The sequence below is a fragment of the Patella vulgata genome, chromosome 7, assembly GCF_932274485.2.
Source record: "Patella vulgata chromosome 7, xgPatVulg1.2, whole genome shotgun sequence".
Lineage (NCBI taxonomy): Eukaryota > Metazoa > Mollusca > Gastropoda > Patellidae > Patella > Patella vulgata.
The window spans coordinates 65,270,817-65,342,905 of record NC_065885.2 but is presented as its reverse complement, the minus strand read 5'-3'; the positions used below and the strand labels follow the sequence as shown (position 1 = coordinate 65,342,905).

Here is a 72,089-nt window from a genome sequence, read left to right as displayed (position 1 = left end):
AATTCTGAGATTTATCCCCTATGGGCGAGAAGTACTGGGTTTTCTGTCGCCACAGCTGTTAATTGGTCCTTTAACCTGTTGGTGTCCTTCACATTCCTTTCATTGATGCAGCTTATTACCAAATATGGTAAGTAACAAATGGTAATTTAATCAGAGCCATCTAAAGATAGAGCTGGGAAATTTGTTTACTCGATTTGCAGCATGTAGTAATATGAGAACCGATATTACAATTGCGTGGCAATAACAGTATAAACCACATTGGAACCATTCGATTTTATTTATTTGACATAAGTGGAGGTCGGAAAAAAATCTTAAGCACATGACCCAAGGCTGATCATTGCGTCCATTTTATTTAGCGAGTTCATTTCGTATTTGTTTCAATCAGTTTATGAGTATATACATGTGGGGGGGGGGCTGAATGGTAAGCGTGTGCGCGATGTATCATAAAGTCTGTCATTGAGTCGACTGGTGTGGTTTCGATTCACCGGTTGTACGTGACAAGGAGTAGGGTCGCCTGTCCAACCTCGTGGGTTTTCTCCGGGGCTTCCGGTTCCCTCCCACTGCTTAAGACTCCTACGCGCAAGCGAATTATTGAAATAAAATTAAACCATACGTTAATCCCGAAATGACCTAGTCTGTGTCGAGTGGACGTTAAACCCCATTTCTCTCTCTTTCGTATATACATGTACTTGTGTATGATAGATTATTTGTGTATGGGTTTATACAACGTCGAATATAGGTCGAAAACACGTTGTACAACGTCACGACCAATATTGACGTTGTCACAATGTTGTAACAACGTTGCGTGCCCGCTGGGATGCATCTATTTGTGTATGGGTCATTACCTCCAATATCAAACCTAGCCATAAATGTACCCCCTTGTTCTCGTAAATAACATTTAATATTAGATGCAAAATTTTCCCGCATAGCTTACTGCATAGCGTGTGTCTATCTTCATTAGCCAAGTTTATTTCTTAGATTCTTTATTGGCCAAGTGGGTAAAACGCTGGCTCACTAGCCTGGAGGTCGGGTGTTTGACCCCTGCATTGGCAGAGAAAGTTCATCCGACGTGGTTCCCCCTTGTCAGTGATGCAGGACTGAGGGCCTGACAAGGACAGCGGTCTAGTCATTCGGTTGAGACGATCGAATAACCGATGTCCCGTGTACACATTGGCGTGCACGTAAAAGATCTCTTGACAGTTGGAATTCGATATATGAGTAGGCCGTAGTGCCGCTGTCCGGACAAAATTTCCCTCTTAGCAAACTGTATGGGATATGCTTGTCTTCATTATCCCAGTCTGAGCAGAACAGTAGGACGTTAAACCCCATTTCATTTTATTTGATTTCGATGCTTTATTTTATTTTTATTTTTCAGGAACATTTTGGTTATATGGTGGATTCTGTGTCACAGGATTCATATTTACTCTAATATTCGTTCCGGAAACAAAAAATAAAACTTTAGAAGAAATGGAAGATTTATTTAAAACTGACGAAGAAAGGAAACTAGAAAAATCAAAATCAGCGGAAAATAAAATAAACGATAAAAAGGAAACGGGGAACGAAACTGGGTTTTGATTTCTGTTTATTCCGTAGGAAATTGGTTGTTTATTTAAATTTTTAAATTGGGTTTATTTCATTTACTTGCTAGCCTGGAGGTCACGTGTTCGATCCCTGCATTGGCGGAGAAAGTTTATCGCGATTATCCGGCATGGTTTCCCCTTGTTTGTGGTGCAGGAAGGAGGGTCTGACAAGGACAGCTGTCTAGTCGTTCGTATGGGACGAAAAACCGAGGTGCCGTGTATACATTGGCGTTCACATTAAAGATCCCATAGCGCCGCTGCCCGGGCAAAATATCTCTCATAGCACACTGGATGGCGTACGCCCGTCTTCATTAGCCTAGTTGGAGCAGAACAGTACGACGTTAAATCCCATTTCATTTCATTTCATTGGTTGCTAATTTCATTATTATTTTATAAATTTTATTTTCTATTTGCTTTTATGGCCGCCATTAGTCACGTTAGTTCTATGTTTATTATATTAAAGAGAGAGAGAGAGAGAGAAATGGGGTTTAAAGCCCACTCGACACAAACTAGGTCATTTCGGAACTAACATATGGTTTAATTTTATTTCAATAATTCGCTTGCGCGTAGGGGTCTTTAGCAATGGGAGGAAACCGGAGAGAGAGAGAGAGAGAGAGAGAGAGAGAAATGGGGTTTAACGTCCACTCGACACAAACTAGGTCATGTCGGGACTAACATATGGTTTAATTTTAGTTCAATAATTCGCTTGCGCGTAGGGGTCTTTAGCAGTGGGAGGAAACCGGAGGACCCGGAGAAACCCACGAGGTTGGACAGGCGACCCTACTCCTTGTCACGTACAACCGGGGATTCGAAACCACGCCAGTTGACTCAATGACAGGCCTTATGATACAGCGCGCACATGCTAACCATTCAGCCATCCGCCTCCCCCCCCCCCCTTATTATATTAAAAACCTATGTTACATTTCCCATTTTGGTAAACATATCTTTGACAACATTAATGTATTTTAAATATATTTTAATTTACCTAATTATTTCTCCTGTAAGATACGCGTTGAATTAAACAGACACTGGCATGGGTGACATATTGTCCTTATAAAACGTCTAGAGGCTATTACGTCAGATATAATTTACATGAAGCATTGAAGTCTAATAATGGAGGGATTAAGTAAATTACTGGTGATTGACCAAACGCTCTACAATACGAACTATTGTTTTAGATTTCAACTTAGAAGCAATATTTTATAGTTTAATTGTCAATGTGTCATAATTGTCTATTATATATTTTATTCAATTGTATTTCAAAGACAGAGTGAGCTATGATTTAGAAGGATCGGATCTCTCTCTTTCTTGTAAATATTTGTTGATTTATCTATGTTTAATAAATCACATAGAAGTTACTTGGACTTAGTCTTAATTTTATAAGATCAGAAATAACGTGGTCACAATATTCACCTTTTTCTATTTTGTTGCACCTACAATCTTTCTGCAAACTCCAACTTCCAGGGGATGTTTTACGTGCATTGTCAAATCGCACCCCCAAACCAGATAAATACGCATTGATCAGTAAAATACTGAGATTTCTTCAAAATACACAGGAGGCAATTCGATTAAATACAACAAATATTTGTACCGAGCGACGTTAACGATTGGAGTCGCATAGTTCAATCGTCTCCCAAAAAATAATAGAGGGGGGGGGGGTCTAATGGTTTAACGCGTGCGCATGACGTAGTTTCGATTCCCCGCTTGAACGTGACAAGGAGTAGCGTCGTCTGTCTAGCCTCATGGGTTTTCTCCGGGTTCTTCGGGTTCCTCCCACTGCTTAAGACTCCTACACACAAGCTAGATATTGAAAAAAATATAATATGTTAGTCCCGAAATAACCTACTTTGTGTCGGGTGACGTTAAACTCTCCCTCTCCCTCACAATGCTTAAGACCTCTAAGCGCAAACAAATTATTGAAATAAGATGGAATCATATGTTACCTCCCCCACCCCTCCCTCTCTCTCTCTCTCTCTCTCTCTCTCTCTCTCGAAGTATGTCCAGTGGATTTCCAATCCAATATGCTATATTTTCCATAAGACCTCTCCCAATATACACAGTTACAGCTTATTACTGAGTAACGTTTAGCAAAGAATCCCAGTCGAGTCGTCGTTCCCCAACAAACAATGATTATGATCTATGTAATTACTTAAAGGACAATATTGGTGCCAGTCATTATCACATATGTGATAGAACTAATTCAACACGTTCTAAATATAATTTTAACTCAGAGATCATTGCTACGATAGCTGAGTAATACAGGATTCGCGAATCGGAAGTGACGAACGCCAAAGGAAAACACGAGACATACCTCTATATAACTGGCTGAAGTGCCGACTGATAACAGATACATGGGCGAATTTCTGCTCACTAATAATTCCTTCGAAGACTAAAAGTTGTTGTGTGAGACTGTGAGAGGATATCTAACCATTTATAAAAAGAATTGACTGCCAGTGGATAAGAGAACACGAAAGAAAAACAGAAAAAAAGTCCGTGCATTACCATGTTTTTATAAGATAGGGGAAAGCGGGGTTAGTCGGACCCCATTCATATCTCGCGCCCACTCGGCCAAACCTCAGCAGATTCCAGTACCCTACATCTAGCCCCGGCTGTATGACGAAGTCCGCCATTGGGACTACTTTCAAGTTCCGGATTACCAACGCCGTTGCCCATGACGACGCATTTAAAGAATGTTTTACCATACAAAGATTTCAAAGTCTGAAGCTGTTTTTCTTTCAAGTTTATCATATTTCCTTTAGACGCGGACCAGTTTGAACTGAAAAGTCTACATACGCTTCGAACGACGCAGTTTTGAGAACTTCTTTCTAAAAGCGGCAAGTTTTCCTAATAATACCCCCGTCAGACCGGGGTAGCGTCCTTACTTTGCTGCTACGGCGATGGAAAATAGTTTTAGAGCGCGTTAAGATCGCCATAAGCGTAGTGGAAACGCCAGCTATCGTGCTGTAGTCACCATGGTCGCCAATGATCGCCGAGTCACCGCGTTTATTTTGAGCATGTTCAAAGCAAGCGCCAAGGTTCTGCGATCTAAACTGTAAAACTATGAGAATACGACTTTTTTTTCAAGTTTGTAGTTTTTGGGGACATTTTCGCGCGTTGTACGGTCGCAGAGGCGCAGTAAGGACGCCACCCCGGTCTGACGGGGGCATAAGTAAACCGGTGCCGCATCGCAATTGTATAGGCGTAGGTACATATCACTTACTGTCATACAGCCGAGGCTTGATGTTCGCCCATTCGGACATGGTGACTTTGAGATGAAATTACTTGTATACGCCTGTCAATAAAACTATTTAATGTATGCCGTAAATTAGCCAACTCCACTGTCTTTAATCTAGTATGGTCTGCGGCAGTGGTTCTCAACTATTTGTGCCAACGGCACACCTTGAAACACATGAAAAAACAGCGACACACCCGACTTAATATATATGAATAATATTTGATTTTTTTGCAAAATAAAAAACATGGCAAATCATAGACGGTATACAACTGTAGCCACAGACTAGTCATAGACACATAGTATGGCTTAAACTAAACGGCACACATAGGAAGATCTCAGGGCACACCTGTGTGCCGCGAAACACTGGTTGGGAATCACTGGTCTACGGTAACGTAGCTTCAAAAGTTATCGAGATATGTTGGTTTCTTTAAAAATGGTGCGAACTAGCCCCGCTCTCCCCTATAGAATGAATATAAACAAGGGAATGTACGGACTATTTCTATTTTTCTCGTGTTCTCTTATCTAATGACATTCAATTACTGTATTGAATTGTCAATACAATTCTTAAACCTAACCTACAATCTCGCCAACAATCTTGCCAGCGTCTTACCCACTTAGCCACCGTGACTCCCCCATGTTATATCAACCCATGTTAGATTTACCCATGTTAAATTTACCCAAATTAGATTTAAACATGTTAGCTTTACCCATGTTAGATGAACCCATGTTAGATGGTCATGTAAGATTTACCCATGTTTGATTTGCCCACGTTAGCTTAACCCATGCTAGATTTGCCCATGTTAGCTTAACTTATAAAACAGATTTATGAACGTCCGTCTCAGGAAATAAATCAAAACTTTGTTGATATTATATTATAAATAGTCTGTTTAAAAGTGATTGTGAAATGTTTATTGTTCTCGTGCCTTCCATGATTGACGGTAAATAAATATATAATGATTCACACGTGTAGATAGATGATTGACATTGATATATTGAATGATCAAAAAACTTCAACGTGGTTAGTGCTAAATGATAAGGTTAGCTCAGTTTTTAGTCATAGGTCACGTGATGTAAACAGGGCTAGCGCTAATCCTGGCACCTAGTCCTAATGCTTAGCCTAACCCTAACCTACAATCTCGCCAACAATCACGTGCCCTAACCTTATTTACACTTCAGCGATCTTGACGAAATTAATTGAGCTGGCCTTGACAAATAGATGATGGATATTGATGTCTTGAATGGTCAAAAAGGTTCAACGTCCAATAAATATTCCAACAAGAGACCCAATGATCTTAATCACACATGGGTCAAAGGGTACAGAATTATCATTTTCAAGATGGCAGCCAACCTCGTGGGTTTTCTCCGGGTCCTCCGGTCTCCTCCCACTGCTAAAGACCCCTATGCGCAGCGAATTATTGAAATAAAATTTTAAAAAACATATGTTAGTCCCGAAATGACCTAGTTTGTGTCGAGTGGACGTTAAACCCCATTTTTCTCTCTCTCTCTCTCTCTCTCTCTCTCTCTCCCTCTCTCTCTCTTTCAAGATGGCAGAGATAGAGATACACGGTCAGGTCTAAATATTAAGGCCATCTGCAGATTTCGTCATGGTCACAAGATGTAAACAGGGCCAGGGCACGTGATTGTTGCCGACGATTGTTGGTTAAGGTTACGGTAATGGTTAGAGCTAACCTTGTTTATATTTCGTGACCTTGGCCCTTATTCACGAAAACTCTCTCTCTCTCTCTCCTTTATTCGTTTGTTGAATATTTCAGGATTAGGACCAATGCCAATGACTTTTAATTCTGAGATTTATCCCCTATGGGCGAGAAGTACTGGGTTTTCTGTCGCCACAGCTGTTAATTGGTCCTTTAACCTGTTGGTGTCCTTCACATTCCTTTCATTGATGCAGCTTATTACCAAATATGGTAAGTAACAAATGGTAATTTAATCAGAGCCATCTAAAGATAGAGCCGGGAAATCTGTTTACTCGATTTGCAGCACGTAGTAATATGAGAACCGATATTACAATTACAGTATAAACCACATTGGAACCATTCGATTTTATTTATTTGACATAAGTGGAGGTCGGCAAAAAATCTTAAGCACATGACCCAAGGCTGATCATTGCGTCCATTTTATTTAGTGAGCTCATTTCGTATTTGTTTCAATCAGTTTATGAGTATATACATGTGGGTGGTTGGATGGCTGAATGGTTAGCGTGTGCGCGATGTATCATAAAGTCTGCCATTAAGTCAACTGGTCGGTTTCGATTCCCCGGTTGTACTTGACAAAGAGTAGGGTCGCCTGTCCAACCTCGTGGGTTTTCTCAGGGGCCTCCGGTTCCCTCCCACTGCTTAAGACTCCTACGCGCAAGCGAATTATTGAAATAAAATTAAACCATATGTAAATTCCGAAATGACCTAGTTTGTGTCGAGTGTACGTTAAACCCCATTTCTCTCTCTCTCGTATATACATGTACTTGTGTATGATAATATAGATTATTTATGTATGGGTTTATACAACGTCGAATATTGGTCGAAAACACGTTGTACAACGTCACGACCAATATTGACGTTGTCACAGTGTTGTAACAACGTTGCGTGCCCGCTGGGATACATCTATTTGTGTATGGGTCATTACCTTCAATATCAAACCTTGCTATAAATGTACCTCCTTGTTCTCGTAAATAACATTTAATATTAGATGCAAAATTTTCCCGCATAGCTTACTGCATGGCGTATGCCCATCTTCATTAGCCAAGTTTATTTCTTACATTCTTTATTGGCTAAGGTTGTAAGACGCTGGCTCACAGCCTGGAGGTTGGGTGTTTGACCCCTGCATTGGCAGAGAAAGTTCATCCGACGTGGTTTCCCCTTGTCAGTGATGCAGAACAGAGGGCCTGACAAGGACAGCGGTCTAGTCATTCGGTTGAGACGATCGAATAACCAATGTCCCGTGTACACATTGGCGTGCACGTAAAAGATCTCTTGACAGTTGGAATTTGGTATAAGAGTAGGCCGTAGTGCCGCTGTCCGGACAAAATTTCCCTTATAGCACACGGCGTACGCTCGTCTTCATTAGCCCAGTCGGAGCAGAACAGTAGGACGTTAAACCCCATTTCATTTCATTTGATTTCGATGCTTTATTTTATTTTTATTTTTCAGGAACATTTTGGTTATATGGTGGATTCTGTGTCATAGGATTCATATTTACTCTAATATTCGTTCCGGAAACAAAAAATAAAACTTTAGAAGAAATGGAAGATTTATTTAAAACTGACGAAGAAAGGAAACTAGAAAAATCAAAATCAGCGGAAAATAAAATAAACGATAAAAAGGAAACGGGGAACGAAACTGGGTTTTGATTTCTGTTTATTCCGTAGGAAATTGGTTGTTTATTTAAATTATTAAATTGGGTTTATTTCATTTACTCGCTAGCCTGGAGGTCACGTGTTCGATCCCTGCATTGGCGGAGAAAGTTTATCGCGATTATCCGGCATGGTTTCCCCTTGTTTGTGGTGCAGGAAGGAGGGTCTGACAAGGACAGCTGTCTAGTCGTTCGTATGGGACGAAAAACCGAGGTGCCGTGTATACATTGGCGTTCACATTAAAGATCCCTTGGCAGTTGTAATTCTATATAAGAGTATGCCATAGCGTCGCTGCCCGGGCAAAATTTCTCTCATCGCACACTGGATGGCGTACGCCCGTCTTCATTCGCTCAGTTCGGAGCAGAACAGTAGGACGTTAAACCCCATTTCATTTCATTGGTTGCTAATTTATGTGTTTGTCATTGCTAATTTCATTATAATTATTTTTTTTTTATTTTTTTTTCTGTTTGCTATTATGGCCGGCATAAGTCACATGAGTTCTATATTTATTATATTAAATACCTATGTTACATTTCCCATTTTGGTAAACATATCTTTGACAACATTAATGTATTTTAAATATATTTTAATTTACCTAATTATTTCTCCTGTAAGATACGCGTTGAATTAAACAGAAACTGGCATGAGTGATATAATATAGTCCTTATAAAAACACATAGTCAAACTCTTTACAACCAAATATCAACTGGCCCCTGGACAATAGAACCTTATTAAACCAGCCACTGGCTATAATTTACATGAAGCATTGAAGTCTAATAATGGAGGGATTAAGTAAATTACTGGTGATTGACCAAACGCTCTACAATACGAACTATTGTTTTAGATTTCAACTTAGAAGCAATATTTTATAGTTTAATTGTCAATGTGTCATAATTGTCTATTATATATTTTATTCAATTGTATTTCAAAGACAGAGTGAGCTATGATTTAGAAGGATCGGATCTCTCTCTTTCTTGTAAATATTTGTTGATTTATCTATGTTTAATAAATCACATAGAAGTTACTTGGACTTAGTCTTAATTTTATAAGATCAGAAATAACGTGGTCACAATATTCACCTTTTTCTATTTTGTTGCACCTACAATCTTCCTGCAAACTCCAACTTCCAGGGGATGTTTTACGTGCATTGTCAAATCGCATCCCCAAACCAGATAAATACGCATTGATCAGTAAAATACTGAGATTTCTTCAAAATACACAGGAGGCAATTCGATTAAATACAACAAAGATTTGTACCGAGCGACGTTAACGATTGGAGTCGCATAGTTCAATCGTCTCCCAAAAAATAATAGAGGGGGGGGGGGGGGTCTAATGGTTTAACGCGTGCGCATGACGTAGTTTCGATTCCCCGCTTGAACGTGACAAGGAGTAGCGTCGCCTGTCTAGCCTCATGGGTTTTCTCCGGGTTCTTCGGTTTCCTCCCACTGCTTAAGACCCCTACGCACAAGCTAGATATTGAAAAAAATATAATATGTTAGTCCCGAAATAACCTACTTTGTGTCGGGTGACGTTAAACTCTCTCTCTCCCTCACAATGCTTAAGACCTCTAAGCGCAAACAAATTATTGAAATAAGATGGAATCATATGTTACCTCCCCCACCCCTCCCTCTCTCTCTCTCTCTCTCTCTCTCTCTCGCTCTCGAAGTATGTCCAGTGGATTTCCAATCCAATATGCTATATTTTCCATAAGACCTCTCCCAATATACACAGTTACAGCTTATTACTGAGTAACGTTTAGCAAAGAATCCCAGTCGAGTTGTCGTTCCCCAACAAACAATGATTATGATCTATGTAATTACTTAATGCCACAGCGAGACAACAAATCAGAAAAAAAGGTAAACCCTTTTCATTAAACCTTCCCCTAAATGTATTCAACTACAACAGGATAAACAGAAGTGATTTATTGCCTTACTGGTCTGCCCATGTTTAATTTACGCACGTTATCTTAACCCATGTTAGATTTACCCATGTTAAATTTACCCAAATTAGATTTACCCACGTTAACTTAACCCATGTTAGATCAACCCATGTTGGGTAAAGTTATGTTAGATTTACCCTTGTTAGTTTAACCCATGCTAGATTTACCCATGCTAGATTTACCCACGTTAACTTAACCCATGTTAGATCAACCCATGTTAGCTTAACCCCTGTTAGATTTACCCATGTTAGATTTGACCATGTTAAATTTACCCAAATTAGATTTAAACATGTTACCTTAACCCATGTTAGATCAACCCATGTTAGATAGTCATGTAAGATTTACCCATGTTTCATTTACCCACGTTAACTTAACCCATGCTAGATTTGCCCATGTTAGCTTAACTTATAAAACAGATTTATGAACGTCCGTCTCAGGAAATAAATCAAAACTTTGTTGATATTATATTATAAATAGTCTGTTTAAAAGTGATTGTGAAATGTTTATTGTTCTCGTGCCTTCCATGATTGATGGTAAATAAATATATAATGATTCGCGCGTGTAGATAGATGATTGACATTGATATATTGAATGATCAAAAACTTCAACGTGGTTAGTGCTAAATGATAAGGCTAGCTCAATTTTTAGTCATAGGTCACAAGATGTAAACACGGCTAGCCCTGATCCCATCCCTAACCCTAACCCTAGACCTAGCACCAATGTCTACCCTAATCTACAATCTCGCCAACAATCACGTGCCCTAACCTTATTTACACCTCAGCGACCTTGACGAAATTAATTGAGTTGGGATTAACAAATAGATGATTGATATTGATGTCTTGAATGGTCAAAAAGGTTCAATATTCCAACAAGAGAACCAATGATCTTAATCACACAGGGCTCAAAGAGTACAGAATTATCAGTTTCAAGATGGCAGAGATAGAGAGACACGGTCAGGTCTAAATGTTAAGGCCACCTGCAGATTTCGTCATGGTCAAAAGATGTAACGAGGGCTACAGCATGTGATTGTTGCCGATGATTGTTAGTTAGGATTGTGGTAAGGGTTAGAGCTAACCCTTTTTACATTTCCTTACCTTGACGAAATATGCAGATGGCCTTAATATTTATTACTGACCAGAGATACACGGTGTATTTTTTATTTGAATACCGTATGATGATATTCCGGATGACCGTTATGTAAGAAACTAGTAATAAAAGTGTAGACATTATAATATATTTATATCAAGTAATATCCCGTGATATTTCTCGGCATTTATTATTGTTCTTATGTTATTTATTGTAATTTTATTCCTGGTGAGTGACATATAAACATGTCCAGGTAAAAAACATTGACATATAGATATCACGCTCAGGTAATTCGTGTCTATGCAGATAGAAGACCTTTTACCTATTAATTAAGGTGACGGCTTTATCTGATCATCTGGAAGCGCCGAGTTTAGATCGAAATACCTGTATTAATACCTGAAGATCGTTCACCATATACCTGTGTATTGAGACTAACCAAGTGTTTCGATTGCTACCTGTTTAGAATCAATATGACATCTACGAGATATTTGATCCTGATCTGTGTTTGTGTGATGGTGATGAATGAAGTCACGTGTTATTATCAGGATACTGACGAAGGTTTGTTAATATTATTTCATTTAAAGGAGCTAAATCGCTAATATTTTGGACCTAGAAATTGACACAAATGGGTCGCAACGCATTTAATAATGTAATATAGATGTATATAAACTGATTTACATTCAATCGTTTCTGTTTTTACTCTTAATTTCTAATCAATTATGTTCCGCGAAATACGCCAGAAGTCTCAATCCAATGGCAATCTCTAGCGTCTGGTTATTCCACTCTATACCGATAGTATTTATTGCGCATGCTCTACAGATAAGAATATGACGCCACCGTTTGACATGACTTGTGGAATATATCTAGCCTCTTTCTACGAGTCCCTTGTTAAAAATGGCGCTGAAATGCACCATAGTACACGATTCATGTACCAACGGTAAAATGTTTATTTTATCTTAATTATTGAATATCAGAAGCCCATCTTTTCCCGGTAAGATTACAACACCAATGTTGATTTAGATTGACAAATAATTTGTGTTTTCAATGTCGAAGATTTTGGATGATATTGAGTTAGAGACTTAGCTACTTTAAACAGGGATATCTACATCTATCCGAGGATCGGTCATTATGCACACAGGGCGAAATGGGGTTTAACGTCCACTCGACACAAACTAGGGGATTTCGGGACTAACACATGGTTCAATCTATCCGAGGATCGGTCATTATGCACACAGGGCGAAATGGGGTTTAACGTCCACTCGACACAAACTAGGGAATTTCGGGACTAACACATGGTTCAATCTATCCGAGGATCGGTCATTATGCACACAGGGCGAAATGGGGTTTAACGTTCACTCGACACAAACTAGGTGATTTCGGAACTAACACATGGTTCAATCTTATTTCAAAAATTCGCGGACGTAGGGGTCTTTAGCAGTGGGAGGACCCGGAGAAACCCCACGAGGTTTAACAGGCGTCTCTACTCCTTGTCACGTACAACCGGGGAATCGAAACCACGCCAGACCTTATAATACAACGCGCACGCGCTAACCATTCGACCACCCAAGCCACCTTCTGCCCACAGAGAACTATCTATTCTACTGTAAGAATAGAATCTCTGTCCTAAATGACCGCCATATTCAGCAATTATTATACTGTTTTACAATGCGTTTCTGTGCTCGGTTTTACTTTTTCATACACAAAAAAGGCAAAATACGCAATTTCATTTTAATTAAAATTAAAGCAGAATATATGATTCTCAAAAGTCTCGAAACATACTTAGTGTTTTCGACTATAATCGTTGATATAAGACATAAAATGTCGGTTATCTAGCGTAGACAGAGGGTCGGCGTGGACATATTATACGTAGTTTTAGCCTTAACTCCAAAATCCTAAAAGCCGCTGAAAGGAGTGGGGAGGGATAGCTAATGGTCAAACGCGTGCGCTTTATGTCATAAGGTCTGTCATTTGCGTGGTTTAGATTCCCAGCTTGGATGTGACAAGGAGTAGGATCGCCTGTCCAGCCTAGTGGATCTCCCACTTTTAAAGACCACTACGCGCAAGCGAATTAATAAAATGAAAATGAACTATATGTTAGTCCTAAAATTACCTATTTTGTGAGGAGTAGGCGTTAAACCCCCTTTTCTCGCACATGATTTTTTTTCTATTTGAGAGCAGGTGCTAAAATCTGGGAGCCCCAAAGCCCAACATACCCCCTTCATTTAGCTTCGATAAAGAACTGGCAGTCCTTGCTATAATACGCGCGTAGTTCCACAATAGATAATGAAAAATGAATGTATTGAAATTTTCATTCAAATTACTTTATTCTGAGCAACGTTACCACTGTTTAAAGTTGGGGGATCACGTGGCTAAGTGGGTAAGACGCTGGCTCGCTAGCCTCGTGTGCGGGTGTTCGATCCCTGCATTGGCAGAGAAAGTTCATTCAGATTTTCCAGCGTGGTTTCCCCTTGTCAGTGATGCAGGACGGAGGGCCTGACAAGGGCATCTGTCTGGTCGTTCGGATGGGACGAAAAACCGAGGTCTAGTGTACACATTGGCGTACACGGAAAAGATCCCTTGACAGTTGGAATTCGATATAAGAGTAGGCCGTAGTGCCGCTGCTCGGGCAAAATTTCCCTCATAGTACACTGTATGGCGTATGCCCGTCTTCATTAGCCCAGTTAAGGAGCAGAACAGTAGGACGTTAAACTCCATTTCATTTCTGATCAAAGCTTTGACAAGATATGGCATAGAGTGTTTATTATCGTAGCAATGGTACTTGTTAATCACCATTTTTAAATTAAATCATTAAATGGCGATCCGTTTAAATCTCTGCCATCCGATGATTATAGGCTTGTCATGTTAATAAATGTCTCAGTAATAATTTTTATAACATTTGAAGCCAAGACTTGTAATAGGTAGATATGAGAGAGAGAGAGAGAGAGAAATGGGGTTTAACGTCCACTCGACACAAACTAGGTCATTTCGGGACTAACATGGTTTAATTTTATTTCAATAATTCGCTTCACATAGGGGTCTTTAGCAGTGGGAGGAAACCGGAAGACCCGGAGAAAAAATAGGTAGATTTAGTTATTATATAGTTATTATTTTTATTTACAGATGGAGATGACGGTTACTATGGTTACGAGAATGCTCTTATGATCAGAATGTTGTGTATTAGATACGCTAGAAGAGGATATCGTTTATTACCCCCTGTTTGTCACCGGTTATTCTTCAACTATTAAACTGTGTAGCAGATTCAGAGGGTTTCACGGGGTTTTATCGAGATCTGAGTAGTCTCCCTTTGAGGAAAGGATTGTGTATGGGACGGTCGACGGGGGTTCATTCTGGCTCTTCCATTAAAATTATTTTAAAGAAACGGTATTAGTGTTTATTATTACGATCATCGCCGTCATTTATGAAACGTTATCTAAGGTGTCCGGCGTGGTTCCCCTTTGGCAGTGATGCAGGACGAAGGGACTGACATGGACGGCTGGGACGGCTGTCTAGTCGTTCGGATGCGAACAAAAACCGAAGTTCCGTGTACACATTGGCGTGCACGTAAAAGATCCCTTGACAGTTGGAATTCAATATAAGAGTAGGTCGCAGTGCCGCTGTCCAGGCAAATTCTCCCTCATAGCACACTGTATGACGTATGCCCGTCTTCATTAGCCCGGTATAGGAGCAGAAAAGTAGGACGTTAATCTCCATTTTATTTCATATCATTATCTAAGGTGGTGGTAGGGGTGGGAGTGGGCGGGGACTTGGTATGATTATAGACACAACTGTAGACAGAAAAGTCGTAAAAGGATCTAAATGTATTTTCGAAGGGTCGGTGAATCAGTTTTTCCTAAATGTACATTTTAAATGGGTACTGTCAACAAGCAAATAAATAGAAAAGTCAATCACAGAATTTCTTGGAGTAAGACAGTTTTCAGGAGCGATCGTTAAAAATCGGAACCCGAAAATTAAAAGTTTAAACGGGTATGACTCGTCCATGACTTGGCAGATTGGTCTCAAATGTTGCACGCTATTTATCTAGTTTGAAAGTGCCCAGTGCCTCTGAGTGATTAAATTACGTAAAACGAGAAATATTTTTTATTTGGTGTAAATGGGTACATAAAATGAGTAAAGGGCATCATTCTGCCCGAATCAATTTAGTTACTGTGTCTTATGCAAAAGAATGCACTCGTCATCGAGCCAATGATCGAAGCCGTGTGATCTGAGGTCACATGTAAAAGGCATTTATAGTTTTAAAGGTCAGTACTGTTAGACGACGACTTTCGCAATACCTCTGTAAAACAGATTGCATTTAATTTTAAAGATAAGTAAAACGAAATTTTGAATAAAATATAAAGCGAAAGCAGTCGACCTAAAGCAAGGAAAAGGGTCCACATGACATTAAGTTGGCCGAGACCGAACATGACTAACCGAAGTCATGTGCAGTGAGAACATTGTGGTTCTATCCCAGTTAATAATGATGGGTTACCTCCCTTCCCCTGTCATCTCGGCTCATAATAAAATCTGAAGTATATTGTTCTATAACCGCAAGAGAGAGAGAGAGAGAGAGAGAGAGAGAGAGAGAGAGAAATGAGGTTTAACGTCCACTCGACACAAACTAGGTCATTTCGGGACTAACATATGGTTCAATTTTATTTCCATAATTCGCTTGCGCATAGGGGTCTTTAGCAGTGGGAGGAAACCGGAGGACTCCAAGAAATATCACAAGAGGATCTGATATTTTCACAGTAAGATACGGTAACATCAATATTGCTGGAAATGAAACAACATTGAATAGTAACAGTGGGAGGAAACCGGAGGACCTGGAGAAAACCCACGAAGTTGGATAGGCGACCCTACTCCTTGTCACGTACAACCGGTGATTCGAAACCACGCCAGTTGACTCAATGACAGACTTCATGATACAGCACGCACGTGCTAATCATTCAGCCATCCAACCCTCCCCCCTCCCACGCGAGAGAGAGAGAGAGAGAGAGAGAGATTAACGTCCACTCGACACAAACTAGGTCATTTCAGGACTACCATATTATGGTTCTATTTTATTTCAATAATTCGCTTGAACGTGTGGGTCTTCAGTAGTGGGAGGAATCCTTGGAGAGTCTTGTAAATGAAATGGGTTTTATTTAACAAATTCATACAGGCATGTTCTAAATGGAATGGATATTAGCCTAACTAACCAATTTAATTTCATCCCAACCGTTTTCTATTTTTCTATTAGTGGTTAACTTCCACCTCCACCAATGGTGATATCGTAGACAAGTTGTCTTATATGCTTTTGCGGATGCGTAGGGGTCTTTCCTCTGGAAATAAGAGTACCCTATTGAAACCATGACCGCAAGCCAGAGGTGACCCTGTCGAGCTCGACACTCTAGACTATGCCATCCCCCTCCCAAAATTGTCTAGCAGTAGGCTTTGGCACTAAATGCTACTTTTCTACTGTTCTGCTTCAACTTTGCTAATGAAGATGGGTATAAACCACACTGTGTGGTATGAGGGAAATTTAGTCCGAACAACCATGCTACAACCTATTCTTATATCAAATTCCAACTACCAAGGGATCTTTTAAGTGTACATGGGACCTTGGTTTTTCGTCCCATCCAAACGACTCTACGGTGTCCCTTGCCAGGCCCTCATCCTGCAAGGGGGAACTAAGCCGGAAAAAGAACTTTCTCAGTCAAGGCAGGAATCGAACACTGGACCTTCATTTTAACGAGCGTGCATCTTAGCCACTGAGTCACCGCGGCTCCCTCTAAAATAAAAATGAAATGGGGTTTAACGTCCTACTGTTCTGCTCCTAACCTGGGCTAATGAAGACGGGCATACGCCATACAGTGTGCTATGAGGGAAATTTTGCCCGGACAGCGGCACTACGGCCTACTCTTATATCGAATTCCAACTGCCAAGGGATCTTTTACGTGCACGCCAATGTGTACACGGGACCTCGGTTTTTCATCCCATCCAAACGACTAGACAGCTTTCCTTGTCAGCCCCTCCGTCCTGCATCACTGACAAGGGAGAACCACGCCGAAAAATCTGGATGAACTTTCTCGGCCAATGCAGGGATCGAACACCCAACCTCCAGGCTAGCGAGCTAGCGTCTTACCCACTTAGCCACGTGATCCCCCCCCCCTCTAAAATAATCAACAAGAGAAAACTGAAATGGGGTTTAATGTCCTACTTTTCTGCACCAACTGGGCTAATGAAGTAGGAGAGAGAGAGAGAAATGGGGTTTAACATCCACTCGCCACAAACCAGGTCATTTCGGGACTAACATGGTTTTATTTTATTTCAATAATTCGCTTGCGTGTAGGGTCTTTAGCAGTGGGAGGAAACCGAAGGCCCCGGAGAAAACCCACGAGGTTGGACAGTCGACCCTACTCCTTGTCACGTACAACCGGGGATTCGAAACCACGCCGTTCGACTCAATAACAGACTTTATGATACAGCGCTCACGCTAACCATTCAGCCATTCAACCCCCCCTAATGAAGTAGGTCATTTTGTCATACAGTGTGCAATGGGGGAAATCTTGCCAGACATTAAAGATACAGTTTACTTGTACTCCCAACTGTCAAGGATACTTTTACGTGCAGATAATATGTACACAGGAATCTGGTCCTTTCATAACATCCGAACAACTAGACAGTCCCTTCCGCACCACTAACTAACAAGGGGAAACCATGCAGGAAAATCCAAAGGAATTTATTGGCCATCATTGGGAGCTAACCCGACACCTCCCAGTTAGGGAGCCAGCATCTGCCTCACTGAATCACTGTGGCTCCTCCTCCGATCACAAGAGTTATAGTTATAGTTTTATTAGAATAGTTTCTCAGCCGTGTGCTTTAGCCCTTATCGTCAGATGTGGGACAGGATGGGCACTCAAAGCACGGAATAATGATATAGACATTATGTGATATGACAATTGATGCTTTGCATCCATGAAATTTAATCACAATATCATTGTATTAATTCATAATAAAAATTGACGTCATGTTGAATTTCTTTGTTTAAAAAGCTCAATGTGTATGTATATTCGCCAAAATGACGATAGAGACCATGCGGGAGGGGGGGAGGATACAATGTCTCAGGGACCTGGCAAACCCCCTCCTGCAAAAATTCCTGGATCCGCCCCTAATAAAATTAAAAGAAGAAAAGTTGTGGAGATTGTAGTACTGTTATTTCAATATTGACAAACAGGTACACAAGTAGAGATCATACTCATAAATCTTATATTTCATTAACGTCAAAAAATATATGACGTAAAAAAAAATTAATCACAAAACTTAAAATTTAAATAACAAGATTGCACATAGAAATAATAAGACGCATAATCGCAAATATTCTTTCAGGTATATCACAATTCGCGCAAAAAAACATGAACACATTTATAATACATGTACATGTATATACGTAACACGGGCCTACTTAAAAACTTGTGTAAGTACAGGAATCGTACACGTTATACCCCTAAAAAATTACTGTTGCAAGCCTGGAAACAAGGCACCAGTCACAGACAATGTCATGCACAGATTCATGCTTTGTCAGGCACTAAACCTCTGGTGCCTGGCACTGATTTGTCTTTTTTATTGATATTATTAATACATGTCCAGCACTAAGTTGAAAATGTCAGGCACTATTTCATTAGTGCTTGATATTTTGTCAAGTACATGTAAATTCGTTATTTCCAGGCCGGCTGTTGCTTGACTTGCACTATTTCTGCTAGCCCAAATCGTGGAGCCTACTTTTTTTTCTCGTTTTCCAGGTTCTATATTAAACGGAAAGAAAGAGAAATTGGGTTTAATGTCCACTTGACACAAACTAGGTCATTTCGGGACTAACATATGGTTTTCAATTTTATTTCCATAATTCGCTTGGGCGTAGAGGTCTTTAGTAGTGGGAGGAAACCGAAAGACCCGGAGAAAACCCACGAGGTTGGACAGGTGACCCTACTCCCTGTCACGTACAACCGGGGAATCAAAACCACGCCAGTTGACTCAATGACAGACTTTATGATACAGCACGCACAAGCTAACCATTCAGCCATCCACACCCCCCCACCCCCATAAATCGGTCTTACAGAACACTAACACCGAATTATGGGGGAAATGATAGGAAATAAGAGATAAAACTGACATGACAATAAAACTAACATGACAAAAGCTACAGAATGCAAATATTGATGTAGTTGATTAAAATAATAATTTATAAGTTCACTTAGTGTTATCCCAACTTAAAGGGCATTACATGTAGGTAAGATTAGCTGGCAGTTCTCACTATAAAAGTTAAATTGATCCACTTTCAACTGAGATATTAGCGATTGAATTTTAGGCCTTACCTCGATCATCATTACTAAAGAGCGTACAATAAAAAAACAGACTCTATTATCCATTTTTGAGCGTTGAGCAGCAGAGAAAGTTATTAACATTCAATTTTTAAAAACATTATTATGTAATTTTTAATCAATTATTTTTGGTGAAATATGTGGCAGGACTTCGAGAGAGAGAGAGAGAGAGATGGGTTTAACATCCACTCCACACAAACTAGGTCATTTTGGGACTGACATACATGTATGGTTCAATTTTATCTCAATAATTTGCTTGCGCATAGGGGTCTTTAGAAGTGGGAGGAAACTGGAGGACTCCAAGAAAACTCACAAGAGGATCTGATATTTTCACAGTAAGATACGGTAACATCAATATTGCTGGAAATGAAACAACATTGAATAGTAATTCGTGTTTTTAATTTAATGGATGATATTGAGTTAGCGGTTTAGCCCGTTTAATTGATATTAAACAACTCATTAAACCAATTAAACACAATTTTTTGGCCCATAACATGGAGGTTTACATACATGTATGGTTATTTTATGAGACATTTTGCGAAAGTTTGACCTTTCTATATATATTTTTTAGCACATGTTCATGAAGTCTGATTCCATTTTCAAGAGGATGTTTACATCATGTACATCATTACAAAATACTGTCTGATATACATGTAATCACAATATTTAAAGCAGAAACTTGGTGTTCAAGACTACAGAATTGTTTTTCAGTAAGTTATTTAATCACAAATCTCTAGAACAAGACTTGATGATCAAGACTTCAGTCACAATTATCCAAACAGCAATATTTTTAATATCATTTTCACAGCCAGAAATTGTTTGCCATTGATAACCAAGGAGATTTTAAACACTAAAACCAGAATCGTCATCATGTTGAGAATTCTCCACCAAATTCTGCTGAACGCGTAAATAATCGGAGTATAATTGTCTAGCCGTGTACAAAACTCTATGTACGTTATGTCGACGAACCATTTTATCGAAGTACATAGCCACTTCCTCATAGTCCATATTATTGCCCATTATATAGTCACGATGTTGTAACATAAGTCCTAAACACAAAAACATTAAAAATGGATTCCCGCAACCAAAATCTTCCGGTGGAGGTAACTTAATCGACGCTCGCGAACTTGACATAGGCGACTCCATGGCTTCCACACAATCAGAAATATGTGAATCCGACATTTTACTCGAACCTAAAGATGAATGCGATGTCTCTAAATGACTAGTACTATTTCTCACAGCGTTCTCCGTCACAGAATTAATTCTATGTGAATTGTCCGTCGAGTTTGACGCTTCTTTAATACTTATATTATTTGGTCTGCGTTTCGGAGACGACATAATTCGCTTCATGTTGCTGAAGAATCCTCCAGAATCATTTTTAAGCGTCTGTTTAGGTGTAGAAGGAGTTGTCTCCCCACTTGCTTCCAGTGAAATATAGAATTGCGTTTGTTGTTCACTCTCTGGTTCAAGGCTTCGGCCCGCCTCTCCTTCCTGTCTTGCTCCTGACGATTCCGTCTCTTCCACCGTTTCCTCGTTCCCGATGTTGGTTTTGTCTAAAACGGTCGGTTCTGTCACAGATATTGAACACTTAGTTAACGTTGTAGATTCGCAGTTACCGTTAGAGCTATCATACGATTGGTTCGTTTGGTTTTCATGTATTCCATTTATCTGATTTATGTCGTCTGTCAGACTTTTATCATTTTGACTCCGTTTGATATTCTCCATGTTGTTCTCCGTCTCCATGGGCGATTTATCATGCAGACGCTTGTCGATATTTGACGCTGTTTCTTGCATGGCTTTGGTGATCGGATCGTCTATGCACGGAAAATCTTGAGAACGAATGAGACCGTGTTCCTCGCTGGGAGAAGTATCGAAATTCGTCATGCTGTTGTTATTTGCAGAGTTTCCTGGAATCAGCTCGTTGTTAGCCGCCATTCTTTGCGATGAACCGTGCCGTCTCATGGCCAGTAATTTGGCGTAAACAGTTTGTTGAAAGGAGAAAGTAGGTGAGCAAGGTGACGTGGATAAAAGATGAACGCTATAATCTGGATCCGTTAACTCTAGTTCAACTGACGGAGGATCTGGTGGAAGCGTACTCCACATGACTTCCTTCATATACAACGCATCCTCGAACGGAAATTCACGTTTTAACTCCAATAAGAGCCATCGATAACAAAAAAATAAATCGTTTGCGCCTATTTGCTGTAGGTACGTGTAAAAATCTGGGTCGTGAAGATGCAACAACAAACCTAAATGTTTAAATTTCAGCATAATGGCCGCACCGTCTGGCATGAAATTGTTTTTTAGTCTTTTCATAAGTCCACAGAAGCAAAGATAGGCTTGAGCCTCGTCCTTCTGAGTCACGAGAATAGGTGACGCGATGTCACTCATTCCTTGGCAATAAGAAACATCTGGATGTGTCAACGCATAGGTCACAAGAATATTCAACAATGAGGAGATATTTTCGTTATCATCCGACCCCGCATAGAATTTATGCCCCCTATCAGTTCGTAAAACATCCTTGGTTACCATGGAAGCGACATATTTCACTTCTTCCGTCGCGGTGTCATTTCGAAACCTTTCTTTCCATTCGTCGCGGAGTTTATAATAATCCTTCTCCTTCTGTTTCATGTAGTCAAAACGTTCTTTACCACTCAGATTCGCTGGATATATATTGCATAGATGGCGCCACGCTACACGTCGTAATGAAGGTTCGATTCCACCTTGGTAAATACCCAATCGAAACTCTTGCGGTTTAATAAGAACACCGATGCTGTCCAGATAATTACGGAATTCGGAATCTGTCATGGCTGGTTTGGATGGTTTATATTGTTCATCGTCACCTTTCAAACCTGAAACACAGAAATAAATAATAATAATAATTGATTTATATAGTGCCAACAATTCAACTCAGCTAGCTGTTCTCGGGCACTTTACATAAGAACAACTAATATAAAATTACAACAATCACAACACATTAATCCATAAAAAAAGACATAAACAAAAAACAGAGAACATTATTTAGTACACATGGTAAAAGTCTGACACAAACACAGCTAGAACTGTATTCAATCAGTTGTATATTTGATTAAAAAGTTTGGTTTTGAGATACTTTTTAAAACCTTAAATATAATTTGCGCTTTTGGTTTCGTTTGATATTGAATTCCATAATTTCGGAGCACTGACGGCGAAAGATCTATCACTGGAGTTGGTTTTTGAAAAAGGCTTAATTAAGCCTTAATTAATTAAATAAATCATGTGAACAAAACTTGTAAAATAAGGTTTAAAACATCTGATGTTTCTTCACCAACTGCTAATAAAAAGGAGGATATACAATTGGCTCAACAGTAGGCCTACTTATACAAGAGGAAAAGAAAATCAGATTTAACATCATACTTTCTGTGTGAGAGAGAGAGAGAGAGAGAGAGAGAGAGGGGGGGTTAAGGTCCACTCGACACAAACTAGGTCATTCTGGGACTGATATATGGTTCAATTTAATTTCAATAATTCACTTGCATGTAGGGGTCTTAAGCAGTGGGAGGAAACCGGAGTTGCCCGGAGAAAAGCCATGAGGATGGACAGGTGACCCTACTCCTTGTCACGTACAACCTGGGAATCGAAACCACACCAGTTGACTCAATGACAGACCTTATGATACAACGTGCACACGCTAACCTATCGGCAATCCACCCCCCCTCTCTTAAGTCGAATCCCAACAGCCAAGAGGTTGACAATCTGTACACAGGACTTTGACTTCTTGTTCTATTCAAACAACTGGACACTCTTCTTTGCCAAGCCTTCTGTCCCACATCACTGACAAATGGAGACAATCCCTAGGAACTTTCACAGAATTATATCGCTCCTAACTCAAATTCCAGGTAGCATATATTTCACTGCAAATTTAGGATTGTCAATACGTACACAAGGTACAATTTTATGGATACACAATTACTGAGTTTAATACTAAGCGATGTTTCGACGAGGATAATCTCGTCTTTATCAAGCAAATGATACAGGTATGTGAATAGGAGACAAATATATACAGAATATGCAACAAAAATAACAATCAAATACAATAAAAACTTATAGGGGGCCATTTACAACTAAACCAACACATTGGAAACTCTTACAGGCATTAAAGGGGGGGGGGGGGGAAACGATATTATTTATAAAGATCACAGACCTTGGTTTTCAGTTAATTGAATTAATATGTTCAATTCTACATATAAATGCCAATAAAAGAAGATGTTAATATGAATTGGGTTAAAATTTTAACTCGTTACACCGGGAATGTGTGAGTTGGTCGATGATATTTCCCTTGTACCTTTAACTTACCCATAGCTCGTTGCATGCTGGAGACAGTACGACCAACTTGGTTACTAATAGTTCCTGTAATTGACCCTAAAATAGATCCCTTATCTAATACTGTTGATACTTTATGTTGTGGGATATCGTTCGGGGCTATTACATCCCAATCATCCAGACCTGTAAATGTAGATAATCTGTTTCATTCTTAAAGAAAATCATCTTATGTTCATAATAAATAAAGCAAGATTTACGTGGTGAGGTAGGCTATGTGTGTAATTGTAAACCGTTTTTTGTCCCACCATACAACTATCCTTTCTTTCTCTGCGCTGACTTCAAAAATGTAAACTTGAGACACTGGTTAACAGAGACTTTGTAATTTCAAGCAAAGCCAGGACATGAACTTAGGACATTAGTTCACAGAGACTTTGTACATGTAGTTTCAAACAAAGCCAGGACATGAACTTAGGACATTAGTTCACAGAGACTTTGTACATGTAATTTCAAGCAAAGCCAGGACACGAACTTAGGACATTAGTTCACAGAGACTTTGTACATGTAGTTTCAAACAAAGACAGGACACGAACTTAGGACATTAGTTCACAGAGACTTTGTACATGTAATTTCAAGCAAAGCCAGGACACGAACTTAGGACATTAGTTCACAGAAATTCCAACTGCTAAGCATTCTTTTACGTACAAATGACCTTGTTTCTCGTTCCATCTGAACGACTATACATTGTCTCTTGACAGGCCTTCCGCCCTTCACCACTCATAAGGGAGATCCGCGCTGAAAAATCCTGACAAACTTTCTCGGCCAACACAAGATCTCCAGGTAATCGAGCCAACGTCTTGCTCACTGAGCGACTGTGACTTCCTACTGAACCAACACAAGATCTCCAGGTAATCGAGCCAACGTCTTGCTCACTGAGCAACTGTGAGTCCCAACTGAACCATGTGAAAGCAACCATGAGCAGTAGGTCTAGTATATTATAATATACATGACGGTCTTACAATATTAACTCACCTTCTTCAAATGGTTTCAAGTCTACTTTCAGTCTAAGACATGGATCCCCAGCACATTGTATAGCAGCATCCAGATCCCAGTCTGATAACATGGATAAATATACATCTTGACTCTCATTATCTTTAGCTAAATAACTTATAGTAAAATCACTGGAAAATAATAAAATATAAATAATTTATAGTAAAATATAATTTTTTTATAGTAAAACATAAAATAATTTATAGTAAAATATATATAACTTATAGCAAAATATATATAACTTATAGCAAAATATATATAACTTATAGTAAAATAAAAATACTTTATAATAAATTATAAATACTTTATAGTAAATTATAAATCATTTATAGTAATAATTTATAGCAAAATTAAAATATAAATAACTTATAGTAAAATACAACATTTTTATAGTAAAATATAAATAACTTATAGTAAAATATAAATAACTTATAGTAAAATATAAATAAATAACTTATAGTAAAATATAAATAACTTATAGTAAAATATAAATAAATAATTTATAGTAAAATATAAATAACTTATAGTAAAATATAAATAAATAATTTATAGTAAAATATAAATAAATAACTTATAGTAAAATATAAATAACTTATAGTAAAATATAAATAATCTATAGTAATATATAAATTTGATATATTTCGAAAAATGAAAATAATGCACAAAGGCTTTCATGAGGGTGTATAAAAGAAAGGCTTATGGTGACAAACGGAACCCAAATTTGACTCACCCTTGAATATCAAATGCTCTGGCTAAAATGCCGTGTAACATCTCAAATGAGTTAATCTGAGGATCTATGGAGAATTTCTTATATTCAGGCTGCATCATTCCATCACATTTCTGACAAAATAAAAACAAAATGATTTTACAACTATGTCACAATTATGTAAATCATGCCACAATCATGGAAACCATGTCATCACATAAACCATGTCGTAATCACGAATGAGGAGGGGAAGCATCCTAATGAACTTTTGTCACCTGTCCAACCTCGTGGGTTTTCTCCATGTCCTCTGGTTTCCTCCTACTGCTAAAGACATGTACGTGCAAGCGTATTATTGAAATAAAATTGAACAATATTTTAGTCCCAAAATGACCTAGTTTGTGTTGGGTGGACTTTAAACCTCTTTTCTCTCTCTTTGTCTGCAAGGCCTGTTTCCCATGTACTGTACTTGTTTTCGCCCGCAAAAAAGTTGGTCTCATGCACAGGTAATGGGACCATTTCCATGTAGTCGACAAAAAACGGTTTGCATTTTAATCATGTCATTAATTAATATGTTGAATTTTTTAGAATAGGTAATAAAGCACCTGTTGTATATTCTAGAAGAGTGTATGACATCCCTATATTTCAGATCTGACATCTGTGTGCTTAATAATTTGGGAAAAAACATGTTGAGAGTTCAAAAGGGTCCTGAAAGGTTACTATGTTATCATCAAAGCAACAGAAGTGACCACAGAAGTGATTTCAGGCAGTGGTCAGCCTTGACCAACAGTTCATGGATTAACTAGCCATCTTCATCCAGACTTCTCACAAGTAATATAACTGTACCAGTTGTGTCTGGTTAACAGAAACTACATATACATGTGGTGTGAATAAATAATGCTCTATCAATCTATAAATAGATGTATTATAACCAATATTTACTGTGATATATCAGCTGTAATGACCGGTTATAAACCAGTAATTTGATATAACTACCAGTTATTATTTTAATAATCCACAATTATTCATAAATCATCATTTATCAGACATTCAGTATCATTTGATATAAATAAAATCAGATATAACTCCTGCTTTCCTCATAGAAATGAAATGGAGTTTAACGTCCTACTGTTCTGCTCCGATTGGGCTAATTTAGACGGGCATACACCATTCAGTGTGCTATCAGGGAAATTTTGCCTGGGCAGCAGCACTATGACCTACTTTTATATCGAATTCCAACTACCAAGGGATCTTTTACGTGCACTCCAATATGTACACGAGACCTCAGTTTTCCGTCCCATCCGAACAACTAGACAGCTGTCTCAATGACAGACTTTATGATACAATGCACATGAGCTAAACATCAACAACCAAGAGACCTGGGGGTTCTATCCCAGAATAGGTGGAGAAACGTCCTCAGAATTTCTGAGTTATTTTCCCCCTTGTCAATCATGCAGTAGAGTGTCCAGTTGTTTGGATAGGACAAAAAAAAACCAAGGACCTGTGTACGTACATATTGGCGTACAAATACATGTACAAGTATCATAATCATATGCCCGTATTCATCTGTTTCGGTGGTGCAGAAAAGTAGAACGTTAAACCATATTTGTCTTTTCTGATTGATATATTTCATGCATACATGTACGTTGTTTATCCAGCAGAAGTTAAAAACAAAACAATACTTCCAGGTACCTTCCACAAAAAGAATAGAGAGTGAGAGAGAGAAACAAGGTTTAACATCCACTAGACACAAACTAGGTCAATTCGGGACTAACATATAGTTCAATTTGATTTCAATAATTCACTTGAGCGTACATGTAGGCGTCTTTAGCAGTGGGAAGAAACAAGAGGACCCGGAGAAAACCTACAAGATTGGACAGGCGACCCTAGGTACTCCTTGTCACGTACAAGAAGGGAATCGAAACCGGGACAGTTGACTCAATGACAGACCTTGTGATACAACGAGCACTGTTAACCATTCGACCAGGCCATCCAACCCCTTCTACATAATAATGAGAATTGCAGGCTTAGTAATAATTATTTTAGTTGTAGGACTGGACTACATGTAAAACAGCTTACAATTTCTTAGTTGTATCTTAAACCCAAAGGGTTTATGGTGTAGGTATGGGCATATCCTCTTACAGGCATGATCATATAAATGGTCCTTAATTCTCAATCAAGCATAACTAAATGGCCCTTATTTCTCAATGAAGCATGACTAAATGGCCCTTATTTCAGTCTTAAGCCTTTCATGATCACCATCTAGCTATCAGGCAGTTTTAATAACTGATAAAATCATCAACCAGATGACCTGTGAGGTGAAGAGTTCGGTAGAACCAGCCCATACTGTTTAATGGACAGTGGTCAGTTGGGTTAGGTAATAGAAAGGCAACTTTTGTAAATCCACTCTAATTACAGGACTATATTAATCCACTGTAATTATGTTTTATGGTGGACAGTGGTCAGTCAGGTCAGATAATAAAAACCCACTGCTGTTACATGACTTGTGTTCAAACATTTGTAAATCCACTGTAATTACATGTACCTGTGTGTGACTTGTACAAATGTCAATAAATCTTTATAATTAAATACTTCTGGTAAAACTTGTGTAATGGTGTTCATAATCAACGGGAGCCACAGTGACTTGGGCTCGCTTACATGTACTTGGAGGACCTCAGTTCGATCCTTGTGTTGGTCGCGAAAGTTCATCAGGACTTTCTGGCGTGGTTCCTCTTTTGTCAGTGGTGCAGTGCTGAGTGCCTGGCAGGGGACAATGTATGGTCGTTCAGATGGGACGAAATATCAAGGTCCTGTGTACACATTGGCGTGCACGTAAAAGTTCTTTTGGCAGTCCAAAAGTCAGGCCCTGCTGAATGGTGTTCAAACCATTTGTACTATTTACTTCATTACATCTAGGTTCACAAGCAATGGCATCTATCTGGTCCTACGGATGCCAGTTCTGATAGGCAGGGGGGGGGGGGGGGAGGATGAGAGAGATGGGGTTTAACGTCAACTCAACACAAACTAGGCTATTTTGGGACTAACATGTGGTTCAATCTTATTTCAATATTTGTTTGTACGTACATGTAGGCGTCTTTAGCAATAGGAGGAAACTGGAGGACACAGAGAAATCCCACGGTTCCGTCTTTCATTAAAGGGACAATAACACTCTTGCTGGCTTGAAAGCTCCAGAAAATAAATAATATCTCTATCTAAGTACTAGATGTTTAAGTGTCCTACCTGTTGTGTAAATTATCCATTACATCCTATTTTTCTTGTCCAGAGGGTTCGAAAATATTTTTAACTCAAAGTTTCATTTGAAAAGGTTTATGTTAGACGTTTCAAACCATTATGTTGATTTTTTCAAAAATTTTAAATAAGGTGTGTTAAGATGACATTTGTATCATCAATTAATTGAAATATTCTAAAATAGTACAATTTGTTGACCAGAATAAAGATTGGGACATATTATTCAGTTACAACAAGGGTGGTATTGAGCCTTTAAGAAGAAAACCCAATAGGCGATGTCATCGTCAGAGGAAGTTTCTCAGTCAGAAAGGAAATCTACCCCCCAAACCTTCCGGTTATATTTAGATGTAATTTTATGAAAATACAACTAGGCCTACTGATTGTGAATTACAGAGGAAACTTTCAACTGGCCCTTGTTTCACAAAACATTCTCAAACATAAGTGAAGAATTTACCATACTCAACTTTCAATCACTGTTTATGAGAAATATCTTTGATCCAGAAACTCAAAACTTTGCACACAGTTTCTTATTGGTATATTTGATACATTCAAACAACAGAAGTTTTATAAAGGGCTATATTTTAGTTAAAATAATGTGAACAATTTTGAGTAAATTCTTAACTTAAAGATACATTATGAGAGATTAGATAGATAAAGAGCTGGCAGTTCTCACTATAATAGTTAAATTCTTAACTTAAAGATACATTATGGAAGATTAGATAAAGAGCTGACAGTTCTCACTATAATAGTCAAATTGATCCACTCTCAACCGAGAATTTAGCAAATGAAAAACATAGTTTCGATTATCCATTTCATGATTAAATCATGAATGAAAGTTGACTAGCAAATCGGATCCTAATCGAGTAAAATATCGCAGGCTAGCGATGACATTAAGAGTTGATTATGGTCTGGATAAGTTAATTAATGTGTAATTAATAATTTAGATAACATTTCAGACCTAAAGAAAGATCGGCAATAGACAGATTTAGCTCTTGCATAATGTATGTTTAAATCAGAGAACGTTTTGTGAAACAGGGGCCTGGTTATTATATAGTAGGAATAAAACATGATGAGAAATTGAATGTCATTGAAACAATTAAACAGCTCTTTTAATGGCCCTTTAAACATACTCTATGCAAGAGCTAAATCTGTCTATTGCAGGTCTTTCTTTAGGCCGTAACCTGAAATGTTATCTAAATTATTAATTAGACATTAATTAACTTATCAAGACCATAATCAACTCTCGATGTCATAGCTAGCGTGCAATATTTACTGGATTGGAATCCAATCTGCTGCTCTACGCTCATTCATGATTAAATCAGGCAATTGATGATTGAGATTATGTATTTTATTGTACCGACTTTAGTAATGATCATCGGTTTAGAGTGGATCAATTTGACTGAAATTTTCATCAATTTTCCTTTACATTATCTAGTTTTTAACTATTATAGTGAGAACTGTCAGCCCTTTATCTAATCTTCCATAATGGCCCTTTAAACCACAGAGTACATGATAAAATAAGTGAACAAACATGGGGGGAGTAGAATAGGGAGTTAAACAGGGTGTAGTGAGGTTACTATAGATAACAGATATAGAACAAACAAATAAACCTGCTTAAACTAAATACTCCACATGTCTTATCTCTAGGTAGTGTATACATGAGGAGGGGGTTAATATTGGGTCAGACTGAAACACTAGAACATCAAGTTCATATAAATAAATACTTGACATGAGGAACTTGATCATGTAGGGGGTATAAAAACCCGATATTTATATCCTTAAGGGTGTCCATGTTGGTTCCCACCACTCCGACTGCATGGAACATGCTAGATTCTATTTGTCCCATATGACAACCACAGTATAACGTACAGTATAACATTGAAGAGGTTTAACGTCCACTTGACACAAACTAGGTCATTTTGGGACTAACACATGGTTCAATTTTATTTCAATAATTCGCTTGCATGGTAGGGGTCTTTAGCAGTGGGAGGAAACTGGAGGACCTGGAGAAAACCCACAAAGTTAAGACAGGAGACCATACTCCTTTTTTTAAACGTACAACCGGAGAATTGAAACCAAGCCAGTTGACTCAATGACAGACCATATGATACAATGTGCACATGCTAACCATTCAGCCATTCAACCCTCCCCTCCACCCCCCAGGACTGCGTGGAACATATGAGAGAGAGAGAGAGAGAAATGGGGTTAAACATCCACCCGACACAAATTAGGTCATTTCAGGACTAACATATGGTTCAATTTTATTTCAATAATTCGCTTGCGCGTAGGGGTCTTAAGCAGTGGGAGGAAACCAGAGGATCCGGAGAAAACCCACGAGGTTAGACAGGCGTCCCTACTCCTTGTCACGTACAACCAGGGAATTGAAGCCATGCCAGTTAACTCAATGGGAGACTTTATGATGCAACACACACTATGCTAACACAGAAAGAGACAGGAATATTGATATTTTTATCATTGTATATAAAATAATGGTTAATTATCATCATATTAACATCTCTAGTAGTAATTGTTCATATCATGTATCATTTAATACTCGGTTAGTCACGCTCAGAAAACTTGTTGATCTATGTCAAACAGAGAATATTTTCTGTAAATTGGTATAATGTCTACACATTCATTAATTATTCAAGAGCTAAATCTGCCTATTGTAGGATTTTATTTCAAATGTTATATAAACTATCATTTAGACATTTATTAACATGACAAGTCCATAATCAACTCGGTAGAACATCAAATGGCAGAGATGTCAATGGACAGAAAAATGATCGCCATTTAAAAAAAACATTATGCAAGAGCTTAATCTGTCTATTGCTGGTCTTTCTTTAGGTCTCAAATTATGTTATAATCTAAATTATTAATTAGACATTTATTTACCAAACAAGACCATAATCTACTTTTGATGGCATCGGATGCTCGAGATTTTAACTAGATTTAAACGGTTCGCCATTTAAAGATTTAATTTAAAAATGGGAAAGCAAAGCTAAGTACCGATTATACCAGTGCCCCGGTTACCACTGTGCACACATCTTGTGAAAACTACAAACAATGATAACTTGGCTGAGTATGAAGTAATTTGAATGAAATTTCCAATATTTTCTTTTTTTATCATCATTTCTTGAATCATTATAGCAAGAATGACCAACTCTTTATTAAACTCTTAACTAATTTAGTTTAATAATCTGATTTAATAATGGTGAATCGAACGGAGTCTTGATTAACAAGTACCATTGCTACGATAATAAACAATATATGCCACATCTCATCAAAACTTCAAACACTGATTTTGAATGAAATTTTCAATATTCATTTTGCATTATCTATTTTTAAACTATTATAGCAAGAATGGTCAGTTCTTTATCTAAATCTTAGTATAATGCAAGTTTGATTCACAAGGACAAATTAAACTTCACAGAATATTATATGAACAAGCGGTAAAAACAGGAATTAACTGCTATATAGACTAGTAATAAACAATAAGTTGAAGGTCACAGAGAATCTTAATTGTTTACCTGGACAATCAGCTGATTAGCGACTTTATCAAGTCACCTGTACAAATTAAATAAATAATCTCACATGTGACAACTGAGATCATTCATCCGTGACTATGATCACAAGCCCGAGACAAACTCACGTGCTGTCTGACCAACATGTACATGTAAAGTTGACATCGAGAAATTGTTTATGTTTAACAAACATGCTATTAGCACGACAGGCAAACACACACCTGCAGGCCTATAATTGAATTGACAAACTATCTCCATTTGCCTAACATGTACAATGTACTTCTTACAATTGTGTGTATAAATGTTTTACATCAACATGCTGTTAGAGTTTAATAATTGATAGACAAACATTATCCATTATGATGGCTTACAATCAGGCATGTTTGTTTTGTCTACATATATGTTTGTATTGTGGGCTCACTCATCTCCAATAGAGAGAGAGAGAGAAAGAGAGAGAGAGATGGGGTTTAACATCCACTCGACCCAATCTAGGTCATTTCGGGACTAACACATGTTTCAATTTTATTTCTATAATCGTTTGCGCGTACGGGTCTTTAGCAGTTGGAGGAAAACCTGAGGACCCGGAAAAAACCCACGAGGTTGGACCAGCGACCCTACTCTTTGTCACGTACAACCGGGGATTCAAAACCATGCTAGTTGACTCAATGACAGGCCTTATGATACAGCATGCCCGTGCTAACCATTCGGCCATCCGCCCCCCCCCCCCCCACATCTTCAATAGAAGGCATGGTCTCGCCTTAACTACATGTACGTACGTCTTATCAAGCTAGATGTTGTAAAACTCACGCTCGTTGCTTCAGGATCATGGGGCTGACTATTAGAGAGGTATACAGTGTAGTGAGAGATGAGGTTTAACATCCACTCAACACAAACTAGGTCATTTCGGGACTAACATCTGGTTCAATTTTATTTCAATAATTCATTTACACATCTAGTGGGCCAGAGAAAACTCAAAAGATTAGGCAGAGGGCCTTACTCCTCGTCACATACAAATGTAGGATGATACCACCCCACTTGACTCAATGCCAGACATACCACACCACTTGACACAATGCCAGACCACAATGATCTACAGCATGTGTTACACAACTCGACCCCCCCCTCTCCACCATTACTATTAGAACTTGTATTCAATTAAATTCTATTATAGTTCATAAGTTTGAGTAATAAGTTCACTTCTAGTTTACAATTATGGCCAAGTGTTTGAAGTATTTTTGTTTTATTTTAATGTGTTTAAGTTTTGGGTAATTTTTTTATAACGAGACATGACAACTTTTAGACTTTCTATTAGGAATGTAAAGAAATCAGGTTTACATGCCAATATTTTGCACCAAACGGGGGCTAAGGAAGATGGAAATATTTAACATTAAAAAATATTTTTCACACTTTCAGTTTCATATATTTTTTTTCTTCAAAACAATAAATAAATTAACGCTGTGTTTATGCTTTATTATTTCCAGGAAGTTCAGCCCAGTGGAAGATAATAGCATGGTCTCTTTAGCAATTTAAATTTAAGAAATCACAAAAAAATGTCTACTCGACACAAACTTGGTCATTTCGAGATCAAGCTATGGTACAATTTCGATATCAAAAAATTGTACAATTTGTTATTTCTATAATTCGCTTGCAAGTAGGGTTCAACAGAAGTGTATATTTTAAAATTTTAATTTTGAAACTTAGCTTGTGCAGGGGAGGAAGTCAAAAAATCTAGAGAAAAGCCACAACACGACTTTATTCCTGGCCATGTAAAAACCTTTCATCTGCAAACCTATTACTTTGCAGTGTACAGTATGACAATGTGCAAATAAAGCCACATGTCCAAGCCTACATGTGGCTATAAGAACATATCTAAAAATCGCATAACTGCAAAATCTATAGTCTAAATTAAACTTAAAGTATTTTTCGTTGACTTTCGACATTCTATTCATTAGTAGTCCTATTAGTAAAGATGTATTACGCATGTACGCTGCTTAAAATTGGACGAACTATATCATATGGGCTACTCTTCCTGAACTGCAGGAAACAATCATTTTGATTTTAATGACAGTAAATTTTTACATGGTTGATAACAAACTTGAATTTTTCGTACTGGTAGTCTGCACATTTTTCGTTTTAGACATTTGTGTGTATAGAGAAAGGCCTAGACATATAACTGCAATGAACTCTTAAATATTGGTTTTTTTCACATTTTGTTTGTCTCTCTGCACAGTGACAGTAGGTCTACAAACAAAATGAACAAATTTATTGGAAATATGTATTTGAAAAATAATGCTCTTGGGTCTTATACCAGATTAATTAACAGGTGAAATTCTGTCTAGTTTTCCCAGAACATAGTCATAGCCTACTGACCCGAGTCAGCTTAACTTCGTATGCATTGCCAACCAAAGGCATTGGCAAATTTAAACTCCAACGAAAATTTGCCAAAACGATTAGGCCTAACGCTTGCGTGTTTTTAACTGCTCGTGAATATTTATATCATAACGGTTTCAATTATACAGCAGAAGTGGTGATAGGCCTTATGTACAATTCTGATAATATTTTCGTCGGCCCATCGGCATCTGAATTCGATCGATTATTTTTTATCGCTGTGTAGGAAAAATTATATTACCTTAACTTTGATCCGCACGACCTCTTTATTCTCCAGACCGAAGAAGCCCGACATGTTGGCAATGGTACAGCTATCACTTTTTCCACTTAAATAAATTAAATTATTCTAATTCATATCGAATTTTTCCTCAAAATGTATCAGTGACTCGTCAGCGATCAGCTGAAGTCAGCCATTTCTAGCCTCGTTCCAGCTGGCAGGGGAGATAATACATGAAAATTGGACGAAGCTATTTTATATTGTGGGGGTGTTTATTGCAATCAATATACTACGTCATAAAATATATCAATAAAAACCAGTTATCAAAACAGTCTGTTGACGTCTGCTACTTTGAATATAATATCTACTCACCGAGATTTTAATTTAAAAACAAGCCTGATCGAAAACAAACAATTCAGAAGTTTGGACACACCTGCAGTGATTGGGGAAACCACATGAAAGAAAGCCGACGATTTACCGGTAGACCACACGTGAAAGCTTTCAATAATTCACGGCCAGGCGTGCTCTTAGGGGCTGAGTGTCATTTGTTTTCAAACAATTACAGTTATGGTTAAAAATATAAACGAAGCCAGCGGCTAATCAAATGATAGCACAGTAGGCAATAAATGAAACAGTATAATATAGCACAATGTGCAATTATTGCGGAAGCAGACGTTAAAACATGACAATTAAACGGCGTGTACTTGTTTTATGGTACCTGATGTAAAGGCCCGTTTGGATATTTGTAAAAAAAATAAAATTGATACACCCCCTCCCCCCTTAAAAAACAAAAAACAAAAGTGTTCCCGGCTATAAGATCATGATATATGCCACCTATGCTTCAGGTGCCCGAGGAGATTATTCATGTTAAAGTCCGTGTACCTGTCGTGCATAGAAGTTTTTAATCACCGGCCCTGCCCCCACCCCTCACTCGCCCAAGAGATAATCGCTTATATGGTCTACACAATTTTTAAGGCCGATAATATTATTTTGACGGGTGGTCAACCGAAGCAAGCAAGCGTGAAATCTAAAATTCACGTCTACATTAGCCCAGTCGGTGCAGAAATGAAATGGAGGAGTTTGACGTCCTATTTTTCTGCACGTAACTGGACCAATGAAGACCGGCATATACGCCATGCAGTCTGCTATGCGAGAAATGTTTCGCCCGGACAGCGTACAACTATACGGCCTATAGACATATACTTTATAACTGTACATCAATGGTTCGATCTTTTACGTGCACGCTTTTTCGTTCCATCCTGGCAACCACGCTGTGAAATCCTGGTATGTGAGTCGGTGCAGGAAAGTATAGTAGGAATGTCATTTCAGAATAATATACGATTGAATTGTGGAAGTGGACTTGACATAAATAAAGCTGCATATTATGAATAAGCCAAACATGTAGGAGTGGGGTACCGGGGGAGGCAGGACGGCCGAATGGTTAGCGGGTGTGTTTTGTATCGTAAGGTCTGACATATTTTAGTCCCGAAATGACCTGGTTTGTATCGAGTGGACGTACCCCCCCTCTCTCTCTCTCTATCTCTCTCTCTCTCGCCAACGTCAAACATGTAACTCTCTCTCTCTCTCTCTCTCTCGCCAAACATGTAATTATCTCCCTCTCCCTATCCCCCTCTCCCTCTAGCTCTCTCTCTCTCTCTCTCTCTCTAGCCAAACATGTAATATATGTATAGACGTATATATACAATGTAATGTGGCGGTCAGTGCTCTATTGACCAATGACCACATATAACCACTGTAGCATATGGCACCTATTTGATGTACAGCCAAATAAACTATTCTCAATTTATATATTACTGACAGGATATGCTGTATCTCAAACATTTAAGGAGAGGGGTGGGGGTCCAATTAGGCGCTGAAGATTAGGCCTACAACATAACTTAACTTGGAGCCTTTATGAATGGTCCTTAACATCACCACTGGGGCTCTAAAAGACCCGATTGCGTCTTTAATTAAGTAAATAATTAAGATAACAATAAAATTATATGGTTTACGCACGACATGCTTGATAACGATATGAATATACGATACTTATTGAAACGTCATGTATGTCAGTATATATTATAAACCGTAAAATTGGTCACGTTCATTTATGTTTCCAACCTCTATTAGCTCTCCTCTAGAACCGCATAGGTTTTCGAAATTTATGTATGACAACGGTACTAAAATTAACCATGCCCCGCCCCTTTATTCTCAAGACCCTGTGGTGTTTGTATTATCCACCTTAAACAGAGAGAGAGAGAGAGAGAGAGAGAGAGAGTAACGTCCACTCGACACAAACTAGGTCATTTCGGGACTAACACATGGTTCAATTTTATTTCAATAATTCGTGTGCGCGTAGGGGTCTTTATTAGTGGGGTGAAACCGGAGGACCCGGATAAAACCCACGAGGTTGCATGGACAGACGGTCCTACTCCTTGTCACATACAATCAGGGAATCCCACTTTAAACAGATTCTATGTAATATACAACTGATAATAGTGTGATTGAACCAGGTGTTAGGATGTTGACTCGTGTATTGCAGGCATAATATCATTTTTCCAGGCCAATATACTCTCCATCTCTCTATTATCATATTATCATATTGACGTAATAACATATATATCAAATAAACAAACACCCGGTACATATGAAACTAGTATATTTACATAGACTAAATACCTGAAACAAGATCAATATATTATTGTTCATTAACTTACATATTGGTGCAAGGGTTTATTGTAATTATTTCTACTACTACTACTAATGTTACAAGGGTAGGACGAATGGTTTACTACATAGTTTATTGTTGCACCGGTTTACAGTTATTATTTAATTATTTCTACCACTACGAGGGTGGGACGAGTGGTTTAGAGACCGATACGCCCTCTCTATCCCCCTCTCCCCCTCTCTCTCTCTCTCTCTCTCTCTCTCTCTCTGTGAAATGAAATGGGGTTTAATGTCCTACTGGACTAATGAAACCGGGCATACGCCATGCTATGAAGGACATTTTGCCCGAACATGGGCGCTGCGGCCTACGCTTACATCGAATTTCTGCTGTCAAGGGATCTTTTACGTGACCTCGATTTTTCGTCCCATCCGAACGACTATACGTTGTCCCAACACAGGGGTCGAACACTGAGCCTCCTGGTTATCGATATAACGTCTTACTCACTGTGTCACCGTGGCCCCCATTCCTACTCCAAATAGAAATGGGGCACAATTTAGAACATGTCCTGAACGAGAAAAACAGTAAAAATAAATAATTAAAAACAGCGCGATGTTTACGGCTTGTCTTTGAAAATGAAGCGTAGCGGTAAAATTTATCATTTGTGAGTGTCTAAGAATGATCAAGTATTTGAGTTGTTCGCAAGTCTTGGGGGTCCCTTTTCTATGTGTGATTTGGACCATACAGTTCCCAACTTGTACGTAACAAGGAGAGGGCCTGTCTGTCCAACCTCGTGTGTTTTCTCCGGGTAGGGGAGAGAGGGGTAAGTTGTGTATCTTTACTGGAGAAGGGGTGGCTCAACTTACCCCGAGGATCAACTTGCCCTCCTCTACCCTACTCCGGTTTCCTCACACAGCTACGAGTATAGGGGGAGAGAGAGAGAAATGGGGTTTAACGTCCACTCGACATAAACTAGGTCATTTCGGGACTAACATATGGTTTAATTTTATTTCAATAATTCGCTTGCGCGTAGGGGTCTTTAGCTGTGGGCGGAAACCGTGAGGACCCGGAGAAAACCCACGAAGTTGGGCAGGCGACCCTAATTCTTGTCACGTACAACCGGGGATTCGAAACCACGCCAGTTGACTCAATGACAGGCCTTACGATACAGCACGCACGTGCTAACCATTCGACCATCCAACCCCCATACGAGTATAGGACTCCCCCCTCCCGCTCTCTCATGAGGGTATGTCAAACCTCTCTCTCTCTCTCTCTCTTTGACTGAATGTTGAATCGAGTCTAAAAACTACACCCGAAGGAGTCTTGATAAACTACAAACCATATATTTAATTAGGCGTCGGGATGGGGGCTTTAATCTCTCCCCCGCCCGAGAAAAATCAGAGTATCAATGGTTATTTGTGGCGCATATCTAGACCCGAATATAACATTGAAATTTTGAAACATGAGCCAGTAACTCATAAAGGCCTAACGCCCCCCCCCCATCGTGATCCGCCACAAAGCACAATAACGTCTGCAACGAATCAGCAGAAGCTGATGTAGTGTAAGATATATTAATGAGGTAAGCGATATATTCTGTCAGAGGTTCATGGGTGAAGACCAAGTCATAAGTTCGTCTGAAGGTAAATGTGTCCGATAGCCACACCACCTGTCACAAACATAATCCATTACACACAGATGGTGTCATAATTAATAGAGGGATTAACACAGAGTCGCTTTCTTAACATCTATAAGATGATTATCCACTATCCAGACCAGTCGGGAGTCTTCGGTATCTTCCGTAATCCCATGTAATTTTACAATGGCCACGTAATTAAGACACTTCGTTGGCGTCCTTGAAAATTGTTACATGGAGTCCGTTACGTACGTCAGGTTACGTAAACTGAAAGTAGCCCTATTGTTAGTTGGAGAACATAATTGGAGGTTCGGGAATTTCCGACAGTAAATCAGTAAATTGGATCGAAGTTGAGTCCACAATGGCAGCTTTATATAAATGAGTATTTTGGAGAATACTAACTCTAACCCTAACTCTTTAAAGAGGGGTAAAGGTAATCTGAACCCAAGTTAGGTCTTCTACAAAGAGAGAGAGAGAGAGAGAGAGAGAGAGAGACGGGGTTTAACATCCACTCAGCACAAACCAAGTCATTTCGGGACTAACATATGGTACAATTTTATTTCAATAATGCGCATGCGCGTAGGGGTCTTTAGCAGTTCGTTTGGTCTTAAGGCCCGCTTCAACATGAGGTAATATCGCAGGCAAGTGTTTCTTAAGAAACTTGCCAGTGGAGCCAAAATTAATAGGCTTAGTCTAGCATAGGTAGGAGACGATTAGGAGTTCTCTTCGATTCCGTTCCCTTTTTGGAAAAGAGAAGGGTTGGATGGCCGAATGGTTATCGCGTGCGTGTTGTATTATAAGGTCTGTCATTGAGTCAACTGGCGTGATTTCGATTCCCCGGTTGTACGTGACAAGGAGTATAGTCGCCTATCCAACCTCGTGGGTTTTCTCTAGATCCTCCGGTTTCGCCCCACTGCTAAAGACCCCTACGCACAAGCGAATTATTGAAATAAAAATGGAACCATATGTTAGTCCCGAAATAACCTGGGGTTTTTTTTAGAATGGGCGTTAAACCCAATTTTTCTCTAATTTTTGGTAAAGACACCATGCCTTTTGTGGGATAGCGCCCAAGGTAAATTTCACCCAAAGGAGATGCTCCCGGTACAAGTACAGGGTATTGCATACAGGAGACCATAGGAAAGATGGCGAACGTGCGTAATCTGGCCCGCGTTGCCGCAGATCGTTAATTTGTCGGACAATATCTATTTTTTTAGGACTTAATTTATGCTCAATTTGACTGATTATTAACCGTACATAATACAATGGCTTGGATTTAATCGGATTAAACATGGCCATTCAAGATATTCTATTATAGGTGGAACCGGCTTGTTTCGATTATATCCAGTTTATATTGGTCACAGATGATGCCGAAGGTTGACACATTTTCAATGCATCATGTTTTGTAAATACTGAACGGATCAAAAAACCTATTTTTGTAATGATATTCCCTTTATATTCAGCTTTCACAATCCAACAAATGACGTCCAGAGGCTTTGACATGAAATGAACTTGGGTTTTACGCCCTATACTGTTCTACACGGAATACTGATCTAATGAAGGCGGGCATACAGTGTGCTATGGGGGAAATTTTGCCAGGGCAGCGGCGCTACGGCCTACTCTTATATCGAATTCCAACTGCCAAGGGATCTTTAAGTGGACGCCAATATGTACACGGGACCTCGGTTTTTCGTCCTATCCGAACGACTAGACAGCTGTCCTTGTCAGGCCCTCCGTCCTTCATCACTGACAAGGGGAAACCACGCCGGAAAATCTGGATGAACTTTCTCGGCCAATGCAGGGATCGAAGAAGTCGAGTGTATCACATATATAACTCTTGTTGGTTTGTGTTTGTTGTTGCTGATTTGTTTGTCCAATAATTTTTTTTTTTTTTCTAAACAATATTTATTCACAGAAACTCAATGGGAGAACAGGCAGAGGCCTATAAACCCCCCTCTCCATAAAAGTACAAACATAAATATATAATGAAAAGTAAAGTAAAGTAAAGTATACAGGTCAAAATTCGCAGGAATACAATTACTGCTTTTTACTGAGCGACATTTCGACTAGGCTTCTCTAGTCATTATCAAGCTATGATAATGACTAGAGAAGCCTAGTCGAAACGTCGCTCAGTAAAAAGCAGTTTAATTGTATTCCATAGAATTGTGACCTGTATACTCTAGTTCAATTACTAAATGCCATTGAAACAGTTTAAAGTAAAGTATTATAAGATGGCTATATACACTATACACATTATATGTACAAACCACAATCAGAATGTTTATATTTCATACATTTTCATACGGAATTTTCAAAATCTTTTTGAGATGTCGAGGAAGTTATATATTGCCGAAAAGATTTCTTCAGAATTGTTTCTGTCTTCAGTTCCGAATAATAAATTTTGAGAATTTTGATAGAGTTTTGTGAGTTTCGATATTGTCGCAGATCGTGCGTTTGTCCAATGATGCTCACTACTGTAGGCTCCCACTGTCATGCTATGCGTTACGATAGGGAGAGAGAGAGAGAGAGAAATGGGGTTTAACGTCCACTCGACACAAACTAGGTCATTTCGGGACTAACACATGGTTCAACAATTTTATTTCAATAATTTCAATAATTCGCTTGCGCGTAGGGGTCTTTAGCAGTGGGAGGAAACCGAAGGACTCGGAGAAAACCCACGATGTTGGACAGGCGACCCTACTCCTTGCAACGTACAACCGGGGAATCGAAACCCGCCAGTTGACTAAATGACAGCTAGACCGTATGATACAGCGCGCGCGTGCTAATCATTCGAACCCCCCCCCCCCCCCCGCCGTTACGATAGGATTGTTCACGATCTGCTACGTGCAGATATGTTCGGATATGTTTCGTTACGATCAACAAAATTGCTACGACTGACCTCAATATGTGATAAGACCTTTAATGGGATTATTATTATTACTCCATGATTAAAACCACGATTTCAATAGTAGCGCGAATAGTGATAGTAGGAACCTATAGCATTAAACAGTCAAGATGTGTCCACGTGTCTTATCATCAGTTACACCTTGACCCTTGACCCCTGTAAGTTATTGCTATTGTTTATATAAAGTATTATTACCTTATTAGGCATCTGATATACGTCATATTAATCATCATATCAATATAATCAACGGTCGATATCTTCCTTCAACAATAGCCATCTCCTAATGTCAATTAATCCGATGGTCCAATAGTCCAATGGCTAATTAATCGCAAGATTCAAGTTCAAACTCTATATTCCTTTAGGTCAAAGACACGCATGTACGTGCAAAAAAATACACACTACAGAATGAAACATATCTACGTAACATACAAGGAGATTATTGTGCATGTCGCGAAGGAGTAGGGTCGCCTGTATAACCGCGTGGGTTCTCTCTCTCTCTCTTTTACACACCCACAGTTGTACAGTAAACTTCAATCAAGTATGTGTGTGTGTTTTTTACGTGCCTTATACTGCACAAAACAAAAATGAAATGGAGTTTATAACGTCCTACTGTTCTGCCCCTACTATGGGCTAATGAAGACGGGCAATTAACGTCATATTGTGTTTATGTGGGAAATTATGCCCGGACAGCGGCACTACGGCCTACTCTTATATCGAATTCCAACTGTCAAGGGATCTTTTCCGTGCACGCCCATGTGTACACGGTACCACGGTTTTTCGTCCCATCTGAACGACTAGACAGCTGTCATTGTCAGGCTCTCCGTCCTACATCACTGACAAGGGGGAACCACGCCGGAAAATCAAGATGAACTTTTTCGGCCTATGCAGGGATCGAACACCCGACCTTCAGACATGCATCAGAAATGCATCAGAAATACAGCTTGGTGTACAATATGTAGATCATCGACCAGCTGGATAATCAACAATCATCAACATGCATAGTTTTATCAAACTATTGTAGGTCATAAACACGCACTTATTGTTTCATATAAACTCGGGCTAACTTTACAATGTCAAGGTCTGGCTAGCTGGAGCTGCGGTCGCTCAGTGAGTTATAGTAGGCTATGACCCACTCGGCAAACCTCAACAGATTCCAGTACCCTACATCTAATCTCGGCTGTATGACAAAGTCCGCCATTAGAACTACTTTCAAGTTCCCGGATTACAATGGCGTTGTCCATGACGACAATGACGTGATTGATGACGACTATTTGAAGAATGTTTTATCTTACAAAATTTTCAAAGTTTTAAGCTGTTTTTCTTTCAAGTTTATCCGATTTTCTTTAGACAAGGACAAATTTGCACTGAAAATTCTACACACTCTTCGAACGACACAATTATGAGAATTTCTTTCTAAACGCGGGCAAGTTTCCCTTATAAGTAACTGTCATACAGCCGAGGCTAGATGAGGTTTGCCGAGTGGGCTATGACCCTGACTCACGAACCAGGAGATCCTACGAGATTTTCCAGCATGACGGATGATCTGGCAAGGAACGGTGTCAAATCGTACGGATGGGACGAAAATCATAGGTCCCGCGTACATGTCTACATGCACATAAAAGGACCCTTGACAGCTGGAATTCGAAATAAGAGTAGGCCGTAGCGCCGCTGTCCGAACAAAAGAGAGAGAGAAATGGGGTTTAACGTCCACTTGACACAGACTAGGTCATTTCGAGACTAACATATGGTTTAATTTTATTTTCAATAATTCGCTTGCGCGTAGGGGTCTTTAGCAGTGGGAGGAAACTGGAGGACTCGGAGAAAACCCACGTACGAGGCTGTCCGAGCAAACTGCCCCCCATAGTCCATTATAGCATGGCATCAGGCCGACTTCATTAGTCCAATCAGCACAGAAAAGAAAACCCTATTGCATATCATTTTATAAAAGTGCTGCTCAGCATATTTTTATTTCAATGGTTTATTTGATAAACTATTTATTGTGATCTGTCTTGAAACAGGTTTAATAATTTAAAGGAGCTAAATCACTAATATTTGCGACCTAGAGATATTGACACAAATGTGTAGCAACGCGTATAATAATGTAATATGAATGTATATAATATCCGTTTTTACTCTAATTTCAAATCACTTATGTTCGGCGAAATACGCCAGAAGTCTCAATCGAATGACAACCTCTAGCGTCTGGTTATTCGGGTCTACACCGACAGTATTTATTGCGCATGCTCTCCAGATTAGCATGTGACGTCACTGTTTGAATGACTTGTGGAATATGGCTAGCCTCGTTCTTCGAGTCCCTTGCTACAAATGGTGCTGAAACTCATTATGGTAACTGATTCGTACCAATTGTAAAATGTTTATTTTGTCTTAAATATTGGATATCAGAAGCCCATCTTTCCCGTTAAGATCACAACATCAATGTTGATTTAAATTGACAAATATTTCGTGTTTTCAATGTCGAAGACTTTGGATGATTTTGTGTTAGAGACTTAGCTACTTTAAGCACAAAGTCCTATGTCTGATAAGCTGTATCTTGCGGTCTGTCTGGAAAAAAAAATGTGTTTACAATCTAAATAACGTCCTGATAAAAATGATTCAGCAGTAAATTAAGTATTGACGAATAATCAATTGGTGGTTATTGTCATTAGAGAGTCACGAGATAACGTCATGTCAGTGTTTTTAATGAAGTATTATCTTACGAAATAAACAACACGTCTAATTTATCTATGTTATATTATCACTTTCATTGACCTGGGTGGATCTATTTGGGAAAAATCCCCCCTATACTGAAGGGTGAATGCCCGTCTTCATAACAGCCCGATCGGGGTAGAAAAGTACTGTTAGGTAGGGAGTATAGTTGCCATTTATAAAATTAGACGCCCGCGAATGTGTTTTCCTGCCCTAAAACCAAAGTGGCGGTACTTATCGATTATTATACTAATTTTAAAGAAATTACGATTCTGTAAAAATTTGATGCCCGAACAATTGCATACAAATTCCCCGTATTCAATTAAAAGAAAGTAAAATTCGTGCTTTATTGTCTTATCACACGAAAGGCATCGAAATACGGGCAATTTATTTTGCCGACTAGAATATTTTTTTTTTTTTTTTCTCTCTCTCTTCTGCACATTACGTAGGTCTACACCAAATATCCGATTGTCCAAAGGCCAAAAGTAATTAAGGGATCGACAGCACTATAGGCCTGCCACTATATAGATAATTTAACAGTTTCACTGTCTCCAAGATCAGCAGAGGTAGAAGCATCTTCAATAGAAGGCTGGATCTCGCTTTAACTACGTACATGTTATCAGATGTTGTAAAACTCACAGTCGTTGCTCCAGGAACATGAGAGGGAAGCGGACGTGGATTAATTAAGCTATATTGATACACGTTTCTATAGTCTGCCCGATTTTAATTAAGTTTCAATTAGCACCAGACCCTGCAATCGATCACCACTGCATGACAACATATCCCTTTTATTTATAATAAAAAGTGTTTATCAAGCTTCAATTGCAATTAATGCCCCATTATTTGTAAATTATTATTATTTGCTTCACCGGGTTGTTCTATTAAACGAATTACGCGATTTCAATATTAAAAATAGGGCCTACGAATCTTTATCGACTTGCTTTGCTCGGCGTAACATTTAGGTTTTAAAATCATAGAGGAAATCAACAAAACATTCAAGTAGAGCTGCCCTATATGGCACTGTGAGTTTAGGTTGTACTTGTTTAGAATGTTCACAATACTCTGTAAACGGTCGTCTTCACTTCCGGTTAGTTACTCCTGTGCTGAATGTTGATTAAATTATGTAAATCAAGTACATCCGTTTGTTGTTATTTATTACACGTGTTGATGTAATTCTGGAACCTGTTAGCGTAAGAATAATTGGAGATAGTTTAATCATTAAAAATGGCTGAAACGAAAAAACCTCTGTTTAGGGATATAACAGCGGAAGATGACGATCCAGAAATCACAGAAATTGAAAGTTTGTGTGTGAACTGTGAAGAACAGGGTGTCACGAGATTATTTTTGACAAGAATTCCGTTCTTTCAAGAAGTCATCGTTTCTTCATTCAACTGTGACCACTGTAATTATAAAAATGCCGAACTTCAACCTGGAGCCAAAATACAAGATTATGGTGTCAGCTACACAGTTAAAATCAAAACTCCAAATGATTTGAATCGACAAGTTGTACAATCAAGTTATGCAACTGTCAAGATACCAGAATTAGAATTTGAAGTTCCACCCAATAAAGGTGTCTTGACAACAGTGGAAGGCATCATAGACCGAGCTGTCACTGGTCTTCTTCAAGATCAAGTACTGAGAAAAATCCAGCACCCCGAAGCAGCGGCTAAAATTGAGGAATTTACGAAAAAGTTGGAGAAATTGAAAGAGCTAGACGAACCTTTCACGTTGATTGTTGAAGATCCGACAGGTAACAGTTTCGTTGAAAATCTACATGTACCAAACAAAGATCCTGATATGAAAATCAATCGATACAAACGCAGTGCGGCTCAGAATGAAGAGCTCGGAATGATGGAAGGTTCTGACGTGGATGGGCCGAACACGGAGACAGTGGAAAAAGATGAAATCATTCAGTTGCCATCAAACTGTCCAAATTGTAACTCCCCTTGCACCATTAACATGAAGATGGTAGACATTCCAAATTTTAAAGAAGTGGTGATTATGGCGTGTAATTGCGACGCTTGCGGATATCGTGATAATGAGGTGAAGGGGGCGAGCGGAATGCAGGAGAAGGGCGTGAGGATAACTCTACATATAACAGATAAATCAGACCTTAGTCGAGACTTGTTAAAAACTGAAACCAGCTCTATCAGTATCCCTGAACTCGAGCTCGAATCACAGATGGGAACATTGGGGGGTAAATTTACTACAGTTGAAGGTATTCTAATTAACATCCGTGATCAACTAGGGGCCAATCCTTTCATGGTCGGCGACAGCTCAACTGGTAATAAAGTCAAAAAATTTTGTGATGATGTAGACGAGATTATCCAGGGAAATAGATTAAACGTTCATTTAATCCTTGATGATCCAGCCGGAAATAGTTATCTTCAGAATGTTTATGCTCCTGAAGACGACCCAGAAATGAAAGTGGAACATTATGAGCGAACATTTGAACAGAACGAGGAGTTAGGTTTGAACGATATGAAAACAGAAAATTATGATTAGCGTTATTGTAGGCCTACGTGTATAGGCATGCCTTAAAGATGCATTATGTAAGAGCTAAATCTTCTTATTGCAATTTTTATTTTGGCTTCAAATGTTATAAAAACTATTATTTCTGTAGACATTTATTCACATGACTAGCCTATAATCAACTCCCAAGGCTATCAGATGGCATAGATTTTAAACGGATTGAAATACGATCACAATTTAATGATTTAATTCAAACAGTGGTAACATCGCTCAGAATAAAGTAATTTGAATGAAATTTTTAATATATTAATTTTGAATTATCTATTTTGGAACTATAAAAGCAAGAACGCCAGCTCTTTCGTGATCTTAATCTTACATAATGTATCTTTAAAGACAGAGTTACAATATATGCTATGTTGAATGGAACAATAAGGTTTTTAGCGTAAATAAATTGATTCATGTTAAGAAGATTCAACTCATGTCAACCACTGTTGTTTATTTATAAATATAAATTATATTTACCATAATTTAATGTGTCTTGTTTTCTGTCCGTATTCATGGAGAGAGAGAGAAATGGGGTTTAACGTTACTCGTTCACTTGACACAAACAAGGTCATTTTGGGACTAACATATGTTTCAATTTTATTTCAATAATTCGCTTGTGCATAGGGGTCATCTGTGGGAGGAAACCGGAGGACTCCGAGAAAACCCACGAGGTTGGACCGTATTCATGGAAATTATAGATGGATGTCCATATCATACTAGAGACTTGTTGAAGGAGGTAGACTTCCTTGATTTAGCAATGAAATGGCTTTAACCAATGTCTCCTACTTACTCTTCTAAACCTGTCAGGAAGGAAAACTGTGGGCATGGACAGGTGATTCTTCTACAGGTCAAGCATCAGACTGGGATCAATCACATGATACTTACATGGATGATCTGAAGCATGTGATAGATTCAATCCAAATCCCCTTGATGATCTACAGTGTGTGTGTTACGACTCAAAACCCAGTCATTGTTTAAGGTGAGGGGGGTTTATTATCATTTATTAAACCAGGAATGACCCCTAACATGCAGTTATTAATCTTAGAACCATTTCCCATACACACAACTAATCACTCTCCTTAATATCAGATCACTCTCCTTAATTTCTAAATCACTCTCCTTAATTTCTAAATCACTCTCCTTAATTTCTAAATCATTCTTCTTATCAAAACTGGGAGAGCTTTTTTAGGGGAACGATTTTTTTCAATTTGTTGATTAACGGGAGCTTTTTTCGGCTTTTCTCTAAAATACAAACAACAACAACTGAAAATCCCTTGATTTGATAGACCCAAACCCTTGATGATTTGATGATCTAAAGCGCTTGGCCCAACCCAACGCTCTTGATGATGGACAGTGCTTGCCTCAACCCAACCCAACCCCCTTGATCTACAATGTTTGTATTAAAACATATGACACTCTTCTTTCTTCAAAATGAAATGAAATGAATTTGGGTTTAACGTCCTACTGTTCTGCTCCTAACCTGGGCTAATGAAGACGGACCACATATGCCATACAGTGTGCTATAAGGGAAATTTTGCCTGGGCAGGGGCGCTACGGCCTACTCTTATATCGAATTCCAAATGCCAAGGGATCTTTTACGTGCACGGCAATGTGTACACGGGACCTCGGTTTTTCGTCCCATCCGAACGACTAGACAGCTGTCCTTGTCAGGCCCTCCGTCCTGCATCACGCCGGAAAATCAGGATGAACTTTCTCGGCCAATGCAGGGACCTCCAGCCTAGCGAGCCAGCGTCTTACCCACTTAGCCACGTGATCCCCCACTCTTCTTTCTTCACCACCCCTCTTACATGTAAAACTTGGGAACACAAACAAGCTTTGTATATATGTTTTTATTGTCTGAATTTGACATTGATCTAAAGACATGAACAATAATCTTCAATCATATTAAAAGATGCATTATGTAAGCGATAAATCTGCCTCTTGCAGGTCTTTCTTTACCTTATTAGACATTAATTTATTAACATGACAAGCCTATAATTAACTCTTTAGATGATCGCCATTTAATTATTAAATTAATGATTTAATTTTAAAATGGAAAAGTGCTAAAAAAAACCACAATCAAAACTTCTAACACTGATAATGTCACTCAAAGTATAATTTGAATGAGATTTTTAATATATTAATTAATTTTGAATTATCTATTCTGGAACTATTATAGCAAGAACGACCAGCTCTTTATCTAAATCTTACATAATGTATCTTTTAGTTATTTAGATTTTTTCAAATATTGATTTATAGAATTTTCTTTGATAATTTTCTAATTTTAGCGTATTGATAAAAAATGTAATTCTTCGAACATGTTTTGTAGATTTCGCGCTTAATGAATTGACATTATTAGATACATGATTATATATTTTATTTGACATAAAAAGATTATTTACAATGAAACAATTTTACTAATAGTCCAATTAAAAAAAAAAAATATATATATAGAGAATTAAATATTTAGGCTATAGCTGTAGCAAGGACTTCGGACACATTAGGATCTGTTGATCGGACTGTCAGTTGCATCGTCACACCACTGTCGTCAGTCAGTGCCAACTTGGCTCGTACAAGTGCATCATGTCCGCCACGGAAAACTCCGGCAAGATAAAGGGTATGCGATGATTTCCCGTCAGGAACTTTGTCGGACCTTTCGCACGGCTGCATTCCGAGATACTGGATGATATTCTTAACAGCTTCTGTAGAGTTAAAAAAAAAAAACAACATTTGTTATTTTAATCAACATTTGTACAATCTTTAGTTCGTTCATTTTTGATTTCTCAACATTATCAAGTGAAAACGCAATCTATTTTAAAGAAACAAATCAACATTGAGGCTGTCGTTTCCCACCTCAATAAGTAAATGACAATCATTAATTATTTGCTCATTTATCTTATCATAAAGTAATGAGCAATCAAACTGCTTACCACTCTGCCTAAACGTCAACAGAAAGTGCTCCGGATTAAATTTAGTCAAAGTATTGATGTAATGAAACTATATACCAAGTTTCATCACTCTCATTGAATTAGAATCAGAGTTATGGTGTTCCATGACAAATGACCCCCCCCCCCCCCCCTTAGACTAATGGGGGAAATACTGATCATCTAATTCAGTCAAGACATTCACCTAATGAACATTTTACCCCATTTAGAAGCAGAGATAGTGAGTTCCAAAACTATGATGGACAGATAGACCCATTTTAATAGTCCAGTGCTTTCCTTGAAAAGGGGGGGGGGGGAGAGACAATAACTGATACACGGTTACTTAACACCTCAACATTGTCATCGATATACATATAACTTCTGACATTGACAAACAGAAGAATTTAGGCTTTTAATGACATACAGGTAGACTGACTGATATAGAGTAGGCTATCAAGGCATCATGAAAACAAATTCAATAATTGTTATCCATATTGTCAAGTATCGTTTCGCAAGTGCCTGTCCTTTGTCTAACACATTTTTTTTTTTTTCATTTTCATTCCTTGATATTTTTAATAACTGTACCAAACATATTTGAAAATGTCAGATTCTAGTTCATTTCTCTGTGACAGAAAAAAGAAATGAAATCTTTTATTATTTGTGGGAGAGAGGGAGTTTAATGTCCAAACGACACAAAGTAGGTCATTTCGGGAATAACATATAGTTCAAGTTCATTTCACTAATTCATTTGTGTGTAGAGGTCTTTAGCAGTGGGAGTAAACCGGAGGACCCAGAGAAAACCCACAAGGCTGGACAGGCGACCCTACTCCTTGTCACGTACAAGCAGGCAATGAACAGTTGTCACAGATTTTGTCAAGTACAAATTATAATGTGTCTTCTGTCTGGGCTTGACTATTTGTATCCCAGTAAGCAGTGTTGAGTAACATGTTTAACATACCTTCAAGTGTAGACATAGACGATAGAGCGTATGTATCTTCTAATTCATTCTCTGGACCAACTTCTTCCCATGATGCACCAAAGTTAGCTTTAATAACTTTCTGTACGTGATCGGCAACATTCACCTCAACATCCTCCAACTAAAATATAAACAAACAAAATATTAGACAAACAATTCACTTTGAAGTAGTCAACATTAATTCCCTTGACTGACAAAGAAACGGAACAGGGTTGAACGTCTTATTTTTCTTTCTTATTCAAATACGTTTTTTTTTTTCTTCTGCTGGTTGGGTGCCGCAATGGTTTTTCGTTTAAAAAGTCTCAGATACGAAACATTGCATGGCGTTAGAAGAACCAGTTAATTGTCAGAGGTGGGACCTGTTGGGCTGACAAGGAAAGTTTGTCTGGATCTTTAGGTGGGAATTCGAAGATGAGTGGATGGAAATCTGCCCCCCCCACACACACACATTGCATGCAAAACAACAGAAATGGAAATTATCTCTAAAAATTGTGTTAACAAAACTTTAAATGTCATACACTTCTCCAGCTTGTCAGAATTGTAGACTGACTTACTGCCCTTATACAAGGGTTAATTATTGATGTTTTATATATGAAACTTGCTAAAATAGTACAGTATAGAAAGTACAGTATAAGCGCATTAAACTGGTTTCTAAACCACCCTCATATTATGTAAATAATCAGTATTAACACACTTTATAAATGACGATATTATTATTTTACAAGACAGAAAGTTGCCATTTTGGATTACATACCACATATTCATCTTCGTAGCCTTCGTCGTCAGGTTCTCCCGTATTGGGGTCGCAATCCTTCACGATAAATTTTAATGTACACGTAAATGTTCCAGTCACTGAAAATACAAAAAAAAGCTAATTCATCTAACAATTATGCAATCTAATTAAAATACTGATCTACAGTATACTGCGATTCGGTTTTTTTATACTTTCGATTGCCTCCATTACATGAAGATCTGACCCGTTGTAGTGGGAGTTTGTTGTCAGTGGTCATACATTGCCTTTTGACAGACATTTGACCAGTGCTTAACAAATCGCCTCAACAGACCGTTTCATTGGCTATTCCCTCACATCAACCAGAATGCCTGTTATATAACAACTCTTTCAGATCCTAGTGTAGTAAAGACAAGTAAAACGAAATTTTGAACAATAAAAAATGAAATAGGATCTGTGTTTTAATCAGATTGGTCAAGATTGAAACCATACAGGTAAGTTTTTTTTATCTCATTATGTTAACACAGATATAACTGCTAAGTTTCTTTTTTTTTACTTATATGCAGTGTACAAGGCAAGGGAACTCAGTTACTGTTAGTCCATCCAAATGACTAGTCCATCCATCATCACTGATAAGTTGAAACAACACCAACTTATCAATTCGCTTGTATGTAGCAGTCTTTTAGCTGTGAGAGGAAACCCGGATAAACCCACGAGGTTAGACAGATGACCCTACTCCTTGTCACATACAAGTGGGAAATCTAAACCACGTCTCGTGTGATCTGCATACGTATATATATTATAACCTACCTGAGGTTGGTTCTTCAGGTAATCTAACGAGTGTATAGGTAGTACCAGGTTTATCGTAAGGGAGATTACTACAATGTATATATTTCATTACTTCAAACCCGTCTGAACCATCCATATGAACCGAAACATTCTCTAGCAGTTGATCATTCAACGTGTTCGTACAGTCAAACTAAAAATAAAATTAAAAAATTAAAAAATTAATACACAACCACAATGAGTATTAAAATATTTCCCCTTCTTCCCTTTTAAATTTTTCATTCATTTTGAATAAATTCCAGTGGTTCACCAAAACTTTATTTTACTGGTACTCTATTTAAACTAGCCAATCAAGATTTGAAAAGTCAAGATGATGGCTATTTTCATTACAATTAACACTGGTATATTTATGTTTAAGATAAAGACATTCAGATGGTACGAAAAAGCAATTTCCTGTGTACACATCGGCATGCACATAAAAGATCCCTCGACAGTTGGAATTCAATATAATAGTATGTCAAATTTCCCTCATAGCACACTGTATGGTGTATACCCATCTTCATTAGTCCATTTGATAGATGTAGAATTTGTCTTTTTATTTGGCCACCCGATACTTTGACAGAATAAAACACTCTCTTCACCATCTGATTTATATCAAGTTATGTCTGAGAACTATAATTTTTGTTTACGGTATCCATGGCTTTATTACAAAGTGACTTGCAGAGAAATGCTCTGTATGACTCGTCCAACCAGCTCCAAAATAAACCAAGTCAGAATTTGTATTTCTCAGAAATCACTACTGGGCTAATAAAGACGGGATTACGCCATACAGTAGACAGCGTTGCTACGGCCTACTCTTGTATCAAATTCCAACTGCCAAGGGATCTTTTACGTGCACACCGATGTGTAAACAGGGCCTCGTCCACCACCAACACGTGGGATAACAATAAACTGTATATTACCTGTAATACTAGATAATGACTAAATGTATGTTTATTTATTCCCCCGCCCCCCCCTGATATCAGATAACAATAAACTGTATATTACCTGGAATACTAGATAATGGCTAAATGTGTGTTTAATACATTGTACCACATACTCAGTCTCGGATTCTGTTAACTCTATTGGTTGAGATGATCGGAATAATGGTCCTAAGTTAGCCAGCTCTGGTACAGCAGATAGTTGTTCTATTCAAATACAATAAAATATAAATTATTTCAATGGCGTTTAATAATTGAAGTGTAAATACACAGGTCAAATTTCTAGAGAGAGAGAGAGAGAGAGAGAGAGAGGGAATAACAGATAGTTGTTTTGTTTAAATACAATAAAATATAAATTATTTCACTGACATTTAATAACTGAACTGTAAATACGTAGGTTATAATTCAGTAGAATAGAATTAATGTTTATTATTATTACTTGATAAATACGAGGAAGTCTAGATGAAATGTTGTTCAGTAATTATATTGTAGACACATGTACATACTAAACATACGCTATTCGTCTATTATTAGCTCCGCATGAGAACAGACATTAAGATAGCTCGAAAACTCTGAGTATACGTCAATAATTTTGAGAAATATTTATTTCGCTTCAATTTAATATCATTAAAAAAGTTTATTTAATCTTTGTGTGTATGACAGATGTGAAGCGGATTAGAACAGCATTACAAATACTAAATGTTGGATATGGTGGCCATTTAGGACAGAGATCTATTCTCGATGTAGATAGTTGTCTGTGTGCAGTATTATGTATATAAAGACTAAATAAGCCTATATGAAACATCGCTCACAGTCGAAATGTCGCACAGCAATAGAGAAATGAAATGAAATGAAATGGGGTTTAACGTCCTACTGTTCTGCTCCTAACCTGGGCTAATGAAGACGGGCATACGCCATACAGTGTGCTATGAGGGAAATTTTGCCCGGACAGCGGCACTACAGCCTACTCTTATATCGAATTCCAACTGCCAAGGGATCTTTTACGTGCACGCCAATGTGTACACGGGACCTCAGTTTTTCGTCCCATCCGAACGACTAGACAGCTTTCCTTGTCAGGCCCTCCGTCCTGCATCACTGACAAGGGAGAACCACGCCGGAAAATCTGGATGAACTTTCTCGGCCAATGCAGGGATCGAACACCCGACCTCCAGGCTAGCGAGCTAGCGTCTTACCCACTTAGCCACGTGATCCCCACAGCAATAGAGAGAGATAGAGTAGAAATAAACAATTATTGTATTCCATTGATAAAGATCGTAGAAACGTGGTCGAAATTTTCCTTTTACATTATCTAATTTTTAACTATTATAGCAAGAACAGCCAGCCCTTTATCTAAATCTATGGAATACAATTATTGGTAACCATAGTAACTAACCTGCGTAAACATCTACACGTGAAGCAACTGGTTTGTCCACAGTTTTACTCATTCCCATATCTCCTGTATCACGAGATGTCACTGAAAATAGAATCATTTATAAACATGGCTACATAGAAATCAAATAATAGAGAGAGATGGAAAAAAATATTCTATATTATTTTTGTACATTTCAATTTTTTTGTATGAATAGTGAAATTTGTTTGTCTGATGATTTTAATAATTATAAAATATTACTTATAAAAAAAAGATTGTTATACAGAGAGGCAGAGAGAGGAACAGGGGTTAACGTCCACTCAACACAAACTAGGACATTTCGGGACTAACACATGGTTCAATTTTATTTTAATAGTTCGCTTGTATGTAGGGGTCTTTAGCAGTGGGAGGACCCGGAGAAAACCCACAAGGTTTAACAGGCTAACATACTCCTTGTCACATACAACCAGGGAATCGAAACCACGCCAGTTGACTCAATGACAGACATTATGAATCAATGTGCACACACGCTAACCATTCAGCCGCCCCCCACACACAAATAATAGGAATGGCCATCAACACAATACTGATTGTAAAAAGGAGACTTTTACCCAGGCAGCAGCTTTTCATAAAGTGTTCTTTAGAATCGGAAAATCATTGGATATTTTAATGCGCAGATCAGAAGCAAGGCTTTGCTTTCACAAAGCATTCTAATACTTAAGATTCTTAACTTACACGTCACCGGGAAAGCTTCATAATTTTTTTTTAAATAATGCAAGTAATTAACACTATCACAGAGGTAATATTGACATTCGGGTTTGTTTTAAACTTATGGAAAGTCTATGTTGACATAATTTCTAACATTATTTAAAAAAAATTATGAAGCTGTCCCGGTGTGAGGAGAGAAGAGAGAGAGAGAAATGGGGTTTAAGTCCACTCGACACAAACTAGGTCATTTCGGGACTAACATATGGTTCAATTTTATTTCAAAAATTCGCTTGCGCGTAGGGGTCTTTAGCAGTGGGAGGAAACCAGATTTCCCGGTGACCTGTAAGTCTGAGAATATTATTTTGTGACCGGGTCCAGGACAAGAGAATATTCAAGAGAAATCCAGTAAGCCATGTATATGATTAGTCAATGAGAACTATATCTCAACTCCTACCTGTTTTCTGTTCTGTCATTGTTTGAGTTGCTAGTGGCACAGATTTTAGATCAAATGGAGTTTCAGATGGTTCTAGGGTGTAATTATGTACAGCTCTTTCTAAACCAACCACAGAAACTTGTAAACCTGTAAAATACATACATACAAGGTAAATAAATATAGACAAATTCAAGATCCCAGAATCAGGGGAGCAACAGTGGCTCAGTGAGTAAGACGTTGGCTTGCTAATTTGGAGGTCCCGTGTTTGATCCTTGCGCTGGTCGAGAAAGTTGATCAGGATTTTCAGCCATGGTTCCCAGTGGGGCAGAACAGAGGGTTTGGGAAGGGACAGCTGTCTAGTCGTTCAGATGGCACGAAAAACTTTGGTTCTGTGTACACATTGGAATGCACGTAGAAGATTCCTTAGCATTTAGAATTCAATATAACAGTAGGCCATAGTGCTGCTGTTCGGGCAGCTCGTATTCATGAGTCCAAACATTGCTTTATAATACTAGAATACATTCACTATCACTACAACTCATTTTGAATAAACATACCGTTTAGAATATAGGCAGACTTCAATAAAACATACTATTTAGAATGTAGGCAGAGTTTAATAAAACATACTATTTAGAATATAAGCAGAGCTCAATAAACATACCGTTTAGAATGTAGGCAGAGTTCAATGATTTCTGTTGTTGTTTTAAGATGCTTACGTAGAAAGTTGCACGATCTCGAACCTCGTCGTCTGTATCCAACTGACATCTAGAATATAAAATACAACATTTTACAATATAAGACCTATAGAATTATTCTCATAAAATATACACAGACAGAACAGGGGCCTGTTTCACGAAATTTTAACGAAGATAAAATACAAATTTTAGTAATTTGATTGGATAATATTAGATTGATTTTAGTGCTTAGCCAATCCAAATTGAAGTATCAACTAAAATTTGGATTTTATCTTTAGTCATGACTAGGAGAAACAGGACCCGGAAATTTTTCACCTGGTCCAAGACGTTTCTAGTTGGCTTTAATCATGAAATAAGGGAATGTGTCTATAATTTTTCGGATGGGACGAAAGCTCAAGGGTCAATGTATGCCACTCGAAATCAAAATGAGAGTAAAGCCGTAGCGCCAGTGTCAGAGCAAAACAAATATCATATCACACTGTATGGCATGTGCCCTGAGGGGGAGAGATAGAGAAAAATGAGGTTTAATGTGCATTCAACACAAACTAGAAGATTTTAGGACTAATATATGGTTAAATTTTATTTCAATAATTCATGTGCGGATCTGTAGGGGTTTTTAACAGTGGGAGAACCCGGAAACAACCAAAAGGTTGGACAAGCGATCCTACTCCTCTGAACTGGTGCAGAAAAGAAGGATGTGAAAGTCCATCCATGAAATATTAAATGAAAGAAAGGGATGTTAATAAACCCCACGATGAAATATTAAATGAATACAAACCGTTCTAATAGAACAACACAGCTGGGTAATAATTCATCACAATGGGCACCAAATTTAGCTATAGCACTAACAGCAGCTGTAAATATAAAGATTATCATAGTAAACCCATCAGTTGTCTCCCCTAGATTGAAACTAAGTGGGTGCTCGATAATCTGTCAGAAACATCCTGAATTTACAAAATTGCAATCGATTGACGCGAAATTCAGTCAAGTTACAGCTCTGTCAGTCCCAACAACGGAGGTGGTATGAGTAGAATCGTGACCTAATAGTAAGTGCAGGAGGACCGCACTACACCAAAAACAAAAATCTACAAGATAAACCTGCGGACAAGACAGAAAATAGACATTGCACCAAATAAACAGATATCAAATCAAGTGAATGGATCCGGGGACCATCTCTGTTGTCTTAACTGACAGAACAGTGACAGGACAGAATTCCTGTCACTAGATTACTTCAACTATCACCGTTGGTAGAGATATTTTCTTATGCCGGGATTTGAAGCTGAAACGCATGCCTCGAATGCTTAAGATAATATATCAACCACATGCCTGGTTGTTGATACATAACATATAGCAATGATAAGCTCCAGAATACATAAAAATCTTCTATTATTCGCAGTCCCACTAGAAATTTAAGATCAACGAATAAAAATCTATTGACGGTCCCAGCTGTCAAATCTTGAGGCAAGCCGTAGTTTATTTGCATACTCGGCCCATTTTCTATAGAATTCACTACCCTTGTCAATTAGACTGTCCAAGATTGTAGAAAGTTTCAAATCTCAGTTGTGAATAAATTTGTTAAAACATGAAAGGCGCAATAAAATGTTCCATAAATTATGTTTGAGCTATATAAATTGAGAATTATTATATATATATATATATGTAGTGAATATTACCTGCTCGTACAGCAGCGTTCTCCAGTATAACACGATTATATATAAATCGTATATATTTAGATGGTGATGGTGTACGAGGACCTTCACGGCCTAATAAATGTAGAATTCTGGTAGCCAGTACAGTATGTTCACAATCTTCTATAAACTCACATAGATGAGCCAAACCTGTTTAAATATAATCACAGTTTAAAGATACATTATGGAAGATTAGATAAAGAGCTGACCATTCTTGCTATAATAGTAACAAAATAGATCACGTAAAAAGAATAGGTTGAAAATTTCAGTCAAATTGCTCCACTATGAACTAAGATTTTAGCTTTTGAATTTTAGACCTAGTCTTGATCATCATTACTAAAGTCGGTACGATATAAAACAGTCTCGATTATCCATTTTTGGATTTAATCATCAATGAGAGTTCAGCAGCAGATTGGATTCAAATCCGACACATAATATGGCACTGAGAGTTGATTATGGTCTGGATAAGTTAATTAATGTCTAATTAATAATTTATACAACATTTCAGGCCTAAAGAAAAACCTACAATAGGCAGATTTAGTTCTTGCATAATGTATGTTTAATATTTTCTCCAATCTATGTAGAAGTCGGCCTGTTTAAAAAATTTAGGCCGTATAAAAACAATACACTGGTTCTCAAATTTTCTCGCATCACTTAAAAAGGGTATCATGAGATGTTTTTATTTCAAACATTAAAAACAATCTCCTTAATTACTGCTCTAACATAGGGCATCTTTAAGTTATACATTTAATAAAATAAAACTGTACCTGCTTCTTTAGCTTCTGGATTTTCTTCAATGACTGTAATAATACAATCAACTATAGCTCTTTTATAATCAAAACCTCCCTGTAATAATAATACAATCAACTATAGCTCTTTTATAATCAAAACCTCCCTATAATAATAAAACATCTCTTATAATAAACCCTCCCTCTTATAATAAAATCTCCCTTTAATAATAAACCCTCCTTCCACATAAAAACTCCCTATAATCTTATGTACAATGTATGTTCTGGGAGTTGTCTGTACCTCAGCAGATTCACCCCCATGAGAATTTTGTGTAATAAGTTATATGTCAACTGAATATGATGCAATCTGAACACTATGACAGGAGGATGCTGTTCCATGTCAGTAGATTGTAATACGATCAACTCAGAATGTTTCCGACTGACAATCGATACTGATACAGCATTCGTTCTGATCATATGAAATGGGGTTTAACATCCTACTGTTCCGCTCCAAACTGGGCTAATGAAGACGAGCATACGCCATACAGTGTGCTGTGTCCTACTCTTATATCGAATTCCAACTGTCAAGGGATCTTTTACGTGCACGCCAACGTGTACACAGGAGCTCGGTTTTCGTCCCATCCGAATGACTAGACAGCTGTCCTTGTCAGGCCCTCCGATCATATAATTATTGATGTCAGTAAATAACTGTTTATGAAATATGAAATTATTTAAATAAATTGAATATATGACAAGGGCAAATAACTCTAACTTACCTCGTCTCGTAACATGGAAGATAAAAATGTCATCAATACATTGTGTTTACGGGGAAACTTAGCACACAGAGATCTGAAAACATAAATATTATTTTTATTTCATGTAGACACTATCAAATTTTATGCTTTCTGATATGTTCTTTGAGAGAGAGACAAATGGGGATTTAACATCCACTTGACACATACTAGATCATTTCGGGACTAACATATAGGTCAATTTTATTTCAATAATTCTCCTGAAGAAAAGTAAGAATTTTAGGAAGGGGACCCTACTTCTTGTCATTGTATACAGTCCATTTGACAGACACCCATCCCATTGCCTCTTCAACAAGATTGATCAAAGGGAACTAAAATCATTACTTGAGTTACTTCCCTTATTGTTTGTTTTCATTTTAAATGAATCCTGTATCACTACAAGCCCGGGACTGTACAGCTCAATGAACGCTTACGACTAGCCCTGATTTTCATTCCCTTGATCTGATATGTACATTTGCTGTTTGTGGTGCCTGTATATATTAACAAAAGATTTGGTTTGTGTAATTGTTTGTGTATAGTGCAGTTCCCCTGAACTTACTATTAACAAAAAATTAAAAATTGCTTAGAACCAGTACATAGTGATAAATGGTACTATTTAACGAATGTGTATTCCTAAAGGAGAGAAACTCCATACATACCTGATAGCATGAACTACAACTATTTTAAATTCATCAGAGATTTCAGACATAAATGATGAAATCTGTTTCATTAGACGATCAACACTTGATTCGTTACCAGTTTTAAGTAACGTTGTGATAGCGAGGGTGGCGATACTTCTGTTGACATCAGTGATTAAACTTTCAAGATCAAGGTTACATGCTGTCACAGCAGCTGGATGTTTCATAGCAACCTAATAAAATAAAGTCATGTCATTCGGTTTATCATCATCATTATTCTTAATACATACTTCTATAGATCACAACTGCCACAAAGACATATTATAAAACAAGACACTGTTACATTTACATAACCAAATGGAATAAAATCTATCTATCCATACTAATATTTGTGATTGTCGTTTGTCTGTTCAGGGTTGGTAGCTACACTAGGGATGTCCCGAGGCTGAAATTTGGTGAATAGGGGTAGCTGCGGCAGAGGAGTAACATTGGCCAGATGGCGATCGACTACCACTTTCAGTTTCAAAGATATGCTACTTCCAGTTTATGGCAATATCTGTGCTATGCCGGGTCAACCGCTAGTACTTGATAAACATAACGCTAACGCTACAATATACGTCCACATTCCAATTCTGCTTTGATTGACAAGGTACTTTGTCAAGAAGGCTAGGCTTTTGGTTTGTTTAGCGTTGAGGGTCGTGCATCAACATCAATAGTTCCTGTCCTTAGAGTATAACTTATTAATAAGTATACCAAGATAATGCATTCAGAATTGTGCCTTTCACATTCCAAAGGCAAAAAGTGGGCGTGACTCTGCTCCTGGGGGTTGAGACATTCACCAAAATCAATAGTGGACTCCCTAAGGCAATAAGGAATACATATGCCAAGTACCGAGCGGTATAAGGAATATGTATTTTAAGTTTCAAGATGATCGATTTAGAATTGTGGCCTGTAGGCGACACACAAAAAGAAAATTGGCATGGCTCTGCCCCTGGGGGTTGGGCATGTAGGGCCTACTCCAAATGATAAGGATGTTCCAAATGATAGGAATGTTCCTTAGGGTACAAAGAATAAGTATATAAAGTGTGGCTCTGCCCCTGGGGGTTGGGCATGTACCCCAAACGATAGGGATGTTCCTTAGGGTACAAAGAATGTGTATGCAAGATTATAAGTTAAGAAATGTGGCCTGTAGACGACAAACAAACAAATACTAGAAATGGGCGTGGCTCTGCCCCTGGGGGTCGGGCATGCACCAAAAACAATAGGGATCTTCCTTGGGGTATAAGGAATAAGTATACCAAGTTTGAAGAAAATCCAGTAAGAATTGCGCCCTGTAGGCGACACAAAGACACACGAAAAGAAAATGGGAAATGGGCGTGGCTCTGCCCCTGGGGGTTGGGCATGTACCCCAAACGATAGGGATGTTCCTTAGGGTACAAAGAATGTGTATGCAAGATTATAAGTTAAGAAATGTGGCCTGTAGACGACAAACAAACAAATACTAGAAATGGGCGTGGCTCTGCCCCTGGGGGTCGGGCATGCACCAAAAACAATAGGGATCTTCCTTGGGGTATAAGGAATAAGTATACCAAGTTTGAAGAAAATCCAGTAAGAATTGCGCCCTGTAGGCGACACAAAGACACACGAAAAGAAAATGGGCGTGGCTCTGCCCCTGGGGGTTGGGCATGCACCCCAAACGATAGGGATGTTCCTTAGGGTACAAAGAATGTGTATGCAAAGTTTCAAGATTATTAGTTAAGAAATGTGGCCTGTAGACGACAAACAAACAAATACTAGAAATGGGCGTGGCTCTGCCCCGGGGGGTCGGGCATGCACCAAAAACAATAGGGATCTTCCTTGGGGTATAAGGAATAAGTATACCAAGTTTGAAGAAAATCCATGAAGAATTGCGCCCTGTAGGCGAACCACAGACACACACACACACACACACACACACACACACACACACACATACACACATACACACACACACACACACAGACAGGGGCGACGGCATAATACGTTCACATTATGAATGTGGACGTATAAAAATCAGAGTTCAGTTGGAAATAAAATGGGGTTTAATGACCACTCGTTTATCATTTTTGGACTATCAGGGGATCTTAAATGTGATGCCAATGCTATACACAGGACTTGTTTTCGTCTGATCCAAAGGCTCTCCCTCTGCACCACTGACATGAGAAACCAGGTTGTCAATTCTTGGGGAACTTTCTCGGTCCAACACTGGAATTAAAACTGTGAATCCCTGATTAGTGAGCCAGCATCATACTCATCAAATCACCGTGGCCCCAGAGGGTAGTTAACTTAAGTATTTATCTAATCGGATATAACTTTTACGTAAAAGTCTAAGAGATCGTTTGCCTATAAATCTCTACGGACCTTATTGAGAGTTCGAACCGCAGCAAATCGTAAAGTAGGTTTTGGTGAACCACAGAAGAGTTGGAGAACGGAGACAGCAGGAGCAAGATCTTTAGCTGTTGTATTCTTCATATTAACAATAGCATGAGCAGCTTCATATATAACCATCTCATTCTTATGACGTAGACAATTCTCAATAAAATCAAACATTGGACTCTCAGATCTGTAATAGCAATTATCAGAAATAAGAAATATTTAACTATTTAACTGAATAACAATACATACTTTTGGTGCTCAAGTTGAAGCAGCCATTTTCTGAATGTTTTTCTTAGCGAAGTTGCCATAAGTCTTTAAGCTAAGTGTTATAAGTCTTTTAGCTATAATGTAAGTGTTATAAGTCTTTTAGCTAAATTTTGCAAGTCTATAGCCATATTCTGTATGGTCTATAACCTTTTGCAAACATTGAAAACTCCTTTTTTACACGCATATCAAATACATGTATTTTAAAACTCTTATGATTACTTTTAATGATGAAATAGTTTTCCAACATCTCTATTTTAAACGCATATCAAATATATATATTTTAAAACTCTTATAATTACTTCCAATGATAAAATAGTTTTCCCGACCTCTAGTTACTGTGTCTTTGTTTACCAGGAAATATGAGATAAATCAATTAAAGAAGGATTAATGGGAAGAGAATGTATTTTTGAATAGGTCTACAGTGAAATCGGTGTCTCTGGTAGGTCAAGTTACTTCCTACATACAACCAATGTGAAAAGAATGTGTATGTAAAATGAATTCACGGTTTAGCATATGTTTCTAAAGATATGTAAAATGATTTCCTACCCTGCATCTTCTTCTTCAATTAATTTACTGGCAATACGGATCTGAAATAAAATAAATATGGAAATGAAATGGGGTTTAACGTCCTACTGTTCTGCTACGACTGGCCTAATGAAAATAGGCATACGTCATACTGTGTACTATGAGAGAAATATTACCCGGGCAGCGAAACTTAGGCCCACTCTTATATAGAATGCCAAACGCCAAGGGATTATGCATGCAAATGTATACACGGAACCTCGGTTTACCGTCCCATCTGAACGACTAGACAGCTGTCCTTAACATAAATATGGTATAAAAATATAAGAGTCTTCTTACAGTGACATACAATGATTACTGGTCATTGTTTAATGTATCTGTTAACACAAACTCACATCAACAAATTTGAACAGTTTACTGGATAATAGGTGCTATATAAATACATTATTATTATTATTATCACAGTCTCAATCAAATCAAATTGTAAACAGAAGACAGTTATGGTCACAAAATAAGACACTAAATTTTTTTTAGGATAATGGAAAGTGTTAAATCATATAAAAGTAGATGTATAGAGAGTACTTACCAATAAACAATATGCATACGGTGATCGTAGAGAATGTTTACTAAATTTAGTCACCAACTTGTTGACGGCTAATTTATCCTTCTTACGAATATGATATAATAACCCCAACGCATGATACTGAAAACATATAATATACAAATATCATTCCGAATACCAGATAATATATAAATTACAGACATATTACTGAATACAAAATCAAAAAATATTATTGTAAAATGAATTGCCAATCATGACAGCTTTAGGCAAGCTTTCAATGCATGTGTTTTCACCAGCAGAAAAACACAGATTTTCCGTGCTCCATTTTTGTAAAATTCCATGGGTATAGAACAATTGTTGTAATGTTTGGGGAATCCTACGTAAATGACAGTAAATGACGTTATGATTGTGGATTTCTCTTTACAGCACAGAGCTTGACGTTGTTTATGTTCAGTAGCAGCATTTTTATTAAAACACCATGTCCAAAAAGTCTGCCATTTGCAAGCTGGATTAGCAAAAGTGAGAGCCGTTGATTGAACAGATCTGTGGTTGTACGCCAGAATGTAAACACCCGCACGCACTCTTTGCAAGAAAAAAATGCTAGCAAAAAGTGTGTCATTGAGAGAGAGAGAGAGAGAGAGAGATGGGGTTTAACGTCCACTCAATACAAACTAGATCATTTCGAGACTAACATTTGGTTCAATTTTATTCCAATAATTCGCTTGCTCGTTGGGGTCTTTAGAAGTGGGGGGAGGAAACCGGAGGACCCGGAGAAAAGCCACAAGGTGGGACAGGCGACCCTGTCAATGAGTTGACTCATTGACAGACCTTATGATACAACGTACGTGCTTACAATTCAGCCATCCAACCCCCTCATAGACAAAGAAATAATAGGTCCGGTTGATGAAGACTACCTACCTGTACCATCATGTTGTCGCTATTCACAGCTTCTTGAGCTTCGTTTACCCAACGTTTCGTAACTTCCTGACTCACATGACTTAAATGCTGGAAACAAAATAAAAGTAGGATATAAATCAGCTGTTTTTTTGCACGAGAAAAACGGAATGACATGATCAAACTGGAACAAGACCACCGTTGTTAGATAATGTAAGAGATAATACAAGACTTCTGCCAACTAGCTCTGATCAGGGTCTGGCCAAGATTCCCCAACCGTTATAGTTTAGGAACCATAATCCTGACAAAATGATTCAACGAAAGAAATGAAATGAGGTTTAACATCCTACTGTTCTGATCCTACTGAGCTAATGAAGACAGGCATATCTCAAGCAGTGTGCAATGAGGGAAATTTTGAAAGAGGCAGCGATGCTATGGTCTATTTTTATATCAAATTCTATCTGTATGGGGATCTTTTAAATACAAGCGTTAGAACTAGTAAGTGAAATAATACCCAGTTTAATATCACAATTAATCATTTATTGGAGATTTCTAAGGAAAAACAATAAAGTTGGGAAAATCTGGATATCACAATTAATCATTTATTGGAGATTTCTAAGGAAAAACAATGAAGTTGGGAAAAGCTGGATATTCGTTGGAGGAGTCACATATTTTATTACAAGACAATGCACTTAACACTGTAGTCCAAATTAACAAAGAACAAACTGTACATGTAAAAAAAGAATCTTACCAAAGATGAAACAAGGGCAGCACTGGAAACAGCAGAAACTTTATCTACTATAGCTTGTTTCATATAACGTTCTATACTCTGTAACATCATGTGCTGTAACATTCAACCAAATATATAAGAATATAGGAAGCTTTCTGACAATTGATTGTTTTTGTTTATAAAGTTTATGATAAAATAATGTTGAGAAAATCTATATTTTTAAAATACCTATAATAACTATCTTATTAAAGATACATTAGGGGAGATAAGATAAAGAGATGGCAGTTCTTGCTATAATAGTTACAAACTAGACAGTGTAAAGGTAATTTGCTGAAAATTTCAGTCAAATTGATCCACTATGAGCCGAGAAAGAAGCGGGTGAAATTTTTGCATAGTCTCGGTCATCATTACTAAAATCATTAATATAAACAGCATAGTCTCGATTATCCACTTTTTCTGATTTAATTATCTTTGGCCGTTAGCGGCATATAGGAATCTGATCCAGCCTACATCGAAGGCTAGCCTTGACATCGAGAGTTTATTATGGTCTGGATAAGTTAATTAATGTCTAATTGATAATTTAGATAACATTTCAGGCCTAAAGAAAGACTTGTAATAAGCAGATTTTGCTCTTGCATAATGCATGTTTAAGTTAATAGTGAAAGGATACTTACATCTGTAATAGAACATAAAGCTCTAATAGAAGGACCACGAAACTGATCTTCTTTACCAGTCATATCCTTCATTAAACTAAAAATAAATAAAATTTATTTAACAAATAAAGAAGACGGACATAGCCATACAGTGTGCTATGAGGTAAATTTTGCCCGGTCAGTGGCACTACGGCCTGCTCTTATATCGATGTGCTATGAAGTTAATTTAGTCCGGAGAGAGATAAATGGGATTTAATGTCCACTCGACACAAACTGTCATTTCGGGACTAACATATGGTTCACTTTTATTTCAATAATTTGCTTGCGTGTAGGGATCTTTAGCAGTGAGAGGAAACCAGAGGACAATGAGAAAATCCACGATGTTAAATTTTGCCTGGACAGCGGCGATCCTGCTCAGTTTTATTTTGCATTCCTACTGCAAAGGTTTTTTTTTACACGTGCACTAATGTGTATACAGGACTTAACAAGGGGGAACCACACCAAAAAATCTGGATAAACTTTCTCTATCAACACTAGGATCTCCAGGTTAACCAGCCAAACGTCTAACTCACTGAGCCACAGCGGCTCCAATATTAACTAAAATGGTAACTGTAATAGTAAGATTATATTAGCATACCTGCTGGTGACAATGATGACATCATTGGCTATTTTTGACATTTCTTTAATTCCTAAATAAACCAATCGTCTTAAAGTTGTCTAAAAAATAAACAGTTTCAATAATAAAAATTTGACAGCCTAAATGTATGTTTTTTTTATAAATTTTACTATGAAATCGTGTAACAAAGAATAAATTGTCTTTAATATCATGTAACCAAAGGAATAAATTATTTTTGAAATTGTGTAAACAAAAGAATACATTATCTTTGAAATTGTGTGATTAAGGAATAATTTATTTGTTTTACTTCTTGAGTTTCTAGTATAATAATACATTCTTTGTCCTCAAACTTGACCATATTTTTATTTCCACGAAGCTAAAAGTTAACAGTGCAGTTTGGGGCAGTTTAAGGAGCCCTAGTTGAGGTGGTCTAAGAGGTAAACCCTAGTAAAAACACGTTTGAATAATGTTCACTTACATCTTTGGATTGGAAAAGTTTTGTCATTGCAAAAAAAGCCTCTGTTGCTTCTGTAGCTCCAATAGATTCACCCTAAAACATAGAATAGATAACAAGATAGATTACACTTTATTCCAAACAAATTAATTCATTGTTTCTTTCAAATTATTTTCAATGGTAGGTCCCTCTAAAAAGAGAAGCAATTCACACAACTGGTCACTTGTAACAGGAGATATCAGTGTCCATTTATATTTTGCTTTTAACGTTTGTGATATTTTTACTATTTGTTCATCGTAAAGAGCCATTGACCAATCTTTGTGAAAATGGCGTTAGGCCTATATCATTATGTCTGTCATTGAGTCAAATGGTGTGGTTTTGATTCCTGCTTGTATGTGACAATGGGGAAGGGTCACCTGTCCAACCTGGTGAGGTTTCTCCAGGTCTTCTGGTTTCCTCCCACTGCTAAAGACTCTTACGTGCAGGCAAATTATTGAAATAAAATCAAACCATGTGTTAGTCCCGAATAGGCCTAGTTTGTATCAAGTGGACGTTAACACCCCACTTGCTCGCTCGCTCTCTCGATAACCCTACGATCTGATTCTATATTATTGTCCTTACCTGGTTGATGAGGTAGAGGATCTTGGTTAAAATATGGCCACATCTTCGAGGATTTATAGGAGTTTCATTAAATATTCTCGCCTGAAAACAAATAGAAATATTAATATAATGGTTGCTATGTGATAAGGGAGGCAGAAATGGGGTTTTACACATTCTAACCACTAATGACAGTACATGTACTTCAAAGCAAGGGCTGCTTGGGGTGGAAGAAATAGAACAACAAAGGATAAGTAGACAAGCGAACTCCTTGTCACTTGTACATGTATGATGTCTACACATAAGCTACCCTAGTTTAAAAATATCAGTACTGGTAAATTACTGGGTACCTCAAAAATATAAATCTCTACAAAAGATAATGGAATATGCATAACTGAAACCGCCAATATTAAAGCAACCTGTTCAGATGACCAACTCTGAAAAAAAGCCTCCTCAAAAACATGTACAAAGTTGGTATTTTGTTTCATTTATCAGACTACAAAGATAAGGAAATTTATTAATCCACAGCCACTTTAAACCCACGCAACTTAGGCATCTGAGGGCCTAAATTACTAGACCAAACTCATAGTGTTATTAAAACATATAATTACCTCCTGTAATACGCTACTTTTCTCTAAATTATTGAACGGGTTGCCACCTGAAATATATTAACATTAAACCACCTTCAATTAATACAGGTAGAAGACGACAATAGCCCTACATCTTCTTAATCTTTAATAATCCATAAATCTTAAGACTTAATAAGAGCCAGATATGACAGGGATAGCAATAAAATGGGGGGTTAACGTTAACTCCTAATTTTCGGAAATGAAATGTGGTCTAACAGCTTACTTTTCTGCTCCGACTGGTCTAAAGAAGATGGTCATACATGTACATGATACAGTGTGCTATGACTATGAGGGAAATTTTGCTTGGACAGAGACGATAATGCTAACTCTTATAGCGAAATCCAACTGCCAAGGGTTCTTTTAGGTTCACACCAAATACTAATAGCCTATGTATGCGGGACCTTGCTTTTTCGTCACATCCATGACTATGCTGTCTCTTGCCCGGCACCCCTGACAAATCTGAACTACCCTGGAAAAATCAGACAAACTTTCTCGACCAATGCAATGATCGCACATGGGACCTCTGCGTTAGCAAGCCAACGACAACCTCTTGAGTCTTATTCACTGAGCCACTGTGGCTCTCCCCTACTTAACTTTTCTAACCAAGTCAAATTAGGACGGCACATTGCAATGTAGTGTGATTTCAGGAGAAATGATGCCCGGATCAATCTGAATAAAATAGGATCCAGTCTGGCTAGTGCTGTCTACATATCAAATAAATATCTAATAAAAAAAATAATAAATACCGGTAGATCTAAAAACTAAAAATAAAATCTTGTATCGTCCGGTTGATCTTTATTTTGCAGTGTAAATGCCATACCCTTCAGTCAATAGGTTTTAAATAAGAACATAATATATCGTGAAATCATATTACCGTCTTCTTCTTCTTTCTTGTCACGTTTCAGCATCATCCTCGAGTATTTATTCCACTAAATATCTGTAAAAATTGTCTAACAAGTCTAAAGAAAAAACATCAACCTTCTCCACGTCACTTTCCAGTCTGCCCATGCGCAAGGCACGTCCGGTGAATAAGAGTTATCTCGCACTCATTGGCAAGAGACCACTAACTACATGTATCGGGGATAGCCGATGACCTGGCCGGATGACGTTTTAATATCCCCAAATCAGACTGATCGCCATAGTACCGATCTGCACAATCAAAAGTACAACAGAAAATGCCCCCCCCCCACCAGATATAGATCCATTAAACTAGGGTTTTTTTTTTTTGGGGGGGGGGGGATTATAGTGGTTTAACGCGTGTGCGTGAAATCATAAGGTCTGCCATTGAGTCAAGTGTCGTGATTTCTAATCCCCGTTTGTACGTGACAAGGGATAGGGTTGTCTGTCCAACTTCGTGGGTTTTTTCCCCGGGTCCTCCGGTTTCCTCCTACTGCTAGCTAATTATTGAAATAAAATTGAACCGTATGTTAGTCCCGAAATGGACTAGTTTGTGTCGAGTGGGCGTTAACTCCATTTCTGTCTATTCTGGGACTGATGAAAATAAAAACAAATCTAACGCGGTACATAACTGAACATAACGATGTGGCTCAGAGAGTAGGACATTGGCTCACTACCCTGGAGGTATCAGGTTCGTTCTTGGAGTTGGCCGACAAAGTTCATCGGGATTTTCCCGCGTGGTTTCCCCATCTCGGTGGTGCAGAAAAGCCAAAATCCCATGTACACATTGGTGTGCACCTAACAGATTGGGATTCCACAGTAGAAGAGTAAACCGTAGCGCCGCTGTCCGGGCAACATTTCCCCCACATAGCACACATAGCGTATGGTCGCCTTCATTAGCCAAGTCCATACAGAAAAGTAGGACATTAAACCCATTTCATTTCAATTATTTATTATGAAGGATAATTCATTCGTGTTGTGTGTAAACAATTGTCAGGGAAGATACGCACGCTGTTCTAGCAGACATTATTCTGACGAGGGGATAGCCTAGATAATTTGTTTATCATACTTGTGTAAATCGCGCTATTGTCGTGTATTATTGTGTTATTAACTTTAAAGTTTCGTTAGAACGTTTGGAATGTTAACGGAGCCACGGTACGGTGGCACAGAGACTAAGACGTTGTCTCGCTAACTTGGAGCTCCCGTGTTCGATCCCTGCTTTAGCCGAGGAAGTGCATCGGGATTTTCCGCGCGGTTCCTCTTTGCCAGTGGTGCAGGACAGAGGGCCTGGCAATGGACAACTCATAGTCGTTCGGATGTGACGAAAAACCGAGGTCCCGTGTACACATTGGCGTGCACGTTAAAGAACCCTTGGCAGTTGGAATTCGACATAAAAGTAGGCCTTAGTGCCGCTGCCCAGGCAAAATTTCCTTCATTGCGCATTGTATGGCGCAGCAGAAAGATAACGAAGGTCCTGTTATTGTCCGATCATTGTAAAACATATTTTATTACGGTATATATTAACGTTTTCTCTCAACGTAATCCACAATAATAATCCCCTCAAAGGTCTACTTTTACAATATCAACCATTTTTGCAATAAAATTTCTATAATGGAAAAACTGTTGTTACTTTCATAAAAATGGATATTTAATGGAAATGATGGTACTGATGATAATATGCACAATGGAAACATCAATAATGATTCGGGAAATTATCAGGGGGACAAAATCATCATGGTGATGATGAAAATGGCAAAATAAGAAATTATTCCAAAAATGGTTGCTGCATGGCTATATCTTGATCACCCAACGATGCCTGTAGGAAATTATAACAATATATTACATTTCTGTGAAAACTTAGAGATATTGTTACATTGTGAAATGAGGTTTAACGTCCTACTGTTCTGCTCCGACTGGACGGATTAAGACGGATACGCCATATAGTTTGATATGACTGTGAGCGAGATTTTGCCAGGAAAGCGGTTTG

General features: G+C 38.1%; 4 protein-coding genes across 7 annotated transcripts in view; 2 read left to right on the top strand and 2 right to left on the bottom strand.

Annotated features, from left to right (window-relative positions):
* The window catches only part of LOC126828101 (proton myo-inositol cotransporter-like), an 11,125-nt gene extending 9,321 nt beyond the window's left edge, over nucleotides 1-1,804 (top strand). For both annotated transcript variants that reach the window (XM_056102179.1, XM_050557680.2), the window contains exons 8-9: nucleotides 1-127; nucleotides 1,376-1,804. The exon at nucleotides 1-127 is cut by the window's left edge and continues 26 nt beyond it. In XM_056102179.1, coding sequence (XP_055958154.1) covers nucleotides 1-127; nucleotides 1,376-1,575 — 327 coding nt within the window. In that variant the 3' untranslated portion in view covers nucleotides 1,576-1,804. The remainder of the gene's footprint in view (nucleotides 128-1,375) is intronic.
* Nucleotides 1,805-18,381: 16,577 nt separating this feature from the next.
* Nucleotides 18,382-35,207, bottom strand: LOC126827389 (TBC1 domain family member 25). Of its 2 annotated transcripts, none has more exons than XM_050556684.1 (5): nucleotides 35,022-35,207; nucleotides 25,647-25,756; nucleotides 24,899-25,047; nucleotides 23,903-24,052; nucleotides 18,382-22,419 (listed from the first exon to the last, which is right to left on the bottom strand). In XM_050556684.1, exons 1-5 carry the CDS (start codon nucleotides 35,073-35,075, stop codon nucleotides 20,411-20,413), a joined length of 2,472 nt encoding a protein of 823 aa, XP_050412641.1. In that variant the 5' UTR covers nucleotides 35,076-35,207; the 3' UTR covers nucleotides 18,382-20,410. The 2 variants fall into 2 exon arrangements, with proteins under 2 accessions (XP_050412641.1, XP_050412642.1); XM_050556685.1 differs by having other exon boundaries at nucleotides 23,903-24,028.
* Nucleotides 35,208-46,049: 10,842 nt separating this feature from the next.
* On the top strand, nucleotides 46,050-47,916 carry LOC126827842 (zinc finger protein ZPR1). Its single transcript, XM_050557408.2, has one exon. It carries the CDS (start codon nucleotides 46,128-46,130, stop codon nucleotides 47,406-47,408), a length of 1,281 nt encoding a protein of 426 aa, XP_050413365.1. The 5' UTR covers nucleotides 46,050-46,127; the 3' UTR covers nucleotides 47,409-47,916.
* A 1,336-nt stretch (nucleotides 47,917-49,252) lies between these two features.
* Nucleotides 49,253-70,232, bottom strand: LOC126827301 (coatomer subunit gamma-2). 2 transcript variants are annotated; one of them, XM_050556572.2, is made up of 24 exons: nucleotides 70,080-70,232; nucleotides 69,188-69,234; nucleotides 68,601-68,681; nucleotides 68,004-68,075; nucleotides 67,547-67,626; nucleotides 66,931-67,006; nucleotides 66,278-66,370; nucleotides 65,551-65,637; nucleotides 64,657-64,773; nucleotides 64,095-64,135; nucleotides 63,267-63,468; nucleotides 60,888-61,099; nucleotides 60,214-60,286; nucleotides 59,477-59,555; nucleotides 58,695-58,859; nucleotides 57,800-57,875; nucleotides 56,988-57,091; nucleotides 56,348-56,473; nucleotides 55,210-55,290; nucleotides 53,884-54,023; nucleotides 52,861-53,029; nucleotides 52,075-52,172; nucleotides 51,303-51,441; nucleotides 49,253-50,122 (listed from the first exon to the last, which is right to left on the bottom strand). In XM_050556572.2, the coding sequence occupies exons 1-24, from the start codon at nucleotides 70,114-70,116 to the stop codon at nucleotides 49,887-49,889; spliced, it is 2,631 nt and encodes an 876-aa protein (XP_050412529.1). In that variant the 5' UTR covers nucleotides 70,117-70,232; the 3' UTR covers nucleotides 49,253-49,886. The 2 variants fall into 2 exon arrangements, with proteins under 2 accessions (XP_050412529.1, XP_050412530.1); XM_050556573.2 differs by lacking the exons at nucleotides 49,253-50,122; nucleotides 51,303-51,441; nucleotides 52,075-52,172; ... (5 more) ...; nucleotides 57,800-57,875; nucleotides 58,695-58,859 and having other exon boundaries at nucleotides 59,492-59,604.
* Nucleotides 70,233-72,089: the final 1,857 nt, after the last annotated feature.

What these genes read in the sequence shown, in the direction of transcription:
- LOC126827301 (XM_050556572.2), bottom strand. Translation starts at nt 70,116, where the DNA reads ATGATGCTGAAACGTGACAAGAAAGAAGAAGAAGACG. An exon ending in TCCTCTACCTCATCAACCAG is followed by an intron (nt 68,076 to 68,600) that starts GTAAGGACAATA and finishes TCTATGTTTTAG; the next exon opens with GGTGAATCTATTGGAGCTAC. An exon ending in ACCTGAAGAACCAACCTCAG is followed by an intron (nt 52,173 to 52,860) that starts GTAGGTTATAAT and finishes TTGTATTTTCAG; the next exon opens with TGACTGGAACATTTACGTGT.
- LOC126827389 (XM_050556684.1), bottom strand. Translation starts at nt 35,075, where the DNA reads ATGTCGGGCTTCTTCGGTCTGGAGAATAAAGAGGTCGTGCGGATCAAA. An exon ending in AGAGCATTTGATATTCAAGG is followed by an intron (nt 25,048 to 25,646) that starts GTGAGTCAAATT and finishes ATTATTTTCCAG; the next exon opens with TGATTTTACTATAAGTTATT. An exon ending in CAGCATGCAACGAGCTATGG is followed by an intron (nt 22,420 to 23,902) that starts GTAAGTTAAAGG and finishes TCTGTGTTTCAG; the next exon opens with GTTTGAAAGGTGACGATGAA.
- LOC126827842 (XM_050557408.2), top strand. Translation starts at nt 46,128, where the DNA reads ATGGCTGAAACGAAAAAACCTCTGTTTAGGGATATAACAGCGGAAGAT.